Source organism: Bubalus kerabau, chromosome 11 (genome assembly GCF_029407905.1).
Source record: "Bubalus kerabau isolate K-KA32 ecotype Philippines breed swamp buffalo chromosome 11, PCC_UOA_SB_1v2, whole genome shotgun sequence".
Classification (NCBI taxonomy): domain Eukaryota; kingdom Metazoa; phylum Chordata; class Mammalia; order Artiodactyla; family Bovidae; genus Bubalus; species Bubalus kerabau.
The window spans coordinates 79,667,835-79,739,923 of NC_073634.1; positions in this window are offsets into that span (position 1 = coordinate 79,667,835).

A 72,089-nucleotide genomic window follows, 5' to 3' on the forward strand; every position below is an offset into this window, starting at 1 on the left:
ACAAGAAGAACGAGTTCAAATGGCAAGGTAGCACTGAATTTCTAGTGAGATTTGCTTCTTTTGTTTTATTGCATTCCATAAGTGTCACCGGAAAAAAAAAAAAAAAAAACCTCCTTTAAAGAAATACATTTTACAGCTTATCACTCATGTCTGAGAAAACTTGTTTAATGCTTTTGTTGGCCACGATACTGAAAATAAGTCTTGATGGAAGCAAGCAGAGTCATATACTGAAGTACACAAATAGACAGGTTTGCTCGGTTTATTCCTCAGCCTTACTGCCAGAATGCAAATGAGCTTTTCCAGGCCCAATTTCAAGCTGTCAAGTGACAAAGTGGGAGGGGAGGGGGCAGGAAAAAAATCAATTGCGTGAACCTCGCACAGAAGTCTACAGATTAATTATGTTTTAAGAAACTGAAAACAATGTGTGTTTTGTTGGCAACTTGAAGACCAGTGCCTGAATTACTCCTTAATATTATGTAAACAAATAGAGCCTAATTAATTGTAGAGGAGACAGTCACCATACCTGTGAAGGGTGAGATTGTTTTCCTTTCAAATAAATGAATTGCGTACAGAAGGCAGGAGTCCTTTTGCAGCTGCAGATAGCATTTATATATTACTTACAGGATGATGAGAGAACTGCATTGTGACTTTAAGTGCCAAATAGAGATCTGCGTCCCTGTTCTTTCTATTGTAGCTCCAGAATCCTAGGGATTCAGGGGGTAGTTAAGTAGGCAGGTCGTACACTCCTGTTACTCTTAGCATTTGGTAACAGAGATATGACCCTGAGGCTTATAAGAGGGTAGGATGTCCTCATCATTGTTTTTGGTTCCCTTTGATAGATTAAGCCCGATTTAGTACCAATTAGTATAGAGCCATGAATTCAGTAAATCAAAAATATTAACATAAATTATTTTGGTTCTTGTACCAACCCTGACATCAATATTGGGAAATTAACTTGTTTATTAGCTACTCAATATTGGTTGAGAATCCAAGGATGACTAGCAATGTATTTAAGATAAAAAACAAGGGAAAGTTGAGTCAGGAAGGGATCAGTGAAGGAGACCTGACTTATAGGAAACTTCAAAGAAAGACATACTAGCTTCTTGGCAAAGGCTGTCTTTCATAAGATAAAGGGACTCTGAAAATAACAGATGCCTTTGAGGTTTACCTAATAAATAAAAGCATCAGGACTTTTTTAGTAATTAAAAAAATACTTGACTATGAACAGAAGAGAGATCCAGAAGAAAGTAAAATGATTTGGTATGCCTTGGAGCAGCAGATGTTCACCTGTTGGCAGCAAGAAGTTAAGGCATTTGGAAAGACAAGAGAATAAAAGAGAAGAGGTTAATTTGTTTGACATGCAGTGATAGATAACTTTAGGTTTCATAATTTTAGATGAGATCTGATTTTGCAGAGATAAGATGTGAGTTTTGTGGAGAAGCACTTAGGAGAAGATAATGTTCTGAGATTATTTTTATTTTTATGAAATGAGAAATCAGAAAATGGAATTTGGTTATACATTGGAAGTACAGGATACCCTGAAGACATTTTACTGCTTTCAATTGATTTATGTTTATATAAACACAAAATGTTGGCCAAAATCTGTGGCAGGAAATAACAAAGAACAGACGATTAAGTAGGAATCTTGTTTTTGCCCAGCTTTTTAAATAGTTTCCGTTTATTTTATTAAAAATGTATCTATTACCTTGAGTCCATTTCTGATTAGGAGCAAAATTTCATAGTTTGTTACGTGAATTCAAAGTTACCTAGCATATCCATGCTGTGTAATTTGAGGTTTCAGTCCTTCAGTAAATATGAGTCCATGTATTTCCAAATATTCAACTATTTCTATTGAAATATGTTTACCCTCCTGAATTGACTATCTTGGCTTTGGTTAACAGTCATATTGTATTTGTGGAGTAATGGTATTAATGGTCTTTTATTCTTTTTTATCAGACCCACCTGCTCACCCCTTTTCTGCAATGAGAAAAAAACATCACAAAGAAAATTCGCTGCAAAGTACATGCCCATTAACTTGAGTGAATGGATACCCAAAATGCACTAACTAAACAAGATACAGATGTGAAAAATTCCTTTATAGATTGTATTATGCATTTATGTATATGCACATACACCCATACATACCTACTTACATTTAAATGTGAAGCCTGACATACTAAAAATACTTTTCCTTCTCACAGTAAGCCAAGTTACACTACTTTGCTAAGCAAAAGCATTAAATTATTCTCATCTTATGCATTGCCATCTGGCATATTTGTACTACATTTTTGTGAATCACAGAAAAAGCAATTCAAAACCAGACATTAAATAGACTCATAAGTAATTATCGACATATTAAGTAGGTTCTGAAGACAGGTTTGAACACATACATTCCAACAGGATTTTCTTAGGTTGATAGCCACAAGCTTTTTAATTGAGAAAAATATTTTATAATATTATCGTAAAATGACTTGGCAAACTTTCTATGTACATCTGCTTTGTGAGGCTTGTAACATGCTACATTATAAAAGTAGTTCTGTTCTGTGATTCAGACTCAACTCCTTTTTTGTGATATTTTTTCATGTTTTATTAATGGGGAAGGAATCCTCATAATGAAGGAAGTGTCTTTATCCTGAAAACACCCAGATTTTGTTTTGCCTTACAAGTCTAGGATCCTGCAGATTTGATACCATGGTGGTGGAACTAATCTGTTATCTGTGGACCAGGGTTCTTGTCAAAGGGGCCACTCAGATAGTCTCCCATTAGCTTTTGTGAATGCAAAATAATATCATACACACACGTGCGCGCACGCGCACACACACACACACACACACACACACACTGATTTGTTGTTAGCCATGGATTTTTCATGTTGTTATTGTTCAGTCACTAAGTCGTATCCAGCTCTTTGCAACTCCATGAATTGCAGCACACCAGGCTTCCCTGTTCTTCACCATCTCCCAGAGTTTGTTCAAACTCGTAGCCATTGAGCCAGTGATGCCATCTAACCAACTCATCCTCTGTCACCCTCTTCTCCTCCTGCCCTCAATCTTTCCCTTTTATCATAGTAAGTTTCTTTCTATTTTTGGTTAAGTGTTTTTATCATGAAAGAATGTGGAATTTTGTCAAATTCTTATATTACATCAATTGAGATGATTTTTTTCCTTCATTCTATTCAGGTGACTTATCACATTGATTAATTTTTGTCTGTTGACCCATTCTCAAATTCCAGGAATAAATCCCATTTGGTCATAGTGTTAAAACAAACAAACAAACAAAAAAAACTGGTTCCATTTTGCTACAGTTCTAGTCTTGAGAATTATGCCTTTATATTTACCCCAAACAGTTACCCCTTTTAGCACTACTACTCTGAAGGAGTTTATAATTCACATGGAAGTCATTTGTAAGTCTGGTCACACTAATTTATAGGTTATTGATCCTCTTTAAATGTGATTCTTGGAATCAAACACTATACTTCAAATATGGCCCAAATAAAGTCTGAGTGTAGAGGAGTTTTCCCTTTTAATTTTCTTAATAGAAACAGTACAGTAATTCACAGACTACATTTGTCTTGTCAGGAGGCATTGCAAACTGTTGCCTAAAACTGATCTTGAGTCATTAAGATCATGACTATTTATTAATTTTTATTCCCTCAGGTATTTATTCCTAAACGTAGACATTAAACTTAACCCTATTATATCCCATTCTATTAGCGTGTTCCTGATTTTAACAATTAGAGACTCTTCCTTTAACAGCTCCTTAAATTTTATGATCATAAAAATAAAATGCCTTTTAATACAGAAAAAGTGTAAAAGGTAGGGAAAAAAAAATATATATATTTAGCGCCTAGGGCATAAAACCACAATTATATGTGTAACAGTTTTATATCCTGCTTTTTTTCACTTAAAATTACCTTATAGTATTTTAATGCATTATTTAATGTTCCTTTCAAATGTGATCTCTAGGAAGGACTGAATAATTTTTAACAATGTGAGTATATTATATTTAATTAAATAGTAGATAATTATTGAATATATTTATTGATTTTTCTATTGCATACAATATTTACTGTATTTCTCAATAACTATAGAACAAGTTATTGGACATAGGATTTTTGGATCAAAAAATGAATCTTTGAGGGAAATCTTGACACATATTTCCCAAATTGAAATTTATTTTCAAGGTGCTGTTTTAAATCCCTGATAATGTCCGATACATATACATACACGTGTGCACACACACATGAACACACATGGTAGGGACCTAACAGAAACAGAAGATATTAAGAGGTGGCAAGAATACACAGAAGAACTGTACAAAAAAGATCTTCACAACTAAGATAATCACGATGGTGTGATCACTCACCTACACCCAGTCATCCTGGAATGTGAAGTCAAGTGGGCGTTAGAAAGCATCACTATGAACAAAGCTAGTGGAGGTGACGGAATTCCAGTTGAGCTATTTCAAATCCTGAAAGATGACACTGTGAAAGTGCTGCACTCAATATGCGAGCAAATATGGAAAACTCAGCAGTGGCAACAAGACTGGAAAAGGTCAGTTTTCATTCCAATCCCAAAGAAAGGCAATGCCAAAGAATGCTCAAACTACTGCACAATTGCACTCATCTCACACACTAGTAAAGTAATGCTCAAAATTCTCCAAGCCAGGCTTCAGCAATACGTGAACCATGAACTTCCAGATGTTCAAGCTGGTTTTAGAAAAGGCAGAGGAGCAAGAGATCAAATGGCCAACATCTACTGGATCATCAAAAAAGCAAGAGAGTTCCAGAAAAACATCTACTTCTGCTTTATTGACTATGCCAAAGCCTTTGTGTGGATCACAATAAACTGTGGAAAATTCTGAAAGAGATGGGAATACCAGACCACCTGACCTGCCTCTTGAGAAACCTGTATGCAGGTAAGGAAGCAACAGTTAGAACCAGACATGGAACAGCAGACTGGTTCCAAATAGAAAAAGGAGTATGTCAAGGCTGTATATTGTCACCCTGCTTATTTAACTTATATGCAGAGTACATCATGAGAAACGCTGGGCTGGAATAAGCACAAGCTGGAATCAAGATTGCTGGGAGAAATATCAATAACCTCAGATATGCAGATGACACCACCCTTATGGCAGAAACTGAAGAAGAACTAAAGAGCCTCTTGTTGAAAGTGAAAGAGGAGAGTAAAAAAGTTGGCTTAAAGCTTAACATTCAGAAAATGAAGATCATGACATCCGGTCCCATCACTTCATGGCAGATAGATGGAGAAACAGTGAAAACAGTGTCAGACTTTATTTTTCTGGGCTCCAAAATCACTGCAGATGGTGACTGCAGCCATGAAATTAAAAGACGCTTACTCCTTGGAAGGAAAGTTATGACCAACCTAGACAGCATATTCAAAAGCAGAGACATTACTTTGCCAACAAAGTTCCGTCTAGTTAAGGCTATGGTTTTTCCAGTGGTCATGTATGGATGTGAGAGTTGGACTATAAAAAAAGCTGAGCACCGAAGAATTGATGCTTTTGAACTGTGGTGTTGGAGAAGACTCTTGAGAGTCCCTTGGACTGCAAGGAGATCCAACCGGTCCATCCTAAAGGAGATCAGTCCTGGGTGTTCATTGGAGGGACTGAGGTTGAGGCTGAAACTCCAATACCTTGGACACCTGATGTGAAGAGCTGACTCATTGGAAAAGACCCTGATGCTGGGAAAGATTGAGGGCAGGAGGAGACGGGGACAACAGAGGATGAGATGGTTGGATGGCATCACCGACTCAGTAGACATGGGTTTTGTTGGAGTCCGGAAGTTGGTGATGGACAGGGAGGCCTGGCGTGCTACAGTTCATGGGGTCGCAAAGAGTTGGACATGATTGAGCAACTGAACTGAACTGATACATCTGTGTGCGTATATTAAGTTTGTTTGTATATGAGATTCCCAAGTGGCGCTAGTAGTAAAGAACCTGCCTGTAAATGCAGAAGACATTAAGAGATGTGGGCTTAATCCCTGTGTTGGGACAGTCCCCTGGCAGAAGGCATAGCAACCCACTCCAATATCCATTCCTGGAGAATCCCATGGACAGAGGGATAGAGGGCAGGCTACAGTCCATCAGGTCACAAAGAGTCAGACATGACTGAAACAACTTAGCACAGCACACAGCACAGCACATACATGCATATGGATATATACATCTGTGTATAGTGTGTATTTTTGTTTATGCTAAGTCATGTCTGACACTTCTGTGATCCTGTGGACTGTAGCCTGGCCATGGGCTTTTCCAGGCAAGAATACTGGAGTGGGTTGCCATTTCCTTTTCTAGGGACTCTTCCTAATCCAGGGATCGAACTCACATGTCTTGCATTGGCAGGCATATTCTTTATCACTTAGACACCTAGGAAGCCCATCTCTGTGTGTGTACTTGTATATGTGTGTGTATATATATATATATATATATATATATATATATATATATATAAAATCTTGGGAACATGGAAGGAAAGAATGAACCTGGAAAGGTTATACTACAAATTATTATGACCTGTCTCATATCTGACTCTTAACTGTGGGGTTGAAGCTGGTAGGGATAAGTGGTACATGGCAGCATCTGACTACTCAAAAAAATCTATACATCAGTATATATAAAGGTACATACCTGAGTATGATATAAAGGTACTATTATGGACCTGGCCTGTATTTTATTTTCCCTGTTTCTCTCACAAACATTTTTGTAATGAAAGGAACAAAATAGCTAACATTTTAGTAGGATATTATCATTATATGAAAAGTTCCATATCTGAAATTCATCTAGAGGTAACAATAAAATTAAGCCTTTAATGCAATATGGCCAAAATTTTTGCTATTATTTCCTGAGAAGACAAATACTCCATTGAGGCTTTCTTGGTGATTGCAAAGGTTTATTTAGTAAAATCTATAATATAAACATTTATTGAGCACTCTGGGTTAAGCACGATGCTGGACACTGAATTATTGACTAAGAAAGAAATGTCCCAATTTTTTTTTTTCGTGAAGATCTTACTCTCTAGAGGAGGATATTGAGAATTTAGTAATGTTCTGTGTAATAATATAGATATGCACAGAGGTCCATGCCAGCCTATCTGGGACATGAGGACTTTTGCTGTTAGCCTGTACTTCCCTCTTGAATTTAAAGTAATATTTCCTTTCATCCTTAGTCACCTATCTCTGTTCTGTGGTGACTAAAATAGTACTTTGGGAAATAAAAGATAATGGGTGGGCAAATACTGGGGAAAGAAACCTAATTAAAGTGAAGTGCATTCTATGCTAGATCTTTTCTTCACTAGATATAATAATTACCTTTAGGTTAAGATGAATTCAAAAACTTGGCAGCAAAATTTGCTAATGTTATATCTTAGCACTTGCTTACTAGAGATCAGACATGTTTTCTGTTTGCCAGTAAACATGTTTGTATTGGCCATAAAGCCAAATCTGTTCCCTAAAATAAGAACCTGGTGTAACCCTGTGTGTCAAGACAGTGAAAGTGATGTCGTTTAGTCCTATCAGACTCTTTGTGACCCCATGGACTGTAGCCCACCAGGCTCCTCCCTCCATGGGATTCCCCAGGCAAGAGTACTGGAGTGGGTTGTCATTTCCTTCTCCAGGGGATCTTCTCGATCCAGGGATCGAACCCGAGTCTCCTGAATTCCAGGCAGACGCTTTAACCTCTGAGCCACCAGGGAAGCCCATGTGTTAACACCACTCATTACTGATTTACCAGTGAGAATACTTTGGTTGTATAGCTCCTGCTGTTTACAGATCCAAATTGGAGAAGAGTCAGGAATGCCAACAGATCTGCAAGTTAGAGGATATACAGGCCTCAGTGTTAAATCATGAAACTCCTATGACTATTATTTATAAGTCCCACTTTATTGTTTCTGTAAAATTTGAAAGATCATTGCATGCCCACAACCCACAAATTGGCATAGATTTTCAAGAACTCAAACTATTACTTGGACATCTGCATGCAGAAAAGGGCTGCAGGTGACAACGGTTTCCATCTTAGCACTAGCTAGTAACAGTGAAGAGAGATGATTAGCATATTTATTCCCTTCCATATTTCTGTCCTTCCATTTGTCTCAGCCTCAGTCTTTTTTTTTTTTAATTGGAGTAAAATTGCTTTACAATGTTGTGTTAGTTTCTGCTATACAACAGTATGAATCAGCTATATGCATACACACATCCCTCCTTCTTGAACCTCTCTCCTATCCCCCTCATCTCCACCCCTCTAGGTCATCACAGAGCACCTGGCTAAGCTCCCTGTGTGATCCAGCAACTTCCTACTGGATATCTATCCAGTCTCAGTCTTTTCATCTGTAAATGCACATCAGTATACTTTCAACCCATGTTAGCTAATGTTTTCATTTGAAGATACTGCAAAAAGAGAGGACAATCAATGTAACAACGTCTCTTGAAAGTAGAAGGCTATAGATTTCAGAACTGAGGTGAATAAATTAATCTTACAAAGGAGGAACATATCTCTTACACTGTGGTCAGTGCAAAAGACAAAAATACAGGTCCAGGTTCATTCACCTTTGTGGGTGTGATGTTGACAGATTTCCAATCTTAATGGCATTTATTTTCTCTGAGATAAGAAGTAGGATGACTAGCTCCACATAGATTACACAGTTGGTGGGAGGGAGATGGCTTTAAAATAACCAGTGAGAGAACAGGGTTTCCAGACAGTCTTGGATGCCCATTTCATGCTGCTGCTGCTAAGTCACTTCAGTCGTGTCTGACTCTTTGCGACCCTAGGGACTGTAGCCCACTAGGCTCCTCTGTCCTTGGGATTCTACAGGCAAGAATACTGGAGTGGGTTATCATGCCTTCCTCCGGAGGATCTTCCCGATCCAGGAAGATCTGTGTCTCCTGCATTGGCAGATTCTTTACCACGGAACCCTCAGGGATGCTAGTGAAAATATATTTAAAGGAAGAGTACTTTGTGAGGGTCTCATGTTTCTCTGAACAGTGTACCTAGCCTGGACTTGATTAAGGAAGAATGACAGTTTTCATGGTCCAAAATCGGTGTTCTTCAAGGTGGATGTGAGAGAATGACAACAGATCAAGTGAAAGAAGGATATCAGAGAGTGGATTGACTTCAAATCTATTTCGAAATTGAGATATAAACAAATATAGAGATGTAGACAAATACTGAAAAAGTGGAAAGGACAGAGGGACTCCCCAGATGACTCAGTAGGTAAAAAATCTTCCTGCAATGCAAGAGAGGCAGGATTTTGATCCCAGAGTTGGGGAGATCCCATGGAGAAGGGCATGGCAACTGACTCCAGTGTTCTTGCCTGGAGAATCTCTGGGACAGAGGAATCTGGTGGGCTACAGTCCATGGGGTCACAAAGTGTCAGACATGACTGAAGCGACTGAGCACATAAGGATGCAGAAAAAAACAGAAGTATGGAGGTCTTGGTCAGGTGAAAGGCAAGTTTGGAGTAAAACTAACTCTAAAACTTGAAGGGTAGAAAATTATATTAAAAACTAGGGTGTTTATATTTTATAAGTGAAACTTTTCCAGAATTCAAGGGCCATGGATGTACCAGGGTGCATTAAAAGGTTGGAGTTAGAGATAAGGTGACACATTTTATGCTTGTTGTCCTTACTTAATCATGAATAGTTTCCCATTTCAGTTTTTTCTTAATCAAGCACTTAATAAATCTTGTATTTACTTGTAAATCAATAAATAATATATGAATACTAAACCTAAAATGTAATCAAGACTACATTAGTAATCCATAAGCATGTGGAATGAGACTCCATTTGCACACAGATGTATTTTATGCATAGCATAATTATTGTATGTGTATACCCTGAATATACATTGTTTATGTTCTCATTATTGCCATCAGCTTTCCACAGAGAATGAATTCTACCTAGTTCTATTTGATATATTTTTGTTGTTCAGTTACCCAGTTGTGTCTGACTCTTTGCAACCTGATGGGCTGCAGCACGCCAGGTCTCTCTGTCCCTCACCATCTCCTGAAGCTTGCCCAAGTTCATGTCCATTGCATCAATGATGCCATCCATCCATCTCATCCTCTGATGCCCCCTTCTCCTTCTGCCTTCAATCTATCCCAGCATCAGGGACATTTCCAATGATTCAGCTGCTTACATCAGATGACCACTGGAGTTTCAGTTTCAGCATCAGTCCTTCCAATGAGTAATCAGGGTTGATTTCCCTTAAGATTGACTGGAATGATCTCCTTGCTGTCCAAGGGACTCCCAGGAGTCTTCTCCTACACTACAGTTTAAAGGCTGATACTGATATATTATTAAGTTCATGCTAAGTCACTTCAGTTGTGTTCAACTCTTTACAGACCCATGAACTGCAGCCCACCAGGCCCTCTATCCATGGGATTTCCCAGGCAAGAATACTGGAGTGGGTTGCCATCTCCTCCTCCAGGGGATCTTCCTGACCCCAGTCTCATGTCTCCTGCAGTGGCAGGTGGGTTCTTTACTACTAGTACAACCTGAGAAGCCCATTTGATATATTACAAATTATAATCTAATAAAGCTCTCCTGTGTTTGAGGATCACTCTGCTGAGGACTGATCTCTTCGGCCATTTTTTTCCTATGTACATGATAAGTCGTATGTGTGTAACTGTTTTTGTTTTTGAAGTTTATAATGGTAATATTCTGTTAGTGACTAGCATACAAAGTTACTGTGCCAAACAGCCCCTTGGTTCTATTCTAAACTTACTATTCAGTTTATCTTATTGTCCTCACCTAACCACATAAAACTCATACACAGGACAGCGAAAGATGGAGAAGCTCTATACAATCAGCAAAAACAAGACCAGGAGCAGACTGTGGCTCAGATCATGAACTTTTTTTTTACCAAATTCAGACTTAAATTGAAGAAAGTGGGGAAAACCACTAGACCATTCAGGTATGACCTAAATCAAATGCCTTACAATTTTACAGTGGAAGTGACAAATAGATTCAAGGGATTAGATATGATAGAGTGCCTGAAGAACTATGGACAGAGGTTCATGACTTGTACAGGAGGCAGTGATCAAGACCATCCCCAAGAAAAACAAATGCAAAAAGGCAAAATGGTTGTCTGAGGAGGCCTAACAAATATCTGTGAAAAGAAGAGAAGCCAAAAGCAAAGGAGAAAAGGAAAAATATACCCATTTGAATGCAGAAATCCAAAGAATAGCAAGGAGAGATAAAGTCTTCCTTAGTGATCAATGCAAAGAAATAGAGGAAAACAATAGAATGGGAAAGACTAGAGCTCTCCACAAGAAATTTAGAGATACCAAAGGAATATTTCATGCAAAAATGGGCACAGTAAAGGACAGAAATGGCAGGGACCTAACAGAAACAGAAGATATTAGGAAGAAGTGGACAGAATACACAGAAAAACAATACAAAAAAGATCTTCACTACTCAGATAATCATGATGGTGTGATCACTCACCTAGAGCCAGACATCCTGGAATATGAAGTCAAGTGGGCCTTAGAAAGCATCTCTACAAACAAAGCTAGTGGAGGTGATGGAATTCCAGTTGAGCTATTTCAAATCCTGAAAGATGATGCTGTGAAAGTTATACACTCAGTATGCCAGCAAATTTGTAAAGCTCAGCAGTGGCCACAGGAGTGGAAAATGTCAGTTTTCATTCCAATCCCAAAGAAAGGCAATGTCAAAGAATGCTCAAACTACCGCACAATTGCACTCATCTCACACACTAGTAAAGTAATGCTCAAAATTCTCCAAGCCAGGCTTCAGCAATATGTGAACCATGAACTTCCAGATGTTTAAGCTGGTTTTAGAAAAGGTAGAGGAACCAGAGATCAAGTTGCCAACATCTGCTGGATCATCGAAAAAGCAAGAGAATTCCAGAAAAACATCTACTTCTGCATTATTGACTATGCCAAAGACTTTGACTGTGTGGATCACAACAAACACTGGAAAATTCTTAAAGAGAGGGGAACATCAGATCACCTGACCTGCCTCTTGAGAAATCTGTATGCAGGTCAGGAAGCAACAGTTAGAACTGGACCTGGAACAACAGACTGGTTCCAAATTGGGAAAGGAGTATGTCAAGTCATATTGTCACCCTGTTTATTTAACTTCTATGCAGAGTACATCATGAGAAACGCTGGGCTGGATGAAGCACAAGCTGGAATCAAGATTGCCGGGAGAAATATCAATAACCTCAGGTATGCAGATGACACCACCCTTATGGCAGAAAGCGAAGAACTAAAGAGCCTCCTGATGAAAGTGAAAGAGGAGAGTGAAAAAGTTGGGTTAAAGCTCAACATTCAGAACACTAAGATCATGGCACCTGGTCCCATCACTTCATGGCGAATAGATGGGGAAATAGTGGAAACAGTAACAGACTTTATTTTGGGGGGCTCTGAAATCACTGCAGATTTTGACAGCAGCCATGAAATAAAAAGACACTTACACCTTGGAAGAAAAGTTATTTCTGAACTAGACAGCATATTAAAAAGCAGAGACATTACTTTAACAACAAAGGTCTGTCTAGTCAAGGCTATAGTTTTTCCAGTAGTCATGTATGGATGTGAGAGTTGGGCTATAAAGAAAGCTGAGCGCAGAATAATTGATGCTTTTGAACTGTAGTGTTGGAGAAGACTCTTGAGAGTCGCTTGTACTGCAAGGAGATCCAACCGGTCCATCCTAAAGGAAATCATTCCTGAATATTCATTGGAAGGACTGATGTTGAAACTGAAACTCCAATACTTTGGAGATCTGATGCAAAGAGCTGACTCATTTGAAAAGACCCTGATGCTGGGAAAGGCTGAAGGTGGGAGGAGAAACGGATGACATACAGCAGTCCTGGCATACAGCAGTCTATGGGACTGCAAAGACTCGGATATGACTGAGCAACTGAAGTGAACTAAATTACATAAAACTGTCATACATAGGATGAAACCCTGGAACCTAAATAAAAATGGTCATCCACACTACTTTGCTTCAAATATAATTCACATTTAAATATAAATCAAGAAGTTAATGTCCACAGTTTGAGATACTTTAGAATCCTGTGTTCTGACCCTGTCTTTCTTGAAGAAAAGTGCAAAAATTATTGTGCATAATTTTTGGATAATTTAGAAAAAAGTTATGACCTTTCTGGCTATTTTTAAAATGATTTTTTTTTTCTGTTATCACATTTTTGAATTCATCTTTCTGAATTCACTGGTTTTTAGAACTAACATTAAGCAAATATCTGAAACTTAAGAAACTGCCAGGTACCATGGAACCCAGACCAAGAAAATACTTCAAAGTGTCTTTTTTTTTTTTTTTTAACTTAGAGAAAGCAATCAGTTCAGTTCAGTTCAGTCACTCAGTCATGTCCGACTCTTTGCAACCCCACAAACTGCAGCATTCCAGGCCTCCCTGTCCATCACCAACTCCAGGATTTTACTCAAACTCATGTCCACTGAGTTGGTGATGCCATCCAACCATCTCAAATTCTATTATCCCTTTCTCCTCCTGCCTTCAATCTTTCCCAGCATCATGGTCTTTTCAAATGAGTCAGCTCTTCCCATCAGGTGGCCAAAGTATTGGATCTTCAGTTTCAACATCAGTCCTTCAAATGAACATTCAAGATTATTTCCTTTAGGATGAACTGATTGGATCTCCTTGCAGTCCAAGGGACTCTCAAGAGTCTTCTCCAACACCACAGTTGAAAAGCATCAATTCTTCTGCACTCAGCTTTATTTGCAGTCCAACTCTCACATCCATACATGACTACTGGAAAAACCATACCCTTGACTAGATGGACTTTGTTGAGACAAAGTAACGTCTCTGCTTTTTAATATGCTGTCTAGGTTGGTAATAACTTTCCTTCCAAGGAGTAAACGTCTTTTTATGTCATGTCTGCAGTCACCATCTGCAGTGATTTTGGAGGCCCCCAAAATAAAATCTGCCACTGTTTCCACTGTTTCTCCATCTACTTGCCATGAAGTTGAGAGAGTCATTTCCTAGGTATGTTGATAAGAAGTCTAGGGGTCCCCAAGGAGAGAGGGGTCTGGAATTCTCAAGGAGGAAAAAAGGACAAACATTTTTTTCCCTCTAGGATTATGTATCCTGCCTGAGGACAGTCTCTGGATTAAACCTTCTGGCTAATCCTGTTATCTTAAAATGTAAATTATGGGAGTAAGTCTGGTGAGGTCTTTACAACCTCCAGACATTCTTTGGATTCACTGGAGAGTATATAACTCCATTGCTAATACTAGCAAGGGGGTACTCTTTCTACCCCCTTCTGATGTCTACGTCAGAAGCTTTCTCTATCTCCTTTATACTTTAATAAAACTTTATTACACAAAAGCTCTGAGCGATCAAGCCTCATCTCTAGCCCCAGATTGAATTTTTCTCCTCCAGAGGCCAAGAATCCCGGCATCTTTGCATGGTTCAGCAACAACCTTTCAAAGTGATAGATGCCTTGATCTCTGTTTTCTGAATGTTGACCTTTAAGCCAACTTTTTCACTCTCCTCTTTCACTTTCATCAAGAGGCTCTTTAGTTCTTCTTCAGTTTCTGCCATAAGGGTGGTGTCATCTGTATATCTGAGGTTATTGATATTTCTCCCTTCAATCTTGATTCCAGCTTGTGCTTCTTCCAGTCCAGCATTTCTCATGATGTACTCTGCATATAAAATCAGGGTGACAATATACAGCCTTGACGTACTCCTTTTCCTATTTGGAACCAGTCTGTTGTTTCATGTTCAGTTCTAAGTGTTGCTTCCTGACCTGCATACAGATTTCTCAAGAGACAGGTCAGGTGGTCTGGTATTCCCATCTCTTTCAGAATTTTCCACAGTTTATTGTGATCCACAGAATCAAAGGCTTTGTAATAGTCAATAGATTCCCCTAAATCCTGAAATCAAGTGCAGAAAAGGGCCTGTTCAACAGATTTGACTCCCATACCCCACCAGGACAACTCCATATTCTACTACTGAGTCTTACAAAGTTTTGTCTTGAGAATAAATTATCATTATTCTCAAAGACTTCTCAATTGATGACATATGTACCACCAATTCTTTATATACCAAAGTTGCTGGTAAAAGGTAAAAGGAAAAAGAAGTACACTTTAATTAAACAGCACCAAATATAACTTCCAATTTATCTTTTATCAGGAAAGAATATTTTAAGAGGCTCTGAAAGAGCAGAGAAACTAAGAATCACAAGATTAAAGGGTATCTAAAATATTAACATTGAATATTTCACAGAAAATTTTTCTCCTTACATGAAAAGTACTAAATAAGTTACATTTGAATGCCATATATATGTGTGTGTATGTAAATATCTCACAGATACTTCTCATTTAATAGAAAGTGGATAGAATTTAAAACATAAGGAGTTGAGGTAAAGAAGGAACTGTATATCCAATTTAAATTGTATTAAAATCCAAATATAAAGTATGAACAGAAAGTATATTTTCCTAAATGAAAGCAAGTATTCACTCCCCCCCCTCCAAAACCAGGTAAATTATACTATTAAGAGAAAATATATATATGGCTGTGGTACTTTCTTGCTTTGATATACATAAAAAAATAAAAACACCTGTTATGTTTAAATGTTTAGTGTATATCATTAGAAATATATAATCCTACTTTTGTGAGTATTTCACAACTAGGGAAATAACTTAGCAGAACCATTTGAATTAGCTGTCTTCATACTAGGCAGGGCTTACTTCTTTCTCTTTTTTAAAGCTTTCTGAGATATAATTAATATACAAAACTTGCACATATTTAATGTATACATTTTGGTGAGTATGGACATAAGCATACACCTATAACGTTATCACCAGAGTTGAGGTAATAACCAAATTCATCACCTCCAACAACTTCCTTGTGTTCTTGTTTGTGTGCATGTTTAGAACACTTAACACGAGATCTATCCTAAGGGCACAATAGTATGTTGTTAACTACATATATTTACATTTGCTATTTTGTACAGCAGATCTCTAGAAGTTACTCATCTTGCTTACTTTTTAAAGGTTCTTTGCACATGTGAAATATTCCATAAGATGTCCCCTGTTGCCATGGAGGATGCAACTTTTTTATATGCACTGTAGCAAACCACACAAGGGTCCATGGTATTAAGAGGAAAACTCCATTTCACACTTTCTACTTTGTCTTGTTTCTTCCCTCTCAAACTCATTCACATCTTCCTGGCACTTAGAAATGATGCTATTCAAGTTGATGACTTGATGGCTGAGAATATTGCTCACTTTCTTGGGACTGGGAGGCTCAGGTGAATTGTATTATCATTTTATTCAGCAGTATGATTCTGCAATCATTCACTATGTTGTGGGTTTTTGTTTTTTTTTTTTTTCCCCAATCAGAAACATCAAAGCCCTCTTCTCTTTGTGCTGAGTTCTCTAGATTGACTTTCTCTGACATTTTTCTTTTATCTTCAGGAGGCTAATTCTCACAAATAATCCAACCTCTGTTGCAAGGCAGTGAAAGGGGAGGGTTTATTGCATTTCATAAAGTACACTTCCAGGTGTTAACTGTGGACATTTCAGGACTTTCCTCAACTGAGTCCACAGCACCCTCCCCTATCTGATGCACAGGACCGTGATACACCTCATCGTCTTTCTCTGAGAGTTATTCTTCCACACTAAACCTATGATCTTGTGAATTGAGACTTAACTTCAAATTCCAGAGAATTCATCTGAAACAGAATCCTGCTCCAGCCACCTGAAGGTTGACCTACACCAGCATCGTGGTCCAGATTTAATGGCATCTCTGTGAATTTTCTGCTACTTCCGCAACTTACATCCCTCATTAGGCATAAAGCCGGACTTTCATCAAAGAAAGAGAAACACTATCGGATTCCTGTGCTTTCTTTGTCATTCGCCAAGTAATTCATCTGAATTTTCTTCTTCTCGAAAGTCATCTCTTCTTCCCCTGAATTCCCACAATACTCATATCCCAGGTCTTTAGGGCTCTTGAACACAGGAGGTCTGGAGTAGGCTTCTGGGGGTGAAAGCCGCAGGACCAGACAGAAGGATTAGAGATCCCCCGCCAGCTGGGCTTCTCTGTGCATCTTCCTTCCAGGCACACAGACCTCAGGGGCATCAGTTTACTAGGCCTCCCTTCAACTCACTGAGTATTTGCGATTTTGCACTCAGGTCCCTCCATTCTCTGCCAGTTCCTCTTTTCATTTTCAATTTGGACACAAATTCTCTTCTCATTCTATGTGAAGGTCACTGCATATTATTGAAGTTGAGAAAGAGGGAAGGCAAGGTGCTTGAAGGATCATCCAAATGGCTGCAGAATTCATGGTCCTTCAATAAGGGCTTTAGTAAGAATGTTCATAGATGAGTAAACAGCGATAAAACATAATATAATTAGGTGAAAGCTATAAATTGAAATTTGAGTCTTCACACACTGTAGACAGCAAGCCAGTAGAACATCCGGGCACCTATCATGTAATGTCATCTAACATTCACAATGGTGATTGAATCTATGTGGCCCTGCTCCGATTTCATTACTTTCAAAAGTCCACGTTTGATTCCTTCCAAAATTCAGTATCTATTGCAAGCCAATTGAGTAAAAGTTATAACTGGAAAACAGAGCCATTCTAAAAATAAAAGTAATCAACAAACTCTTACAGATCTCCTAAAGCAATGATTCACACAGGATTTCACACAAAACTCCCATTAATGCTAATGAAATTGGGTATGTTACTGGTTGAAACTCTCTATACATTAATAGGTGAATAGTTCCCTGAGGTACTTACTTAGACGAGGGAACTTAATTTTCTCACTAATCCTCTCTGGATGAAAAATAGGAAATCATGCTTGCCAGGTTTGGTTTCTTTCTCAAAGAGAGGGGACAAATTCAGAAACACTGGAGTGGACTATCAAAAGCCACATTAGGACACAGTCTAGCTCATATTTGACCAATCAAGCCATCTTCCATTCAGATGGATACAAGTTGGCCAAAATCTTGGGAAGTCAGTTCTGTTTGCAGCTCTGAAAGTTAATCATTCATTAAGTTCATTCAATCTTGCTTCTTTGAGATTTTAGAAAAAGAAACTGTACAATTATATGAGGGAACTAGTTGAGAAAAAAATAGCAACTCCTGATTGCCTTAGTAGGAACTGAAGAGTTCTGTGACTGATTTAATTAGCTGCCTAGGGAAGGAAAGATCAAGAAATGTTGTTAGAAACAATGTAAGATCATTCAAAGACTTATACAAAATGATAGGATAGGTATAATTAAGTTTCTGGCGCAGAAGTGTTTGTGTGTGTGTGTGTGTGTGTGTGTATTTCAGAGGAAAGTAGCAGCTTTCACTAACATGTCAGTTTTTTTGCCAGGCAGTGACCATTATAATAATATTAACATGTGTGAGTATGTGCTAAGTCCCTTTAGTCCTGTCTGATTCTTTGTGACATAATGGACTGTAGCCTGAAAGGCTATACCTGTCCATGGGATTCTCCAGGCAAGAATACTGGAGTGGGTTGCCATGCCGTTATCCAGGGAATCTCCCTGACCCAGGGACTGAAGCTGTGTCTCCTAAGTCTCCTGCATTGGCAGGCAGATTCTTTACTACTAGTGCCACCCACATGGCTGTATATCATTCTTGACTGGGGCCAAATATTTATATTCTCATTTATTACAACTTCTTTGAATATAGGTAGGGCTTATTTTATAATTGACAAAACAAGGCTCATTTTGCTAAGTTACCTCATGGGATAAAAGTGGTAGACCCTAAAAATAAAATACAGTGTAAATAAAATAAATATAATGATTTTGATGAAGAGGATGATGTCATAGAAAGCAAAGTCTTAAAATCTCATTTAGCTGAACTTTGTTTTTTTAATAGCTGATACAATTATGGTTTAAAATGGGAATTTTCTAAAAATTTTTGCCTAGGGTCTTGATGTCAGAAGAATTCTAGTGTCTTGCCTTTTAAAGTTTTTAAAATAGAGATAAATTCCCAAAATAACAAAATATGTCTTTGATTAAATTATGCGTGAACACATAAATAGTTTCTGTTATTTGTTACTCAGTGAAAACTATCTGATCTTTCTTATTGTGATTAAAGCCCAAATTACATTGAATTTAAGCATTAACAGACACATTTTGGCTAATTATGTGATTTTAAGCAAATAAAAAATTTGCTAATTTATTAGACATCAAGAATCACTGTCAGTACACATGGCATTTAAAAAATGACGGGTCTAAAATCTACAATTATAGTTGGAGATGTCTAAGTAACTGATAGGACGAGTAAAGTAAAAATCAGTAATAACAACACAATTAACTAACTTAATCGAATAAACATTTAAAGGACAGAGTCTACAAACCTGAAAACAGCAGAATATACTTTTTTTCAAGTCACAAACACACTATTCACCAAGATAAACTGCATTCTGAGATAAAAAGTTTCTATAATGAAATTGCAAAACAAATATACTCAACCACAATAGAATAAAATTAGAGATCAATAGACAATTAATGGAAAATTATTAAATATTTTGGAAATTAAAAATATACCCCTGTGTCAAAGAAGAAAACAAAGAAAGAAATTAGATATTTTGAATTAAATGAAAGTGAAAATATAACATATCAATATTTGTGTGATCAGCTTAAGTGGTGCTTAGACAAAATTGATATCATTGGGAAAAAAGAAATGTTTCTAATCAGTCTTTGGAGGCTCAACTAAGAAAGCAGGAAAATAAGAACCAATTAAATTCAAATAAAATAATAAAAGAGCAAAAATTAGTAAACATCAAAATATAAATACAGATAATCAAAAACCCGGAACTAAAAATAATCAATGATAAAATTGATAAAATGCTGACCAGACTAATTAAGAAAAAAGAGAAAGAAGATACAAAATATCAATATCAAGAATAAAAGAGAATTCAAAAGCCATTACAATATACTGGAGCAGCATGATGACTCAAAATCTGATGACTTAGGTTAAATGGATTAATACTTTGAGATGATACTTTAAAGGGTAAATTTTACTATATGCAAATTATTTGGGTAAGCCTGTCTAAAAAAAAAGGAGAGATTTGGTTTATTCAGGAAAGGAAACAAAAGGTACAACTGCTATCACTAACACTGATATGATCTTTTTCTTTAAAATGTTTTTATTTAACATTAATGTGTTTATTTTTATAGCTCAGCCCAACATTTTAGGCCAACACAAAGATTATATGGAGGTGTTTAAATTTAGTCTCTTAATATCTACAGAGTACACATTTTCACATTTTTTCCTTCTATAATTTTTGCTTAACAAATATTATATTTAACACACTTAATTCATGTCTACTTTTGGATATTTTCTAGTACAAATATAGCTTTCAATATAAGATACAGAGCTAAGAGTCATTTTGCCTACTTAGATTGTGGCAAATCCATTTGGCTGCATTATTCTTCCTTGATTTGAACTTTAGGAATTTTACTGAACTGAACTGAAGCTAAAGAGTCTACATGGACTGATATTTTGTGGGAGGTTTGAAATCATCACATTACTCTTCCCACCACATCTTAGTTGTGAGCTTCATGTGCTGGTAGTTAATCACTAGGAGAAAATGAAAATACTTTCTAACATGAAAATTAAGTTTTCATTAAGTTATTAATTCTCCAATAGATCCAAGAAGAGAAAAAATAGATCAAAATAGCCTTTATTAGGCAGACAGATAGTAGTAACATGATAGCCATAATTTATTGAGCACTTATATGTACCGGTGTTTAGGCAATTTTAATTCATTGCTTTAATTAATCCTTAAAACATCATTAAGAAATGAGAATAACCCTCATTGTACAACACAAGGACTGATACTAATGATTAAGAAATATTCTGCTAAATAAATTATCAAAGCTTACTGCTAAGTTGCTTCAGTCGTGCTCGACTCTGTGTGACCCCAGAGACGGCAGCCCACCAGGCTCCCCTGTCCCTGGGATCCTCCAGGCAAGAACACTGGAGTAGGTTGTATTTCCTTCTCCAATGCATGAAAGTGAAAAGTGAAAGTGAAGTGGCTCAGTTGTGTCCGACTCTTCGCGACCCCATGGACTGCAGCCTACCAGGCTCCTCCGTCCCTGGGATTCTCCAGGCAAGAACACTGGAGTGGGTTGCCATTTCCTTTTTCAATGCATGAAAGAGAAAAGTGAAAGTGAAGTCGCTCAGTCGTGTCCAACCCTCAGTGACCCCATGGACTGCAGCCTACCAGGCTCGTCCGTCCATGGGATTTTCCAGGCAAGAGTCCTGGAGTGGGGTGCCACTGCCTTCTCCTATCAAAGCTTAAGAGGAAAAAAAATCACCAGTGTTGACAGTGGCTGTGGAGAAATATATGCATTCAAACTTGCTTTGTGAATGGAGGCTAAATTGTGCAAATAGCATCTTATTAAGTTATTCCTACTATATACCAAGAGCCATGAGGATGTTCTATGTTTTGTTTAGCAAGGCTAGAAACATATTGTAAAGGAACAACCCAGGCTACATAGAACAAAAGCAGTAACCTGAGATTAATGATATTAATTTGAACAGTAGTCATAATGTTGTTTTATTTATTTAATGATATTTAATAATATTTAATATTGAATAATATTTATTTAAAATTTATATTTAACAATATGTAATATACAACAATAACTGTTAAATAAAATGCAGTGTAGCCATATGACTTTATATTAAATGCAATATGCTGCACACTCAGCCATATGTATATATGCAGGCATATGCATAAATATAAAAAATATATATGCATACATATGCATGTATATGTGTATAAAAATAAACACAGTTCTGTATTTACATTTCCTTTGATTAAAACTATTTTCAAAAGTGTGATGCACAGACTAGATTGAACTGGCCAAATTGTAATGTCTAATATTTCTCACCACTTAGGTTATATTCCCACAACAGTGAATTCATTATAGTGCTCCAAATAGAACTGTTGCATGAGCTTTGATTTATGTATTTCTTTTTCCTGGAATGATATTCTTATTCTTCCTGTTTTGAGTCAGCCCAACTTATTCATTAAGAAAACACCCAGAAATTATCTTTGCTGAGACTCTTTCTCTACTTCCTTTCTATATACCTGAGGTTTCTGCTCATGGTTCTGTTCTAGACTCTGACACATTACTCTAAGATGGTCTCTCTGTTGGCTTTGTAGGAGACTTTCAGCTCCACTGGGATCCTTTGTGAGTTCAGAGACTGTTCCATTTCTTTTTTAGATCCCCAAGATCTAGCAAGTTCTGAGTCTGTAAAATCATCATAAGCATTCCAAGAAATGAATCTATATGATCTAAAGTTCAAGCAGTATTTATAGTAAGACAGTATGATTGCATTAAGATAGTAAGCTTTCATTTTTTAATTTCTCATAATTTTACATGGTTGGTTATATTATTTTTATAGTGATGAAAATATATACATTCAAACAAAATGAAATAGCATGCCAATACAATCTAATGTCTATCTATAATTTTAATTTTATCAATATGAGTCAACCAGCAAATTTTAGAAATGCCCTAATTGTGATATAATTCAAGCTTTAAGGGTTTACTTGAAATATGGGGTCAAAATTGAAGAAAACCTATATAAAAAAGGAATTGTGCATGTCCATAGAACTCAGCTCTGTATGTCATTGAAAAGTATATTAAAGCATGAAAATTGCAAATAATTTAGTCAAATATAAACTCATAAGTATTGTTACAAAATACTGTGTGTGTGTGTGTGTGTGTGTGTGTATAGCTGAGGGTAAACTCTCTCAGCTAATAAGGAAAACTAGACCATGTTTGCATGCTCAGCTCAGTCATATACAACTCTTTGTGACCCTGTGGAATATAGCCCGCTAGGCTCCTCTGTCCATGGAATTTTCCAGGCCAAGATACCAGAGTGGGTTGCCATGCCCTCCCCCTCCAGGGGATCTTCCAAACCCAGGGCTCAAACCCAGGTCTCTGCATCTCCAGCACAGGCAGGCAGATTCTTGCTTCTTTATCACTGCACCACCTGGGGAAGCCCAATAAGGAAAACTGCTGCTGCTGCTAAGTCGCTTCAGTCGTGTCCAACTCTGTGCGACCCCATAGACGGCAGCCCATCAGGCGCCACCATCCCTGGGATTCTCCAGGCAAGAACACTGGAGTGGGTTGCCATTTCCTTCTCCAATGCATGAAAGTGAAAAGTGAAAGCGAAGTAGCTCAGTCGTGTCCGACTCTTAGCGACCCCATGGACTGCAGCCTACCAGGCTCCTCCGTCCGTGGGATTTGCCAGGCAAGAGTACTGGAGTGGGGTGCCATTGCCTTCTCTGGAAAAAAAAAAAAAAGAAAACAGAAGGAGGAAATAATAAAGATGGCATTATGCAATATACAGAGATTCCAAATATTTATCTAGAAAGAAGTTGTTTCATAAACCTGCAATTTGTGTCCATTCTACGCCCATCATGGACATTTAACAGCATCTTGAATTCCAGTTATGTTGTGATTTCTGGGAAGTAAGGAGGCAAGAGCAGGAAATTATTTTAAATTTCCTAAAGACACTAACTTGAGCAGGCTTCTTTGATTTATTGCACAATGGTTAGGTCGCTGTTTCTTGGCTTGAGTGAAGACCTGATTTAGGGAGTATATACCAACTAACAGATTGCTGGGTTTTAGAACAGGAGTAAAAACAGAAAACTTGTGCAGGAATATTGAGCTTCTTTGAGGTGATATTTTTCTTTCCAAATACCAACAATAAGACACAGTATGATGCATTAAAAGTTCTGGATGCCAAAAAATTTATTAAAAAAAAAAAACACTATTGTGACACCCTAAAGTAAAAGAGTATCTAAGAAGAGAAAGCTTAAAAAAACAAGCCTGAAAAACCCCACAGTACAAAAGGAAATAAGTAAGTAAAAGCACAGACATGATAACTAAGCATAGAACAGAACATCTTTGATCCTAAACACATATCCAGAAACCATCAAAGGCAAATGTTACAGGTAAAAGCAATAAAAAGGCTTACCTCAAGAGAAAGGAAAGGCACATATTTAGATGCACTGTTAGGAGAGAAAACAAAGCAGGCAAGCAGTGAAAGATCTGAAAATTGAAAGGGAAAATCAAATCAGTGGCTTTTCTGCCTCATCCATCTGCCCGCACCCAGACAGCACACTTCGGAGTCCAATAGAGTGAAAACAAGATTGGGCAACTTCAGCAGAAACACATCCTCTCCATTTTTAAAATAATGAAAACAGTAACAGAGGCATGACTAGGAACCAAATGGGAGAAACACCCAGGAAATTGCAAAAGGGACATTCAGGAGAGGCAGTGAGAAGGGAGTTTATTCATTGGAATGAAAATTCAGCAAGGCTGGATCAGGCTACATGTTCCAATGGCCTGGAAAAAAATGGGCTGAGAAAACTGTGAATTGTCTAATGATCACGTTTGGTCAAGCAAGAAAAAGGTTCTGGGCTGCTAGGGAAGAGCTGGATCTAGTTTTGAAGTGATAATAGGAGACTGTTTAAATTCCGCATCATGGCACTAAGAGTCCTTACCATCTGCCCACAGGATTCCTCTCACTTCACCTCCTCCATGGCTCCTTGGCATGGGCCCTCTGTCGTCGCAGCTGTTTCTGAGAATAAACCCAGACATTTCGCGTGCATGCAAAGTCGCTTCAGTCGTGTCTGACTCTTGGCGACCCTATGGACTATAGTCCTCTAGGTTTATCTGTTCAGGGGATTCTCCAGGCAAGAATCTTGGAATGGGTTGCCGTGTCCTTCTCCGGGGGATCTTCCTGACCCAGGTATTGAACCTACATCCCTTATGTCTCCTGTATTGGCAGATGGGTTCTTTAACACTAGCACCACCTGGGAAGCCCCTTTACAGATAATGACTGAGATTAAAAACATTGCAATAACTTGTGGAACTATTAAAAGGGAAAATTTGGTTTCAAATCTGATTCTCAATTCTGTGTTCTAGTATGGTAAATACTCTTCCTTATTTTGGTCATTTCCTCCCCTAATCAGCTCATTTTGCCACATCTTTGAAGTAGCCTATATATAATAACCTTCTTCCTTGAGTGATATCTTGTTCTGATCATCAGTTGGACTTGTAACATTAAATATATCGATTCAAGATGTTAGCTATTACTTTTCTGTATCTATTCTGTTTCTCTGACTAAGCAATAAAATCTTTTAGGGCAATAACATTATCTATGTCTTCTTTGCTTGCCCTGTTTTACCCTTAGCCCTACTATATCCCCATGATACCTCCCAAACTCCTGACCACCTGTACACCCTGCCCTTCTTTGTCTTCTGCATCCTTATGTGTTATGTCCTACCTTGAACCACAATTCTCTACACAAGAAAATAAGCTGGATAATAAGTTAGCATAAACATAAGAGAAATTATAGTAAATAAACTCTTATTTCCAGATATATGTTCATCATTTTTATAATAATGGCTAGAAGATGAATAGGACAGCAAAATTTTTTAGAGTGAATATTTCAGTTGCTTCATCTGTCCATTCATAGCCTCATTCAAGTCTCTGAGCTCACGTTCTTCCTTCAACCAAAAACTTGTCTTGCAGTTTATAAGCTTGTGTTTCAGAGCAAGACAGCCCTGAGTTCACATGCTGACTCTGACTCTTCCTATGTTAACTGTTCAATTTATCTGTTAATTTAACTGTCTAATCCTGGACTATTTATCTCTAAAATGGAGTTGTTTAAATGGCTATTTCAAAGATTCTTATGAGGAATAACTAATTTGATATGCATAAATATAAATTTCTTACCAAAAGGGCAGCTCTACTGTTCAAAACTTTAAGAAGTTCTACTTCTATCATTTTGGAAGTTTAAACCATCAGTCTGTAAGAAATTTCCTTTCCTCTTAGAAAACTGTCTCAGATTTCTCTAAAGTCTCTCATATTAAAATGTATACTTGTTTTAGTAAGAGATGATACCTTGAGAGCAGGTATTACTCTTTTTTCAAAAGACTTGATACAACATCTGAGTAAACAAGGGGTCAAATTAGATCATTTCAAGGGAAGCTTTTTATCCCTACTATTTCCATTGGTTGGCCTTGTTTTTACTTCTAAGTATTTTTTAAAATGATTTTCCTGATTATAAACTAGATGTATGAACACTTTGTCATTCACAAATTTAACATCTATAATATTACTAATTTGCAAATAAGATGGACACCACTAGTTTGCACTGACAACTGGATCTCTGTTCCATCTTGAGTATCAGTTCAGTTTAGTTGCTCAGTTGTGTCCGACTCTTTGCGACCCCATGAACCGCAGCACTCCAGGCCTCCCTGTCCATCACCAACTCCCAGAGTTTACCCAGACTCCTGTCCATTTAGTCAGTGATGCCATCCAGCCATCTCATCCTCTGTCATCCCCTTCTCCTTCCACCCTCAATCTTTCCCAGAATCTGGATATTTTCAAATGAGTCAGCCATTCACATCAGGTGGCTAAAGTATTGGAGTTGCAGCTTCAACATCAGTCCTTCCAATGAACACCCAGGACTGATCTCCTTTAGGATGGACCAGTTGGATCTCCTTGCAGTCCAAGGGACTCCTAAGAGTCTTCTCCAACACCACAGTTCAAAAGCATCAATTCTTCGGCACTCAGCTTTCTTTATAGTCCAACTCTCACATCCATACATGACTACTGGAGAAACCATAGCCTTGACTAGATGGACCTTTGTTGGTAAAGTAATGTCTCTGCGTTTGAATATTCTGTCTAGGTTGGTCATAACTTTCCTTCCAAGGAGTAAGCATATTTAATTTCATGGCTGCAGTCACCATCTGCAGTGATTTTGGAGCCCCCAGAAATAAAGTCGGACACTGTTTCCACTGTTTTCCCATCTATTTGCCATGAAATGATAGGACCAGATGCCATGATCTTCGTTTTCTAAATTTGAGCTTTAAGCCAACTTTTTCACTCTCCTCTTTCACTTTCATCAAGAGGCTTTTTAGTTCCTCTTCACTCTGCCATGAGGGTGGTATCATCTGCATATCTGAGGTCATTGATATTTCTCTCTGCAATCTTGATTCCAGCTTGTGCTTCTTCCAGCCCAGCGTTTCTCATGATGTACTCTGCATATAAATTAAATAAGCAGGGTGACAATATACAGCTATGACATACTCCTTTTCCTATTTGGAACCAGTCTGTTGTTCCATGTCCAGTTGTAACTGTTGCTTCCTGACCTGCATATAGGTTTCTCAAGAGGCAGGTCAGTTGGTCTGGTATTCCCATCTCTTTCAGAATTTTCCACAGTTTATTGTGATCCACACAGTCAAAGGCTTTGGCATAGTCAATAAAGCAGAAATAGATGTTTTTCTGGAACTCTTTTGCTTTTTCCAAGATCCAGTGGGTGTTGACAATTTGATCTCTGGTTCCTCTGCCTTTTCTAAAACCAGCTTGAACATCTGAAAGTTCACAGTTCACGTATTGCTGAAGACTGGCCTGGAGAATTTTGAGCATTACTTTACTAGCGTGTGAGATGAGTGCAAGTGTGCGGTAGTTTGAGCATTCTTTGGTATTCTTTCTTTGGGACTGGAATGAAAACTGACTTTTCCAGTCCTGCGGCCGCTGCTGAGTTTTCCAAATTTGCTGGCATATTGAGTGTAGCACTTTCACAGCATCATCTTTTAGGATTTGAAATAGCTCAACTGGAATTCCAACACCTCCACTAGCTTTGTTCATAGTGATGCTTCCTAAGGCCCACTTGACCTCACATTCCACGATGTCTGTCTCTCGGTGAGTGACGACACCATCAAGATTATCTGGGTTGTGAAGATCTTTTTTGTATAGTTCTTTTTGTATTCTTGCCACCTCTTCTTACTATCTTCTGCTTCTGTTAGGTCCATACCATTTCTGTCCTTTATTGAGCCCATCTTTGCATGAAATGTTTCCTTGGTATCTCTATTTTCTTGAAGAGATCTCTAGTCTTTCCCATTCTGTTGTTTTCCTCTATTTCTTTGCATTGATCACTGAGCAAGGCTTTCTTATCTCTCCTTGCTATTCTTTGGAACTCTGCATTCAAATGGGTTTATCTTTCCTTTTATCCTTTGTTTTTTGCTTCTCTTCTTCTCACAGCTATTTGTAAGGTCTTCTCAGACAGCCATTTTGCTTTTCTGCATTTCTTTTTCTTGGGAAGGGTCTTGATCCCTGTCTCTTGTACAATGTCATGAACGTCCGTCCATAGTTCATTAGGCACTCTATCTATCAGATCTAGTCCCTTAAATCTATTTCTCATTTCCACTGTATAATCATAAGGGATTTGATTTAGATCATACCTGAATGGACATCTTTTTTGGGTGTTAGTTCTTAAAGGTCTTGTAGGTCTTCATAGAACCGTTCAACTTCAGCTTCTTCAGCATTACTGGTTGGGGCATAGACTTGGATTACTGTGATATTGAACGGTTTGCCTTAGAAATGAACAGAGATCATTCTGTCATTTTTGAAATTGCATCCAAGTACTGCATTTTGGACTCTTTTGTTGACCATGATGGCTACTCCATTTCTTCTGAGGGATTCCTGCCCACAGTAGTAGATATAATGGTCATCTGAGTTAAATTAACCCATTCCTGTCCATTTTAGTTGGCTGATTCCTAGAATGTTGACTTTCACTCTTGCCATCTCCTGTTCGACCACTTCCAATTTGCCTTGATTCATGGATGTAACATTCCAGGTTCCTATGCAATATTGCTCTTTATAGCATCGAACCTTGCTTCTATCACCAGTCACATCCACCAGTCCATTCTAAAGGAGATCAGTCCTGGGTGTTCTTTGGAAGGAATGATGCTAAAGCTGAAACTCCAGTACTTTGGCTACCTCAAGCGAAGAGTTGACTCATTGGAAAAGACTCTGATGCTGGGAGGGATTGGCAGCAGGAGGAAAAGGGGACGGCAAAGGATGAGATGGCTGGATGGCATCACTGACTCGATGGACGTGAGTTTGAGTGAACTCCGGGAGTTGGTGATGGACAGGGAGGCCTGGCGTGCTGCGATTCATGGGGTCGCAAAGAGTCAGACACGATTGAGCGACTGAACTGAACTAATATCTGAATGGTCTAGTGGTTTTCCTCACTTTTTAGGTGTAAAATCCCTGCCGCTTATAGTTAGGTGGATCCCTGGGAAAACCAATGAAATGAGAATAGAAATAGCATCTGTTACTAGCTGATGCAATGAAGAGCATCATGGGATTCTCCATTATCTTCTTCTGCCACTTCTATGGCAGACAAAGCCTTGTGTTCACGTGGCAGAACCAAAGACTGAAGCAGCATGGGTTATTGAGCTATTGAGTGGCAATCCAATGCCTTGAAGAGTCCTCTAGGTTTTCAGTAACGTCAACATAAATGGAGTAGGCGGTGGTTGTGAAATGCTTTGCTGTTTTAAGTCAATGAAATTACAGGGTTGTTTTGATTACTACAATATATTCTAACATGTATTTGCAGGAAATAGTAAATTCATCAGATCTGAATTGCTTAAAACTTGTATATTCCCAGACAGGCTGATTTTCTTGACTGGCTGTTGGTAGACTATTGGCAACTGAACATTTGAAATGCTCTGTTAAGTGTGTTTTGCATGTCTGCAGCTCTGAAGGAAATTCTACCAACTTATCCAGGCAGTTTGTGCAAAAACTGCAATTTTGGTAGACAACTGCTTTCATCTTGTTAGTCTCTAGTTTTAGTAATTGCAGTCCATCATGAAGGCGGTGTGTGTTTAAATGGTCAAACTCCAGTAAAAACCTGAGACTCTTAAGTTCAAGAAAACTTCCTGGTAGACAACACTTTACATATGTTTGTTTCAGTTTATAACAGGAAGAATTAAGCACGTCTTGGTTGACTCCACTGGGAGAAAACTCTTAGAAGCTCTCTCTTGGTTTCCTCCAGACTGCTGAGGCACCCTTGCTGATTTTGCTTTGCATCTTTTCACTGTGATAAACCATAACCATGTGTACAATGATTTCTGAGTTCTCTCAGTCCTTTTAATGAATCACTTAGCCTTGGGATGATCTTGGAAACCACCAAGCACTTCTCTAACTAATACAGAGAATTAGTACTGAAGGTGGGGTGCAGTCATCACAAAAATCTAAAATATGTGAAATTGCTGTTATAGTTGCCTGAAAAGTATGATGATTTCTATTAAAAAGTGACAGAGCATTTGTCATGTATGATAGAGTGGTGAAACTCTTGCTTGAAATAATTTAAGAATTAGATCATATGAATGATAAACTTATCTTCTTGAACTCAGAGTCTAGGGGAAAATGTTGGGAAACAGAATTTAATTAGTGTGTTTTGAATAAAATTGGCCACATTTTATGTGATGGTTCAAAAAAGCGAAAAACTCAAAAAATAATTGGATATGGAAAGGGATGATGGAATTATAAACGTTCTAGTTTTTGCAGTATTGGTGAAGTTGACAGCTTTTGATCCCCAAATTAAATGATGTATATAATAAAAACATTGAAAGTAAAAAATCTGTAAGAACTTAGCCATGTAACAATGAACAAATGAATGGCTTTCCTACCTATTGTTAAAACTTCTCAAAAGACTTAAATGCCTTAAAATAAAGATCAGATTAAAGGTCAATGCCCAATAAATTAATATTAATATTTAAAATAGCTTGAGGTAAAGATCAGACTTATTTATAGTGTAGCCGTTTCATCTACTATTCAAAATTGATTCAATAAGTCAATTTTGATAGAAAAAAGTATGAAAATAAAAAACAAATAAAATCAGAGAAAATACTGGCCGTGAAAACTGGTAAAGAAATGTATTGTTCCTGACACATCGATCTGTGTGGATTCAAATATGTAAGAGCCCTACTGTGTGTGTGTGTGTGTGTGTGTGTGTGTGTGTGTGTGTTTACATGTGGTATCATGTTGCTAAAGAAACTTGGTGCCTAACTGCAAAAGCCTGTGATTCCTTGAGACTTAAAAATGACCTTTGCATTCATCAAAAGTATTGATTATGTCCAGCTACCCTAGGAATTACTTTTAACAATTCCTAAAATAATTTGTTTAACTCTGATGTATAAAGACAATAGAGGTAAAGGAAACATAACAGATTGGTATTAGAACAGAGCAGAGTTAGAATCCAAATTCCATTATGGACTAGCTAGGGAACACTGGGCAATTTAAATAAGAATAATCATGGTGCCATTTCTAAAGGCCATTGTGAGCAAAAAATGCATGTAGTTGCTTTGTGTTATTTCTGTCACACAGAAAGCATCCAATAAATGCTAACATTCATTGTCAAAATGATCCTTGGGCCTCCATGCTTCTATAGGCAGGTAGTGCGTTGAGAAACTGTTGAAGTCCCTATGAAGGACCTATTCCCCAAAGTCTACTTCAGATATGGACATGAAGGATAATGAGAGACGGGGGCGGGGGGGGGGGGTGCAGCAAAGCTTTCAGAAGATGGAGCCAGGAGGCCTCTGAGAACAATGGGAAAGAGAATTTCCTCCTAGAGAGCAAGGTAAGGGCCTTATCAAGGAATATTCTCTACCTTCAAGATAAGAGGTTCACACTATGTCTGCTCAGTGGGATTTCAGAATTTCTAAAGACCAATGACTGCTATGTAACTTTCATTCTTCTTTTTTTCCAAATTGAGAATTTTTAAAAATCTTAATTTTATATTGGCGTATAGCCAATGAACAAAGCTGTGATAGTCTCAGGTGGACTGGAAAGAGATTCAGCCACACATACGCATGTGTCCATTTTCCCCCAAACCCCCCTCCCATCCAGGCTGTCACATGACGTTTAGCAGAGTTCCATGTGCCATATAGTAGGACCTGTTGTTTATCCATTTTAAGTATAACAATGTGTACATGTCGATACCAAACTCCTTAACTATGCCCCCGATTCTTCCCCCCTGGCAACCATGAGTTCCATCTCTAAGTCTGTGAGTCTACTTCTGTTTTGTAAGCAAGTTCATTTGTATCATATCTTTTTAAATGCCACATATAAGGGATGCCATATGATATATCTCCTTCTCTGTCAGACTTACTTCATTTAGTATGACAATCTCTAGGTCCATCTCTAGGTTGCTACAAATGTCATTATTCCCAGAATGAGAATATTTATGGCAATTATCCTAGCTTTATTCTATCATGATATACAAGGTATATATGGGGAGGAAGAGGTGACTGTCATTTGAGTTCATAGGTTTCCAGTCCAAGAGGAGCTCTATCCAGATCTGATGAAAAGACCTTTATTGCACAACACCTAAACTTTTGGGCTCTTGTTGGATAAGATTCAGGTGGTCTTCCTTGGCAAGGGGGTATGTATTAGCATAAAGATTCAATTTACTGTATTAGAGCTGGGAGGAAAAACTGCAGCAGAATTTACCAGTGATCATCAGTATTCAATCCTCCTTTCTTGTCTCAACTTACAGGAACTGTGCTTCCCAACCTCCTTACAGTGAGATGAGGCTGTGGGACTGGTTCTGGCTAGTAAAACACATCACTGTCAGGCAGAGGAAGTGAAAATAGTCTGATGAAGTTTCAGTTTCATTATTCTACCACTGCAGCTGTTATGACAGAGTTTTCCTACTGCGATGACCAAGTCCCAAGAGAGCAGCAGGGTATGTGGAGGAGAGCTGCCACTGAGAGTTTCCTAGACTGAGGGTGAATTTTTATAAATAAAAACTATCATTTTTGTGTGAAGTCTGAAAGATTTACCTGTTAAAGCAGCATAACTTAGCTTATGTTGACTAAAACCGTGAAAACTGCTGGGTGTCTATGACTTGAAATTGTTTTCAATATCTATAAGGATGAATTTTAATCTTTTCCACAGTAAGGCTATACGCTGGTTATTGTCAGTTTGTGCTCTCAAAGGTCAGAGTGGCTGCAGAATATTAAACATGGAAAAGGGTAGTGTAAGAGAAGTTCTACATTTAGGAAGTTTAGATTATAAGGACTTTTAAAGTCATGGCAATATGAATATGGGTTTTAGTTTCTAAAAGCAACGGAAAGACATTGAAAGATATTAATCAGAGGACTGAGAATTTGGTGTACAATTTATAATTATTATAGTCTATGCATAGTTCAAAGTTGGAAACATGGATAACAATTTTAGTGGCTATTGTAGTTCTTCAAGAAAAAGATGACATGGTTTAAACTAGTTGTCAGGGACTTCCAGGTGATCCAGTAGTTAAGACTCCACTCCCAATGCAGGGGGCATGGGTTCAATCCCTGGTCATGGAACTAAGATTCCATATGCCATATGGTATGCCCTAAAACACAAATAAAAAATAAATAACTAGAGTGGTCATAGTGAAGTTTGGAAGGTAAGGATAGAATCTACATATGTGTTGTAGTTAGAAGCAATAAGACTTGCTGATTATGTAAGGAAATGCACTAGAAACTTATTTCTCTGGAAGGAAATACCATTTTTTAGAAAGTCAAGAGACTATACAAATGCCTCTGTATTTGCAGAGCTAGAAATTTGCAAAGATCTTGGGATTTATCCCTTGTAAATGTCAAGGGTCTTATGATATCTGCTTATTGTAGAAAACTTGAAAAATACAGTTGTACCCAAATGTCATTGAGAAGTGGGTATGAATTGCATTTATGCCACAATTAGACTTTTTCTATGTCCATCCAATTTCATTTCCTACAACCTTTTTTTCCCCATCACAGGCAGAAACATAAACCTCCAAAGTAGCTCCCACCCAGTGCCCATTATCTCTGGGAACACCCAAACCTGTGCTTCCCACATCTCTCCAAAGATGTCATTCTCTCTTATTTTGTCCTCAAAATTCTCAAATTACACCCTTGCTCCAACACCACACACAAAAACTCTCCAAAGAGTTGCAAGGTAGTACTTTTATAAATATTTTCAGGTAAGCTCTAATATCTGTGACATAATATTTTTAAATGACAATTTAAGTTTTTCATGTGAAAAAGCTATTATTTTCACACCTTCATCCGTGTATATCTTATCCAAACTCTCTCAAGGAAACAAATCACTTAAAATTGGGCCTCACCATTCTATTCCATATCATTACATCTGAAGTCTATGGATCATCATAATTCCTTCATTCCTAATTATAGTCAAAATTTTACTATAATTATCAAGCCCCCATTTTTCCTACAATAATTAGGCCCCTACTGAAGCAACCTCCTAACAGTCATTCCTCTATCCAATCTTATTTACAAACAATCAACACTCTACAAGGCAGCCAGAATAAACCCAGTGCAATGCTGACCTGACTACCTCTACCCTCAGCTAGCTTCATGGAAATTTTGCTGCCCTCTGGAGAGACCCCAAATTTCTTTATATGCTTCCAGAAGCTCTTACGATTTGTGACTGTCTACATCTAAAGCCTCATCTTTTTATACACTACTCCCCCAAAGACATGTACCTTATAGTACAATCGATCAGAATACCATTCAGTTTCTCAAATGTGCCAGGGGTCTCTCATGCCAGGGCCTTCATTTATCCTGATCTTTCTTTCTGGACATATATTGCTAACATTCCTTTAGGATCTTTGTCTCAATAGCTCTTACTCTTAAAGTCTTTTGACTTTTTCCTAACCTAGGTTCTATGTTCTGAATATGCAGTTTCCAAATAACTTGCATTTCCTTGTTTATCTCATGTATCACATTTATATTTTTTAAATCATCTAAATACAGTACTTGGAAAAGGCAATGGCACCCCACTCCAGTACTATTGCCCGGAAAATCCCATGGATGGAGGAGCCTGGTAGGCTGCAGTCCATGGGGTCGTTAAGAGTCAGACACGACTGAGTGACTTCACTTTCACTTTCCACTTTCATGCACTGGAGAAGGAAATGGCAACCCACTCCAGTGTTCTTGCCTGGAGAATCCCATGGACAGAGAAGCCTGGTAGGCTGCAGTCCATGGGGTTGCACAGAGTCGGACACGACTGAAGCAACTTGGCAGCAGGCAGCATAGACAGTATTTATCTCCATGAAGATAGGGAATCTCCCTTGCTCAGCACATAGTAGGCACTTATGGCAGATGCTTATTGACTTGTTGTGTTGTTAATTTCTCGTGCCCTGATTTGTCATTTGCCATTTGAATACAAGTCAGCAAGTAACTAATTTTGTGTAGTTTAAAGAGGAGGCAAAATTATCTAACTTAGGAACTAGCGGACCATGAGTTTCCTCATCAAATTTCTCTACCACACTCGGAAGAATATGGAGAAACATAGTTGTGAAGAGGGGGTGGGGAGGAAAGCCCTACTATCTAATGAATGTGTTTCCTCCCAGTCTCCTTTACATGCCTTCTAGATAGACAGATTGAAAGAATGGTTGGATGGAGAGAAAAACAGATGACATAGAGCTGGAAGAATGAATAAGCTATAATTATATTTGAAAAGTATTGAGTGTGGCTGTGTGTATAGTTTTTGTTTGTTGTTTTTTGAAGATTTTGTCTGTCTGTGTTTTCTTTTTCTTAACATTATCCAGTGAATCATTTTCCATTTAATTAAAATTGTTCAGATGCCCACATGATATTGAAATATGTAACACACATTATTTATTTAGCCTTCACATTCAGTAACACATACATTATTTCCATTTTTTCTCATTATAAATAATCCCCTAGCAAACATTTCTGTCAAAATCTTTCCCTGAATCTGGATATAATATTAATCTTTCACATTTCCATGCTTTGCTCCGATGCCTGGTCTTCCTATGGGAACTTAGAAATCTTTTGGTGCACCTACACTGAGACCCATTTTTATAAGCCAGTCTCCCTCTCTGCCAATTCTTCTTAGCAGCCTTCTCTGGCTTGGGGTAGTAGCATTCAAGCTACTGAATTAGAAAACATCAATGCAGTGGAATTGTGTGAACTTGAAATTTTATTTAGATGCTTGAAGCCTGGGTTTTGTTATTCTTATAATGATAATCACCCTACTACCTGTCTTAACTTCTGCATAAGTATTTTCCTGGATATTTTAAAATTACTCTTTGCTTCTGTGTTTTATGTTTTATGGATCATTACAGGACGAAGTGAAAATGCATTTTAACTAATAATACTGTGTGTGTATAAAAGTGGTTGATACATTTTATTTTCTTTGAAATGATTTTCATGCCCTTCATATCACTTGGATTAAGTTCAGATGCTTGATTCACACACCGTGTGTTTGGATCTTGGCCAGGGTCTGAGGCTTGACACATAAGGCTCTTCTCAGTTTTACTCCAAGTTTCAGCTACAAACACATTTTACAGGTTTCTTTTTTCTATACCAGATGTACTTACCTTCACATGTTTTGCAAAATTTCAAGGTCCTTTCTGCTCATGGTGCCCTTCTACAAGCTCATTCCTCAACTTGGAATGTCACCTTCCACTCCTCCACCCCCTGAGGCAACTTGACACAAATCAAAGATTGAACAGTACTGGCAAATCATTTTGAAACAAGCTTTTAAAAGACAGTGTGTGTATGTGTGTGTGTGTGTGTGTGTGTATGTAAGGTATTATATGATATATGTGATTTTTTTCAGAGTGTATATGTGTGTGTGAATGCATGCAAATACATGTCCAAAGTGTGTGTGTATATGTGTTGTTTACATAACTGGCGGTAGTTTAGTTGCTAAGTCACGTCCAACTCTTTATGACCCCATGGATTGTAGCCTGCCAGGCTCCCCTATCTGTGGGATTTCCCAGGCAAGAATACTGGAGTGGGTTGCCATTTCCTTCTCCAGGGGATTTTCCCAACTCAGATTGAACCTGCTGCATCTCCTGTATTGGCAGGCAGATTTTTTACCACTGAGCCACCAGGAATGTGTAGGGGATTATACAGAGATAATTAAAATAAATTATTTTTTTCAGAGTTTCTATATGATAAAGTTTTCAGACAATGAAGTTCTAGTTAATGAAAAATTAAGGATACGATCACGGTTCTCCTTAAGATTTTATTCAGAAAGCAAATGGGTGATGGGTTGGTTACCTGAGGGTTGCAGCACCAGGACTGTCTATTGCTGTGTGAAACTGTCAACTTCCTACCAGAGGATGACCTCACATGGGAGGATGCAGCTGCCTCGCTGCATCATGAGTTATCACAGCATGTGGAAGCAGGGTGAACAGACGCACATTATTGGAAGAAAAATTACCAACCACTGTCTGCAAGCGAAAGAATTGAAAATGACAGGCCAGTTTTAAGAGGGCTTTTGCTGGGGCTTACATTTTTCACCTAGAAATGGACACAATTACTGAAAATTAGAAACGAAGCTGGGCTTTACACAATGAAATGAGATAATTTCACGGCCAAAACAAGTGGGTTTATGTTGAAAGGAAAGCCATTAAAATATACCTAAGCAGTAAGTTAATGGGGGAGAAATTCAATTTGAAAATGAGAGAACATTTTCAGATAGAAAGGGCAGGCAGTGGAACAGGGTGCTTAATGAGGTACAGTAGATAGATGCAAGTTTAATCTAGATAATTTTAGATAATTACAGAAAAAGCTTAGGCTAGGAATTTTTTTTCCTACTTTTTCCCCCACTGCTGATGCCAAGTATTTGACTGGACTGGAGAAAGAAAAAACAAACAAAACAAAAAAACCCTCCTTTATCATCCTGTTATCTGTTTGGTCTAAAGTCTATTTTCCAAAACTAAAAGGTCAAAAAGTTTTCTTCTCTGAGTGAGAAGATGTCAGTTCCATGGAAGAACTGCATTGTTTTCAAAAACAAAGGATGCTCAGTTATTTTCACTGCTCCTGACCTTGACACTTTGTCCAAAGCACAGTCTTACATTGGTGGTTCCCCCATCTCACTCCACCTCAGAGATTGTCAGTCTACACTAGGAATAATACACTGTTGAATGAGCACTCTGGTACTCAAAGGCTGCTTAGGATTTCCTGAGGATGAAAATTTCTGAGTTACGCTGGTATCTTTGTAGTGGTGTTCGCACTCCTTGTAACACCTTCCTCATTATTTTCCTCAAACCTTTATCCAGGGTTTGCTTTTCCTGCAGGTATTTAGTGAATGTTCTTTAGCTCTCCAGAAGCTTGTAAGATTATTTTCCTTTTTCCACCAGGACTATACTGATTTATCAAGGTCTTTGGGAGATATCATGACACAGCTATAGAGTGTACAGATAGAAAGGAATGTTACACAGGAGGGATGTTGTTTTTGATTCCCTGTCTGCTCAGGCTTCAAACCTGTGGGACATATCTGTGGTCATGGGGAGGCTCAGGTGGGAATCACACTGGTTCTTTGGCTCAGACTTATTTTTCTGCTGAACACTACTAATATTTCTGCTTAAGGGCTGTATGAACTAGGCTACCTGGGTTCTTTTAAGAAGCACTTTATCAGCTTGTATGCTATGGTCTTCTACTCCATAGAGAAAGTTTCATGAAGTGGTTAAGAATGCAGGTTTAGGAGAGATAAAAACCTAGCTCCAAGTTTCTTCTTGTTATTGTTCAGTCAGTAAGTTGTATCCAACTCTTTGCAACCCCAAGACTCCAGCATGCCAGCTTTCCCAATCCTTCTCTAGCTCCAGGAGTTTGCTCAAAGTCATGTTCATTGAGTAGGTGATGCCATCTAACCATCTCATTCTCTGTAGCCCCCTTTTCCCACCTTCAATCTCCCAGCATTAGGGTCTTTTCCAGTGATTTGACTCCTTGCAGCAAATGGCCAAAGTATAGGAGCTTCTAGTTTCTATTTAGCTTCTAATTTAGAGAATGTTTATTTCTCCCTAAGACAAATTTGTTTCTTAAGACATAATATCTTATCCAATTTTGAGGGATTTAGTAGTAGTGAATGAAAGAATATATGAATAGCTTTTAAATATAGAATGTAAACCACTTTAATGATAACTAATATTAATAGACAAATTCAAACTGTGTCTATGGTAAAAAATAAAGTGCTAGTGCTATCATAATTATTATCATTTCAGGCAAGAAATGTTTAGGGAAGTAACAATTATCAGTTCAGTTCACGTCAGTCGCTCTGTCGTGTCTGACTATTTGTGACCCTATGAATTGCAGCACAGCAGGCCTTCCTGTCCATCACCAACTTCTGGAGCTCACTCAAACTCATGTCCATTGAGTCGGTGATGCCATCCAGCCATCTCATCTTCTGTTGTCCCCTTCTCCTCCTTCCCCAGTCGCTCCCAGCATCAGAGTCTTTTCCAATGAGTCAACTCTTCGCATGAGGTCTCCAACGTACTGGAGTTTCAACTTCAGCATCATTGCCTCCAAAGAAATCTCAGGGCTGATCTCCTTCAGAATGGACTGGTTGGATCTCCTTGCAGTCCAAGGGACTCTCAAGAGTCTCCTCCAACACCACAGTTCAAAAGCATCAATTCTTTGGCACCCAGCTTTCTTCACAGTTCAACTCTCACATCCATACATGACCACTGAAAAAACCATAGCCTTGACTAGACAGACCTTTGTTGGCAAAGTAATGTCTCTGCTTTTCAATATGCTATCTAGGTTGGTGATAACTTTCCTTTCAAGGAGTAAGTGTCTTTTAATTTCATGGCTTCACTCACCATCTGCAGTGATTTTGGAGCCCAAAAAGATAAAGTCTGACACTGTTTCCACTGTTTCCCATCTATTTCCCATGAAGTGATGGGACCAGATGCCATGATCTTCGTTTTCTGAATGTTGAGCTTTAAGCCAACTTTTTCACTCTCCACTTTCACTTTCATCAAGAGGCTTTTGAGTTCCTCTTCACTTTCTGCCATAAGGGTGGTGTCATCTGCATATCTGAGGTTATTGATATTTCTCCCAGCAATCTTGATTCCAGCTTGTGCTTCTTCCAGCCCAGCATTTCTCCTGATGTACTCTGCATATAAGTTAAATAAGCAGGGTGACAATATACAGCCTTGATGTACTCCTTTTCCTATTTGGAGCCAGTCTGTTGTTCCATATAGGTTTCTCAAGAGGCAGGTCAGGTGGTCTGGTATGCCCATATCATTCAGAATTTTCCACAGTTTATTGTGATCCACGCAGTCAAAGGCTTTGGCATAGTCAATAAAGCAGAAATAGATGTTTTTCTGGAACTCTCTTGCTTTTTCCATGATCCAGTGGATGTTGGCAATTTGACCTCTGGTTCCTCTGCCTTTTCTAAAACCAGCTTGAACATCTGAAAGTTCACAGTTCACGTATTGCTGAAGCCTGGCTTGGAGAATTTTGAGCATTACTTTACTAGCATGTGAGATGAGTGCAATTGTGCAGTAGTTTGAGCATTCTTTGGCATTGCCTTTCTTTGGGATTGGAATGAAACTGACCTTTTCCAGTCCTGTGGCAACTGCTGAGTGTTCCAAATTTGCTGGCATACTGAGTGCAGCACTTTCACAGCATCATCTTTTAGGATTTGAAATAGCTCAACTGGAATTCCATCACCTCCGCTAGCTTTGTTGGTAGTGATGCTTTCTAAGGCCCATTTGACTTCACATTCCAGGATGTCTGGCTCTAGGTGAGTGATCAATTATACATTCTAGTTTAATCTAGCTCCAAAAGTACATATATGATATGTTTCAACTTATCCATAAAGATAATTCAACAGCTCAAAGCCACTATCTCAGAGAGACTACAGGTTAGCTTTGTAAGTGTAGCATAGAATCAACTCCTGAGCCAGCACGGGCCACCACACTGGCTGTGTGAATGTACTAATCCTTTTCATAATTTTTTAGATGAAAACAACTGTGCCAGCTTTTTTTTTTATACCGTAAAGAGGTTATTAGCCATACCTAAACAATTCTTATATATGTTAATTAAGACTATGCTATTCTTTCAGTGTGATAAGCTATTATTTTAGGTCTTCACAATGAGAAAGACATATCTATTACGGTTTAACTTTCAGTCTCTACCTTTTATTTCTGGAGATTTGGTAACTGCTGCTGGGATCTCAGAAATTACACAGCATATCTGCTAGTTAAAATAAAGAAAGTTGCTACTAAATATGTTTATATAAATTCATACTAAGCCTTTATCGAGGAAAAACAAGCCCATCTCCTCAGAGTAGTTGCTCTCTTGCTTGCAAATAGAGATATCACTCAACAATGGACAACACAGATCAGATTAAAGTTGTTTTGTCTACATTCATGCCACAGGCAATGTCACGAGCAGCAGAGATCTGCAATTGACACCAGCAGGTAAAAAGCATTAAGAGTTTGTCTCTTAATGGGTCAAGAAAATTCAGAAGGCAAGAAGACCCTGTGCTAGGTTAAGCTCAGAGGACAGCAAGATTGATGGCCATAGATCTTCCTCTTACATTTGGATTTTCATGTCTAATATTTCTAGGAATAAAGGTCCAAACAAGTTCTTTGATACAGAGAGCTTGAGTACACAGCAGAGCTTAATGTGCAAATGTTTTTCATCAGTCAAAAGCATTTCCTTGAAGAACATGTATTGATATGTGTGCTTATACATTTTATAGAAATGGACAGTCCCTCCATGACCCAACCTGATCCTGAAATGAGTTCATGTGTATAGCAGGATGGTTACCAGAATGCTACTCCAGGCTGATCTCTAGCCTGTCAGTACTCATCCTGCAAGAGAGAAAAGAGAGCTTAGCTTGGTAGTGATGTTGGAAAGAGGAGACTGAGCTTGCATGGTCCTCCTTTCTTTTTTCTGTCTGTTGGAGGTTCACAATTGCTCTACTCCCTTGTAAGGTTTACAGTCATGAATGCTGTCCCTTCAGTGGTGAGACCTGCATGTTTGGTGGGGTAGCATCCTCATATCTCCACAACTCATTGATTGAAAAATGAAACTTAAGAATCATGACATCTGAAGTTGTATGTGAAGAGATTTCAAGGAAACCAGGACACACAGTACCTTATTGTCATGGTTTTCTTTCAGTTCAGTTCAGTCGCTCAGTCATGTCTGACTTTTTGTGAACCCATGAATCGCAGCACGCCAGGCCTCCCTGTCCATCACCAACTCCTGGAGTTCATTCAAACTCATGTCCATCGAGTCAGTGATGCCATCCAGCCATCTCATCCTCAGTTGTCCCCTTCTCCTCCTCCCCTAATCCCTCCCAGCATCAGAGTCTTCTCCAATGAGTCAACTCTTCGCATGAGGTAGCCAAAGTATTGGAGTTTCAGCTTTAGCATCAGTCTTTCCAATGAACACCCAGGACTGATCTGCTTTCAAATGGACTGGTTCGATCTCCTTGCAGTCCAAGGAACTATCAAGAGTCTTCTCTAACACCACAGTTCAAAAGCATCAGTTCTTTGGCACTCAGCTTTCTTCACAGTCCAACTCTCACATCCATACATGACCACTGAAAAAACCATAGCCTTGACTAGACAGACCTTTGTTGGCAAAGTAATGTCTCTGCTTTTGAATATGCTATCTAGGTTGGTTATAACTTTCCTTTCAAGGAGTAAGTGTCTTTTAATTTCATGGCTTCACTCACCATCTGCAGTGATTTTGGAGCCCAAAAAGTTAAAGTCTGACACTGTTTCCACTGTTTCCCATCTATTTCCCATGAAGTGATGGGACCAGATGCCATGATCTTCGTTTTCTGAATGTTGAGCTTTAAGCCAAATTTTTCACTCTCCACTTTCACTTTCATCAAGAGGCTTTTTAGTTCCTCTTCACTTTCTGCCATAAGGGTGGTGTCATCTGCATATCTGAGGTTATTGATATTTCTCCCGGCAATCTTGATTCCAGCTTGGGCTTCATCCAGCCCAGCATTTCTCCTGATGTACTCTGCATATAAGTTAAATAAGCAGGGTGACAATATACAGCCTTGACATACTCCTTTTCCTATTTGGAACCAGTCTGTTGTTCCATGTCCAGTTCTAACTGCTGCTTCCTGACCTGCATATAGGTTTCTCAAGAGGCAGGTCAGGTGGTCTGGTATGCCCATATCTTTCAGGATTTTCCACAGTTTATTGTGATCCACACAGTCAAAGGTTTTGGCATAGTCAATAAAGCAGAAATAGATGTTTTTCTGGAACTCTCTTGCTTTTTCCATGATCCAGCGGATGTTGGCAATTTGCTCTCTGGTTCCTCTGCCTTTTCTAAAACCAGCTTGAACATCTGGAAGTTCACGGTTCATGTATTACTGAAGCCTGGCTAGGAGAATTTTGAGCACTACTTTACTAGCGAGTGAGAGGAGTGCAATTGTGCAGTAGTCTGAGCATTCTTTGGCATTGCCTTTCTATGGGGTTGGAATGAAACTGACCTTTTCCAGTCCTGTGGCAACTGCTGAGTGTTCCAAATTTGCTGGCATACTGAGTGCAGCACTTTCACAGCATCATCTTTCAGGATTTGAAATAGTTCAACTGGAATTCCATCACCTCCACTAGCTTTGTTCATAGTGATGTTTTCTAAGGCCCACTTGACTTCACATTCCAGGATGTCTGGCTGTACATGAGTGATCACACCATCAGGATTATCTGGGTCATGAAGATCTTTTTTGTACAGTTCTTCTGTATTCTTGTCACCTCTTCTTAATATCTTCTGCTTCTTACAGAATGTGGCCCACTGGAGAAGGGAATGGCAAACCACTTCAGTATTCTTGCCTTTAGAACCCCATGAACAGTATGAAAAGGCAAAATGATAGGATACTGAAAGAGGAACTCCCCAGGTCAGTAGGTGCCCAACATGCTGCTGGAGATCAGTGGAGAAATAACTCCAGAAAGAATGAAGGGATGGAACCAAAGGAAAAACAATACCCACTTGTGGATGTGACTGGTGATAGAAGCAAAGTCCAATGCTGTGAAGAGCAATATTTCATAGGAACCTGGAATGTTAGGTCCACGAATCAAGGCAAATTGGAAGTGGTCAAACAGGAGATGGCAAGAGTGAACGTCAACATTCTAGGAATCAGCGAACTAAAATGGACAGGAATGGGTGAATTTAACTCAGATGACCATTATATCTACTACTGCGGGCAGGAATCCCTCAGAAGAAATGGAGTAGCCATCATGGTCAACAGAGTCCAAAATGCAGTACTTGGATGCAATCTCAAAAACGACAGAATGATCTCTGTACGTTTCCAAGGCAAACCATTCAATATCACAGTAATCCAAGTCTATGCCCCAACCAGTAATGCTGAACAAGCTGAAATTGAACGGTTCTATGAAGACCTACAAGACCTTTTAGAACTAACACCCGAAAAAGATGTCCTTTTCATTATAGGGGACTGGAATGCAAAACTAGTAAGTCAAGAAACACCTGGGGTAGCAGGCAAATTTGGCCTTGGAATACAGAATGAAGCAGGGCAAAGGCTAATAAGAGTTTTGCCAAGAGAACGCACTGGTCATAGCAAACACCCTCTTCCAACAACACAAGAGAAGACTCTACACATGGACATCACCAGATGGTCAACACCGAAATCAGATTGATTATATTCTTTGCAGCCAACAATGGAGAAGCTCTATACAGTGAGCAAAAACAAGACCAGGAGCTGACTGTGGCTCAGATCATGAACTCCTTATTGCCAAATTCAGACTGAAATTGAAGAAAGTAGGGAAAACCACCAGACCATTCAGGTATGACCTAAATCAAATCCCTTATGATTATACAGTGGAAGTGAGAAATAGATTTAAGGGACTAGATCTGATAATAGAGTGCCTGATGAACTATGGAATGAGGTTCGTGACATTGTACAGGAGACAGGGATCAAGACCATCCCCATGGAAAAGAAATGCAAAAAAGCAAAATGGCTGTCTGGGCAGGCCTTACAAATAGCTGTGAAAAGACGAGAAGCGAAAAGCAAAGAAGAAAAGGAAAGATATAAGCATCTGAATGCAGACTTCCAAAGAATAGCAAGGAGAGATAAGAAAGCCTTCCTCAGCGATCAATGCAAAGAAATAGAGGAAAACAACAGAATGGGAAAGACTAGAGGTCTCTTCAAGAAAGTTAGAGATACCTAGGGAACATTTCATGCTGATGGGCTCGATAAAGAACAGAAATGGTATGGTTTTCTTTAAGGCTTGTTAATACCCAGTTTAGAGTAACTTCTGTGCAGTCACTAATCTCTGTTTTGTTTCTCAGACAGGTCTGTAGATCACTAAGAGACTTTTTATGTAAATTGTGAGATTATAACTATCTTTCCCCAGGTCTGATACAAGGCTAGCTAGAAAATTGTATGTCCTATTTTATTATTATTATAGCCTACCCTTAAAATTATACTCATCAGTTGATAATTAGGAAGCAACAGTTAGAACTGGACATGGAACAACAGCCTGGTTCCAAATAGGAAAAGGAGTACGTGAAGGCTGTATATTGTCACCCTGTTTATTTAACTTATATGCAGAGTATATCATGAGAAACGCTGGGCTGGAAGAAACATGGGCTGGAAGAAACACAAGCTGGAGTCAAGATTGCTGGGAGAAATATCAATAACTTCAAATATGCAGATGACACCACCCTTACGGCAGAAAATGAAGAGGAACTGAAAAGCCTCTTGATTAAAGTGAAAGTGGAGTTTGAAAAAGTTGGCTTAAAGCTCAACATTTAGAAGATGCAGATCATGGCATCTGGTCCCATCACTTCATGGGAAATAGATGGGGAAACAATGGAAACAGTGTCAGACTTTATTTTTTTGGGCTCCAAAATCACTGCAGATGGTGACTGCAGCCATGAAATTCAAAGACACTTACTCCTTGGAAGAAAAGTTATGACCAATCTAGATAGCATATTCAAAAGCAGAGATATTACAAAGGTCCATCTAGTCAAGGCTATGGTTTTTCCAGTGGTCATGTATGGATGTGAGAGCTGGACTGTGAAGAAAGCTCAGCGCCAAAGAATTGATGCTTTTGAACTGTGGTGTTGGAGAAGACTCTCGAGTTCCTTGGACTGCAAGGAGATCCAACCAGTCCATTCTGAAGGAGATCAGCCCTGCGATTTCTTTGGAAGAAATGATGCTAAAGCTGAAACTCCAATACTTTGACCACCTCATGCGAAGAGTTGACTCATTGGAAAAGACCCTGATGCTGGGAGAGATTGGGGGCAGGAGGAGAAGGGGACAACAGAAGATGAGATGGCTGGATGGCATCACCGACTCGATGGACATGAGTCTGAGTGAACTCTGGGAGTTGGTGATGGACTGGGAGCCCTGGCACGCTGTGATTCATGGGGTTGCAAAGAGTTGGACATGACTGAGAGACCGAACTCAACTGCAGTTAGCTGATAATTACATTTATGAATATTGGAAATACAATTACTAGCCCTATATACTGAAATAAGACAGATTGTATAATGAATAGACAAACAGAAATGAAGGCTTCTTCCAGGCTTGACTATATAACCCTCACATGGATACAGTTAGAAAGAGCTGATCACAAATGCTTGACATACCTCTTCAATTATTATTATTCAAGAAAGCCTCTAGCTGGATGAATTAATCTTGAAAATAGCCTGGTATAAAAACAGTGTTGTTCCATAGGAAAATGGTAGAGAAAATGAAACATGGTTTAGATAAATAGGAGATGGTATTTTAAGAAAAGTCTGACTTTGAAAATGACTGAGGATGATCTAGAAGAACCAACCAAAAAGAGTAAAGGCATATTCCTCAAAGAGATTAAAGGTTTCAGAAGCCATGATTCGAATGAAAGGGTTAAAAAATGTACTTAGCATAGAACGTACCAAGATTTAACTACTTTAAGGTTTTGGCTGGACAAGAGGTAAATATTTTTATTGATAAGCAAGCCAGAAAAAGTGATGTGGACTTGAGAAAGCTAATAGAAGAATTTAGTGAAGATCACAGAGATCAAGAAAGAAAATCCCATGGATGGAGGAGCCTGGTAGGCTACAGTCCATGGGGTCGCAAAGAGTCAGACACGACTGAGGGACTCCATTTTCTTTCTTTCTTTACAGAGATCAAACTGAAATAATTTATTTGGATGGAGCTAGGGCCCAGGATTCTATTGAGAAGTGACATTTCAAACCTATACATAGAATACATACTAAAAACTAATAGAAAACTGTCATCCTTGATTGTAATCATTATAATGACAGTTTATATACAATTTGAACAGGTATAATAGGAGAAGACTAGGAGTATCGGTGTAAGATGCTCAAATTATTGTTGAGTGAGTTTCAGGGTAAATTGATCATTCTAAACAGAGGCATTGGTATTAAGCATTCTGTTGGGAGGAGGAAATTTCCTCCCTCTACCTCTCTTGAGTTCTTGTAGCTGGGTTAATAATAAAAGTGACACAAGACAGATTAACAGGAGAAAACCCAATTTAATTTTGTGTGCACAGGAGATCATAAAATGATGCTCAGAAAGCAACCCAAAGCAGGCAAAGTTTATATCTTTTTATACAAAGAAACAATAAAATTTTGAGGAGGTGACAGGACAAAGAAATAGGTTTGGGTATTTAATTAATAAGGGACTCAAGTGATGTTGGGGCTTGAGTAGAAAATTAGTAAAATAACAAGGTTTACTTATATAGTTCTAGACCCTAAATTCCCTATTTCTGATGATAAGGATATTTTTATACCTCTCTCTATGGGGAGGATACCTTTCATATGGAAGATTTATTTCTTGATTTCAGTAAGACAGAGAAGAGGTCAAAGTATTCTTGCATTATCCATTTCTTAGGTAACTTTAACTCAAAATTAATGATATGCCTTTGAAGTGCATTTTGGGGTGAATGGACATGGACCCCAACAGTTCTCTCAAAGAATATGTTGTGGAAATGTTATAAAATTAAGGCAAGATAAAGGATGGATGTTATGAACCAGGGGAAAAAACAGGAAGATCTCAATAGGTAGAATACAGATCTGGGCTAGATTTGGAGTTGAGAGAAGACTAACTCTTAGATATGACTTCCCTACTTAGGAGAACAGGAACAGAAATGTTTCGACAGAAGCAGAAACGAAAGGCAGCACATTTCATACAACAGAAGATCCCACTAGGGTCTGAGACGTATATTAGAAAGAAAAATGTAAAAGGCCATTCAACAGAGGACATTAAGCACAGCTGCTTTCCTAACAATCTAAACAATGGACACATTTATACATCAAGAGGGACTCCAAGGACTATTGTGAGGGCAACACCCAAGTTGGGAGGATAGACAGAATTAGGTTGATACATGTTTAGGGATATCAGGAAATGGAAGACACCCAAACATGACTGAATGAGGTCAAGCACTGTTTGGAGAGCAAATCACCGAAGTTGTCCGAATTATAAATCAATGTATTTTGCCAGTAGGATTGCCTGTCATCAATATAAACATCCTACTGTCAGGAAAAAAGCAACGTCGGTAGAAAAGTTTTAGCCTAGAATGTAGAAAGGAAACTTGATTATAGAACAGTAGGCACTTAGATGCTCTGAAACATAGCAGGACCAGTGACAAGGAAGCCTCAATATTCCACACTTCAGTACTCTGTTTGTGCCAGAGTACAGGCAACTAAAAAACCCTTAGAAATTAATTTGATGCTTGTTCTTAATTGGTGTGATTGCATTTACTTTTCTGGAGAATTAAGCCATGGAACATGCTTTTCTTCCTTTTCTTTCCCTCTCTTTTTCTTCTCTTCTCCCTATTTCTCTTCTCTCTTCTGTCTTTTTTAGGGGAACATAAGAATATGTGACTTCTTATTTCCAAGAAGACACATAATAAGATAAGACATAATAATATAAGATATACTAAAAATATAGGGCTTCCCAGGTGGCACTAATGGTAAAGAATTCATCTGCCAGTGCAGGAAATAGAAGAGATGTGGGTTTGATCCCTGGGTCAGGAAGATTCTCTGGAGGAGAACATGGCAACTGACTCCAGTATTCTTGCCTGGAGAACCCCATGGAAAGAGGAGCCTGGTGGGCTACAGACCATAGGGTCACAAAGAGTCTGAGGTGACTTTGCACACATGCTAATAATATAGATATAAAGAGGGGGTTTTTATTTATTTTAACATTTTCTCATTTAGATTGGTTTGAAAGTTTCATATTTTATTTTCTTTTGTTTTATACATAATTTTATTCTTAAAAATCTGATAATGGCAAATGATTTTATTCAAAGTGGGCCACATAGCTTTTTGGAATTTACATCAGTCTTTATGTTGTCATTTGACCCCATTACAGAATCTCTATAAAAGACTATTCTGGGCAAAGTGCTTGAAATAATTTGGGATGGAACACTGGAAAATCCTAACCTTAGATGCATTATTGTTGGCATGAATCTTAGACTGTTGGGTAGCCAAACTTATATTATCTGGTAGTGTTCACAGAAGATAATCAAGAAGAACAGTTGTTATCACTGAGCAGTGGCCTTGTGAGAGTAAGGCAGCAATGTCAATCTCCTTCATTGTAGAAGAATAACTGCACCTTGTTTGATCATAAACTTAGCGTCTAAACCCAGTGAGTTAGGAGATGGGAAAACATAGAATATTTGAGGAAAACACTTCCTCCCAAATTGATATTTTCTTACATGGTATTAAAGTGCCATTGTTTTAGTAATCTTACCCCTTCCCAATACCAGCCCCATATAAAGTTTGAGTAAGTTGTCATATTGGTGAATTTGAGAGAGGAAACTGGATTCAGGTAGCCAGCTGCCTTACTGAGTTACATGCTGACAAGAGAAGACACATGTATTCATAGCTTTTGGCTGTGCATAGAACAAGGAAAAAGCTGGCTCTTTATCATGAATGCGAGGATGGTGATGCTGATCTTAGAAATAAGTTCAATTCAGGAATTGTCAATAGCCAGAAGTTACAGAAAGGTCAAGTTCTCCTTGCAAAGAAGCTCTGCTTATGTTGGAGCAGTATGGTGAACTCTGTCTAGTCAATAAAGGGATAATGGTAGTGGAAAGCAGTAGAGTGTTGTATGATTTAGGAGAAACCAATCCCATAGCCTTAAAGCTAAGATTAAAGTCAGAAACTAAAACAAACACAGGTGACATCCCAATGCTAAGTCAGGCATTCAAAAGTTATTAGAATGACTCAGTAAATGATGACCGAGGCAATATCCATTTCAAGTCCTAGGGTAATAGTAGGCATGCTGAGTAATTTCAAGCACTCTGTCTGAAAAGAAGGCCAGAGACCTTAGAGGCATAGTATATCCTTAAGGATTCCCGCTTATAGGAAACAAATCAAGAGAGAAGACCAAGGTCCCCTAACAGGTACCTTTCTTGGGAATTGGGAGACATAAAGCTACCAATAGAAATTTCATTCCTGAAACTTATGAGACTCTTGCCACAGTTGATGAGTAGCAATAACTAATTGAAACCATCCCCATTTTCAGAGAAAAATTATTTTAATATACTTACCAGTTGTCTATTCACCATATTGAGGAGAGGTACCATTTATAAAGAACTGTATGCTTATTGCAAGTACTGTCTGGATTAGTGCCAAGGCAAAATAAATTATATTTGTATGATTTTAACTTACTAAGTAATCAATAAAACAAAATTAGTCATGTTTGCAAAATTTAAAAAGCCATTAAACAACCCAATGTAGTTCTATTGAAATTTGACTTTTGATAGTACAAAATATATCTCTTTAATTGTTTAATTCAATAAAAGGCATACATATTTTACAGATGTTTTCATAATTAAACCATAATACACCAGCCTGTATTTAATAGATAAATAAATTACACCACAGCTTGTATGTGATAAATTAATAAGTACAATTTCATATTGAAGTCAAGATGAGAAACTTGAAATAATGGATTCCATAGCTAAACAGTTCACCAGTTTTCTTAAGTAACTTATTCAGAAACTGACAACAAAAGATTAACTTGGAAGTTGTTTTTTTTTAATCCCTAGATGATCCTAAGTTCATAATTAATGAGCCTAAAGAAATGAAGTTGTTTTTTTTTTTAGTATCAGTGAATATGTGAAGCATTGAAACATGAACAATCAATCATTTAATTTATCATATTTTTCACATTATGTTCCTAAATCACTGATATGAGATCCTTTAACTTGATTTTTAACAAATATGTATTGAATGATGTCCAGGATAAATCTCAGTATTTATAGAGGAATATGTATCAATGTCATAACTTCCTCATCCATGCCCAATTGTTCTCCATTCTTAACAATATTCAATGCATTTTTTTTCTAATGATATTCATTCCCAGGAGTGGAAAGAACTTTACTTTGTTCAACACACTTGGTGGTTGGGCATGTTATCTTTCATGTTCTCATTTTGCTATCAACAGCAAATTCATTTCTACACATACAATTCACAGATTAATAAGTGAAGAGGCTTTCATTAATAATTAATGACATTTTCTTTATTTGCTGAAGATGGGAATTCAGTGTGCTAAGAACTTTTCTTAATCTTTTTAAACAATATCTAGTAAAATTCTCTGTGAGTTCCATTATACAGTACTCCTGTGATATTCTAGGGCTACATATGTCTTATAGTCAAAATATTTTGAATAGGTTAATAATGTTTATCCAATATTTATTGTCTCCACTTCAACAAAATAGTATAGAATATAGAAATGGAAAATATGCGGAAGTCTTATTTCTCCTCAGATATTTTTTCAAGTAGCATATTCTGATATATCTGTGTTCATTCCATTAATTTATATGTTCAACAAATAGTCACTGAGCTCTTACCATGTCCAGTACCATTCCAGGACTTGATTGAATGGTGTTGAAACATTGTTTTTGCCCTCTTCACCCCTAAAATTCAGAAGATAGATGGGAAATAAACAATTAATAGATCATGCTCCCATGTGTTCAGTAGTGTCCGACTCTGTGTGACCCCACAGACTGTAGCCTATCAGGCTTCTCTGTCCTTGGAATTTTCCAGGCAAGAATCCGGGAGTGGGTTGCCATTTCCTCCTCCAGGTAATCTTCCCAACCAGTATAGCTTCTGTGTTTGTATGTTCTGAATGCATATCTAAAGAATGAATCAAAACCTGTTTTCTCAGTAGTTTACTATGAGTAGAAATAATGGTTTAACTTCCCAAGAGGACCTCAGAGGAGGAAGAGTTTTATAAGCTCCCTGAAAGCAATGACCACATACATCTGGTTCATTAAGTATTCTCAGAAAGCAATAAATGAGTCTAGTATATAAAAGAAAAAAATACTATTTTGTGATTTTAAAAGTCATATTGTTGCATATTTGCATAAAATCTGTGCAACTTAGTATTTTAATGCTTCCTAGCATTCCTATTACAATTCCCTTGCCCATTCACTTTCCTACTCTTCTGGAAGATATTATATCACTTACTCTCTTCTAAAAATAATCCTATAGACCTCCCCTTTCTCTACGTAGTGCCAGTGTCTTTTATTTTACTGAGAAAATAAAAGTGATTAGAAAACATTTTAGGAACTTCTATTAATATATCTGACCATCTATCGACAGCCTTGCTCCAGTGATCTTTCTTCTCTGATGTTGTAATAAACAAGTTACCTCTAGTTCTAACAGAAGTTTGTCAACTTGCATGTGAGATTTCACAGCTTCTGCCCATTCCAGGGTAATTTTTCCATATCTGCTCTCTTTTATGCCATTATAATTTACTTTCTACTGTATCTGTCTTGTCATTATACACATATCTCTACTTCCCTCTCTTGTTGTCTTTACTTTCCTTTCCCTTAGAGAAAAACTCTTTACAATTGTTGTCTGTATTCTTCTACTGGTTTCTCCCTTCTCTATTTTGAACCCATTTCATTCAGGATTTCACCTCCACCAGGCTTCTGAAAATTTTCTTTTCAAGGTCACCAACGGCCTCAATTCTTGGTCCTTGCCTTGCCTATCAACAGAATTTAACAGCTGATTACTGTCTCATTCTAAAAATATTTCTTTCTGATTGATTTTCAGGTTACCACTATTTCCTGCTTGCCTTTCTATCTCACCACCAATCTTCCATTTCCTTGGCTGGTTCTTCCTTGACTCCACAAACATTTAAACTTCAGTGGTCAGTCTTGTTATTGATTTCTTCATCCCCTGTATTCACTGCCTTCCAGTTACATAATTTCAAATTTTGAATGCCAGATTTCTGTGCAACTACCTTCTTGACACTTCCATTTGCATTCATAACTGGTATTTCAAATTAACATGACAAGAATCTGAATTACTGAACCATCCCCTCATGCATGAAAAACGAAAGCTCTTCTACAGTCTTCCCTACATGGATTGATGACACCCTCATTCATCCATTTGTTCAGACCAAATCTTGAAATGATGCTTCACTCTATCCTTTTTTTCCTCACCACATACACTCCAACAGCAAAATCTATAATCTCTCTTCAAAATATATCGATAATTTTACTACATTGCACAGCCTGTCCAAGTTGCCATCCTCTTTCACGTGATGATGCTGAACTGTTTGCTGACGTAGTAATGCGTCCACACTTACATTTGTAAAATGTTCTACATTCTCTCCACATTTGGTGTTATCATTCTTTCGCAGTAGATATGCAGTGACATTTTATTTTTATTCAATATGCATCTCCCTGGTCTATGTCCATATAAACCATTTGGACATCTTCTTTGGTGAAGTTCCTTTTTAAACTGTGTTACCTACATTTCAATAGTGTAATTTTTCATACTGATTTGAAGACACTTTCTATATATTCTGGGTGTAAACTCTTTGTTGATTACTTGAGTTTTAAATATCTTCTACTCAGTGGATTTTCCTTTCACTTGTAGCTTTTGATGGAGGTAATTTTTCACTTTTCATAGTCAGATTTTATCAGTCTTTCTTTTATGGCTCATAGTATCAGCTTCTTTTATTCTATTTTCCTACCCAAGTCATGAATATTATCTTCTCCATGATTTCCTGAAGGTTGTGACATTCACAAATAGATATACAATTTCCCACAATTTGATTTGGTGTGTACTGTGACAAAGGGGCCAAACAACTTTTGTTTTTCATAGGAATATCCAATCTCATTTTGGAAAAATAGCTTTTGTTTTTGTTTTTTATTTCCCACTGATCTACAAAATCATTTCTATAACAAATTAACACCCAAGTAGGGTGATTTTCCCCCTTGGGTTCTTGGTTCCATTTTACTAAAGGAAGATAAAAGGTCATCTAAGGCAGATAAAAGAAACCAGAGGTCATAAATATAAATCCTGATAAATTTGACTTGGTATTATTAAAATGGCTTCCCTGGTAGCTCAGTGGTAAAGAATCTGCCTGCAATGCAGGAGACATGGCAGAAGCTACAGTTTCTATCCCTGAATTGGGAGGATCCAAGGAGAAAGAAATGGCAACCCACTCCAGTATTACTGTCCAGAAAACACCATGGACAGAGGAGCCTGGTGGACTTCAATCCATGGGGTCACAAAAGACTCAGATACAACTTAATGACTGAACAAACAAACAAAAAAAGATAATTTTTTTTAAGTCTTGGCTTAATATAAATACCAAAATAAATGTCAACAGATAAAAAACACTGTGAGAAATATGTTTGCCATAATTAAGATACAGAGCACCTCCATGAGTTAATATAAAAATGAAAGACAAAATGGTGAAATAGGGAGAGGAAAACAGAAATCGAGAGTTCACCAGAAAATCAGCTAAAACAGTGTAAAACAAGGCTTTCCCTGGTGCTCTAGTGGTTAAGAATCCACCTTCCAAAGCAAGGGATTCAGGTTCAATCCTCGGGTCTGGGAACTAAGATCCCACATGCCAAGGGGCAACGAAGCCTGTGCACCAAAATTAGTGAGCCTACATGCCACAGAGCCCGTGAGCTCTGGAGCCTACATGCTGCAAGGAAGGATCCTGCATGCCCCAATTAAGACCCAACACAGACAGTGAATAAATAAATATTAAAAAAAAAGAAAGAAAGAAAGAAAAAAAAAACCAAAACGGTGCAGAACATAAAAGTACCTTTATTTTTCCCCTAATTGAAAAATAAAATTTAGGGGTTTTCCTGGTGGCTTAGTGATGAAGAATGCGCCTGCCAATGCAGGAGGCATAGGTTCAATCCCTGGTCCAGGAAGATCTCACATGCTGCAGAGCAATTGAGTTCATATGCCACATCTACTGAGCCTGTGCTCTAGAGCCCAGGAGCTCCAACTACGGAGCTCATGTGCTGCAACTGCTGAAGCCTGTGAGCCCTAGAACCTGTGGTCTGCAACAATAGGACCCATTGCAATGAGAAGCCTGTGCACAGCAACTGGAGAGTAGCCCCAGTTCTCCACAAATAGAGAAAAGCCAGTGCAGCAAAAAAGACACGGCACAGCCAAATAAATTTTAAAAACTGAATACAATGTTAAACAGTAGTGAAAAGTAATTTTCATCCCATCAATTGCCAAGTTTATTTGTATGTTAGGATAGTTTGTTACTGAGAATGAATGAAAACTGGCTCTTTCATATCCTATGGGTGAGAAGAGAAATATGTGATACCTTTCAAAAGGCATATCCATACTGGCCTAAGTATTCTACTTTTGTAAGTACACATTAGCTAATTTTATCCTCACAAAATTTCGTGAAGCGAGTACTATTATTATTACTTTATTTTACTTACAAGGAAACTAAAGCAAATGAAGGTAAAGTGAGTTCCTGAGATTGAAGTATTAAGAAAAGAAAAAGAGCTCAATTTTGATTCTGGATAGTTAGACTCCAGCTCCAAACTCTTAACCAAATTTGATCACCTTTCCTTGAATGTGTGAGAATATTCATTGCAGTAGCTTTATCAAAACAATATTAGTATGACAAATACCACACAATATAGGAATTTTAGAAAATACCTCATAATACAACATAATACAAAGCAGTCATTAAGAAAAAAATGCTATAAATATATAAACACTCATTAAAGGATACCCTAGGCATTTGATACCATTATATACTCTTTTTTCCCCCCACCAAGAAATAAGTGTTAGTCACTCATTTGTGTCAGATTCTTTGCCCTCCTGCGGGCTGACCCTGTGGACTGTGGCCTGCCATGCTCCTCTGTCCATAGGATTTCCCAGGCAAGAATACTGGAGAGGGTTGCCATTCCCTTCTCCAGGGTACCTTCCCCACCCAGGGATCAAATCAGTGTCTCCTGCATTGCGGGCAGATTCTTTACCATCTGAGCCTAAGCAGCATAGTAATTCAAAACCTGTCTTAGTAACGAGAAAATAACATAAAAACAGGGAAGCAACTCTGTGTGGTTCAGGTCCACCCTGAGGTCCGCACCAGGCACGCATGCTTTGTAAAGAAAAATTTTCATTCATCGTTGCCTACCGTCAACGTGGAAACCTAAGAAATGTGCCCAGAGCCGATTTGGTATCAGAAGCAGGCTGTGGTTTAGCCCTTGACTTACTTATCAAGAGAAAAATGTGAATGTAATTGCAGCCATGACGTTTGGGAGGCAGTGTGCGGAGGTGGCCGGAAGCTGTGGGGCTTCCTGCCGGGCTCCATCTTGCCTTCCAAGAACCCTAATCGTTCATTCCTCGGAAGAAATGTCAAGCAGCTCATGCTGTCAACAGAGCAGATGCTCCGCTGACGTCTTTAGGGAACAGTGTCAAGTGACTGGAAAAAAGATGCCAAAAATGACATGAAATTTTTACCCTCGCACTACATTTCATGTTTCCCATGACCTGGTGTTTGGTCGTGGACCCCAGACTTCCCTGTTGGGAGCGACCCTGGCTGGGGGAGACTGGACCACCTGTTCAGAGGGATGCCAGAGGGCTGGTCTTCCTCTCTGCCTCCTTCACAAGAGGCTTCCCCAAAGTACAAAGAAGAATGTGTCTATTTAATTTGCTTTACTCTGTAAAAGTTTCTCTTCTTATCTGACAGTTTTTAATTGGGAGCGCTCCTCTTTCTTTCAGTATGTGTCTTAAAAATGTTATCTTTGTATCTGTTTTTTTTTTTTAACAGTTTCTTCCAGTATATTTATATATATATATATATATATACACACACACACACACGCACACATGCATATATATATTTTCCATTGAAAACTTTTACTAAGACACAAACCAAGCAATAAAAATATTAAACTTTTATCTTTTCTTTGATTTCTTTTACACTACTTTATTTGAAATTAACATAAACACACAAGCATTTTCAGCTCCATTTTATAAAGGAAGAAAGTGAAACCTGTGAGTTCAAATATGTCCAAACACAACTAATTGAAGGTGGATGTGGGTTGAGAACCCTAGTTTGCCATGTTTTCTCATATACTAAGATCACTAGGAAGTCCTCTTTGACTGATGTTTTCACCCTCATTAAAAGTTTAGCTTTAGTTGAAAGATTCTAAAACCAAAGTCATTAATGTATTGGCAACTGACTGCAGAAAATCTGGACATTGGACAACAGAAGTGAAATGGAGAGGAAGGAGAAAGGGGGAAGTGGATAAAGGTAAAAATAAAAAAATGGTATTTGTCATTTGTTGGCTAAGTAGTCTTATATTGGGGGTTATGAATTATAGTTTTATTTTCATTTCCACATTATTGGAGAAGGAAATGGCAACCCACTCCAGTGTCCAGTGTCCAGTCTCATTTCCACATTACAAGTGTTCATATTTGTACTTCTCTCTCACTCTGCTCTGTTGTGGCCTAAAATTGTGTACACAATTTTAACAAACACTTCTTTAGGGAAAATAACATAAACTTAGTAAACATTTATTCATAATGAGAAAAGATTACAATGAATACTATAATCATAATAAAATCCAGGGAAACAATATAATGTTTTATTTATAAAGTTTCTAACATAATTATTTATTTTTCCTACTTTTTTCTTATTTTGGCTGCATTTTCTTTAACTGTTCCTTTATTTGAAAATGATTTTGTAATTATAACTTCTAATATGAGAATACAAAATCAATTCAATCCTTCCTCTAGTGAAATAAATTAATTTCCTTTAATAATTGATAGTTTAGGAAAGATTAGTTCAGTTTCATGATATGTTATTGGATGTGTTTATTTACATTTTAAAACAAGTCAAATTTGGGGAAAGTAAACTTTCTTTATAGTTGAGATGTAAGATTCAGAATATTATTTAATATATATAAAATAACAAATTAAAAATAAAACAGAATAATGACACATAATTAGTTTCAGTGAGTTCAGTTCAGTTCAGTCTCTCAGTCGTGTCTGACTCTTTGCGACTCCATGAATCACAGCACGCCAGGCCTCCCTGTCCATCACCAACTCCTGGAGTTCACTCAAACTCATGTCCATCGAGTCGGTGATGCCATCCAGCCATCTCATCCTCTGTCGTCCCCTTCTCCTCCTGCCCCCAATCCCTCCCAGCATCAGAGTCTTTTCCAATGAGTCAACTCTTTGCATGAGGTGGCCAACGTACTGGAGTTTCAACTTCAGCATCATTCCCTCCAAAGAAATCTCAGGGTTGATCTCCTTCAGAATGGACTGGTTGGATCTCCTTGCAGTCCAAGGGACTCTCAAGAGTCTTCTCCAACACCACAGTTCAAGAGCATCAATTCTTTGGCACTCAGCCTTCTTCACAGTCCAACTCTCACATCCATACATGACCACAGGAAAAACCATAGCCTTGACTAGACAGACCTTTGTTGGCAAAGTAATGTCTCTGATTTTGAATATACTATCTAGGTTGGTCATAACTTTCCTTCCAAGGAGTAAGCGTCTTTTAATTTCATGGCTGCAGTATGAAATTAAAAGATGCTTATAATTAGTTTAGTTTAATACAATTTTAATAAAAGCAATATATATATATATTTTTCTAAATGTATGTATGTGTATCTATATATATATGTATTCTAAGTATAGAATGTTGTTTTTCCATAGGATTTCTTATCATTTTACATGTCTGAAGATTTGAAGAATTCAGAGTATTTTCTGATACTATTCCATCAATATTATCTTTCCTTCATTACCCTGCTATTTCTAGTTCCAAAACCCACAGAATATATTCACAATTTAATGCAACCTCTGCCATGGACTTCAGTTCACAGTGTCAAGAGTTACTCCAGTAGTTCATTTCCTGGGTGACCATTTCTATATCAGACTCACTAATAATAATTTGATTAAATATAAAGTGAATCACACAATCATGTCCAAATCAACAAAGTGTCCTTTTAATGAATAAGGTGAAATAAAAAATACTTTGTAATAGCCATTTTATGGTTTGTTTAATATTTGCCAGTGTGAATTCAGCATATTTTTAATGTATTTTCTAAATCATTATTGTTGATCACTATATTTTGGAATATTTGTTGACATAATGAGGCAATAAATATGGAATTTTTTTTAATTTTATTTTATTTTTAAACTTTACAATATTGTATTAGTTTTGCCAAATATCGAAATGAATCCGCCACAGGTATACCCGTGTTCCCCATCCTGAACCCTCTTCCCACCTCCCTCCCCATACCCTCCCTCTGGGTCGTCCCAGTGCACCAGCCCCAAGCATCCAGTATCATGCATCGAACTTGGACTGGCGACTCGTTTCATACATGAAATTATACATGTTTCAATGCCATTCTCCCAAATCTCCCCACCCTCTCCCTCTCCCACAGAGTCCATAAGACTGATCTATACCAATCTTTTTTGTTTTTACTGAAAGATTTATGTTTTTTACTTGTAAATTTTCAGTTTGAATTTATTTATAGCTTCAATTTCTTTATCAAGATTCCATATTTAAGACTGATGTATAGAATCTTGATAAAGAAATTGAAGCTATAAATAAATTCAAACTGAAAATTTACAAGTAAAAAACATAAATCTTTCAGTAAAAACAAAAAAGATTGGATAGATATAACAGCAGGTTGAGCACTAGGGGGAAAAAAAATCAGTTTATTTGAAGAAGGAAATAGACCCCATAAAAGTTAAATCACAAAGAAAAAAGGTAATAAAAATAAATAGTGCCTCAGTGACCTATGATACAATACAAAGATGTTTGGCATACATGCAAAAGAGTAAAAAATATATGTAAAAAGATTTGGACAGAAGACATAGTTGATGAGATAATAGTGGAACATGTTCCAAATTAGATGAGAAATAAATACAAAGAACTAAGTAACTCAAAGAGCTTCAAGAGGATAAACATGAAAAACAAAACAGTACTCACACATACATACACCAGTGAAAATAAAAGTCCCTCAGTCTTGTCTGAAACTCTTTTAACCCCCTAGACTATACAGTCCATGGAATTATCCAGGCCAGAATAGTGGAGTGGGTCAACGTTCCCTTATCCAGGATATCTTCCCAACCCAGGAATCAAACCCAGGTCTCCTGCATTGCAGGAAGATTCTTTACCAGCTGAGCCACCAGGAAAGACCACACATACACCAAGACACATCTAAATCAAATTGTTAAAAATCAATGATAAGGAAATACTCTTAAAAGTAACCAGAGAAATGACTCCTTTCTTATCAGAAACAATTCAAACTAGAAGAAAAAAAAGAATAGAGTTTATACTAACATAAAAATCTTGAGTAAAATAAGTCTTTAGAAGACTTGGAGCAAAGAAGTAATGTAAACTACAGCTGACCCTTCAATAACATGGGTTTGAAATACATGAGTCCAGTAATATGTTGATCTTTTTTCCTTCCAGTTTTATTGAGATATAACTGACATACTATGCTGTGTGAGTTTCAGGTGTACAGCATAGTTATTTGATTTATGTATATCATAAAATGATTGAAACAATAAGTTTAAGAACATCTATCATCTCATATAGATACAAAATTTAAAAAATTAAAATCTTGTCTCCTTGTGATAAGAACTTTTAGGATTTGCTCTCTCAAAAACTTTCATATATAACATATAGCGCTATTAGTTATATTAGCCATATTATATATTACATCCATAGTACTTATTTTTTTATATACCAAGATCTTTGTACATTTTGACCACCTTCATCCAGTTCCCCTACCCCTACTCCCTCCTCTCATAACTGCAAATCTAATCTCTTTTTCTGTGAGTTTGGTTGGTTGCTTTAGTTTTTTGAAGTATAACTGATTTACAATACTATGTTATTTCCTGTTGTACAATGTAGTGATTTGATACTTCTATACTTTAAAAAATGAACATCATGATATTCTAGTTCATTTATTTTGTAACTGGAAATTTGTGCCTCTTAATTTCACTTAGCTATTTCACTCATCCCATCACTCCTCCCCTCTTGGAAGCACCTGTTTGTTTTCTGTATCTGTGAGTCTGTTTCTGTTTGTTCATTTGTTTATTTTTGGATTCCTGACTTATTTTATTTAGTATAATACCTCTAGGTCCATCCATGTTGTCACAATGGCAAGAATTTCATTCTTTTTTGTGGCTGAGTAAAACGTTTTGTAAATATGTACCACATCTTCTTTATCCATCTATTTATTTATTGCTGGAAACTTCAATTGCTCCCATGGTGAATAATGCTGCAATGAACAAAAGGGTACCTTTTGAATACCATTTTTTGAATTAGTGTTTTGTTTTCTTTGGAAAAATACTCAGAAGTCAAATTGCTGGATTGTATAATAGTTTCATTTTTATTCTTTTGAGGAATCTCCATATTGTTTTCCATAGTGGCTATACTGATTAACATTCTCTCCAATAGGGCTCAAGCTGTCCCTTTTCTCCATATCCTCACCAATATTTGTTATTTCTCGTCTTTAGGATAATAGCCATTCTGACAGATGTGATGTGACATCTCATTGTGAAACTGATTTTCATTTCTCTGATGATTAGTGGTATTGAACATCTTTTCACATGTCTATTGGCCATCTGCATATCCTCTTTAGAAAAATATCTATTCAGATCCTCTGCTCATTTTTTAATCAGATTGTAATTTTTTAAAGTTGAGTTGTATGAGTGCTTTGTATATTTAGGATATTAACCCATTATGGATATATTGTTTATAAATATCTTCTCCCGTTCAGTAGATGGCCTTTTCATTTCAATGCTAGTTTCCTTCACTGTGCAAAGATTTTTAGTGTGATGTAGTTCCATTTGTTTGTTTCTACTTTTGTTTCCTTTGCCTGAGGAGACATATCCAAAAAACATTTCAAAGACCAATGACAAAGAGAGTACTGCCTATGTTTTCTTCAAGGGTATTTTTTATTTCAGGTCTTATATCTAACTCTTGAATCCATTTTGAGTTTATTTTTCTATCATGTATTAGAAAGTATTCCAAGTTGATTGTTTCACATGTATATGTCCAGGTTTTCCAACACCATTTATTGAAAAGGCTGTCTTCTCCCCCTTGTATATTCTTGCCTCCTTTGTCACAGATTAATTGACCATAGAAGTGTCTGTTCAGTTCTGTTCCATTGAGCTATACGTCTGTTTTTGTGCCAGTACCATACTATTTTAATCAATATAGCTTTGTATTATAGGTTGAAATCAGGGAACATGATTATTCCAGCTTTGTTCTTTTATCCTCAAGATTGTTTTGTTCTTTGTTTCTTTCGACTTTTTTTCTCTTCCCATGTGATTTGTTAATTATCTTTATTGCTCTATCTAGATTTCTTTCTCTTTTTTGAGTGTGTATCTATTATAGATTTTCTTAATTGGTGCATACCACAAGGTACTGTATATATTTCTTTTTTCTGTACACTAGAATTTATCAGATACATGACTTGCAAATACCTTCTTTCATTCTGTGGGTTGAGCTTCTATTTTCTTGATAGTATTCTTTGAAATACAAAGTATTTTAGTTTTCTTGAAGTCTAATCTATCTGTCTTCTTAGACTGCTTTACTTTAGACATCATAACTAAGAAATCCAAGATCACAAACTTTTTCACCTGTTTTTTTCTAAAAATTTTATGGTTTTAGTCCTTATATTTTTTTCTTCAAGCTATTTTGAATTAACTTTTGAATATTTTGTGAAATAGGATTCCAATTCATCCTTTTGCAAGTGAGTATCTGGCTACCCCAGCACCAGTTGTTGAAATGACTAATTTTTTCCCAACTGAATTTCCTTGTTATTTTTATCAAAATTCAGTTGATCACAAATGTATTTTTTATGAGCTCTCAAGTCTCTTAACTTTATCTATACATCTATTTTTAAGCCAGTACCACAGTGTCTTGATTACTGTAGATTTGTAGTAAGTTTTAAAAATATGAAGTGTCTATCTTCCAATTTTATTCCCCTTTTACAAGATGAATTATTCTACGCCCCTTGAATTTCTGTAAAATTTTAGAGTCTGCCTGTCAATTTCTGAGTAGAACAAAGGCCACCTGGGAGTTTGATAGGAATTGCATTGGCTCTGTGGATTAACGGAGAAGGCCATGGCACCCCACTCCAGTACTTTTGCCTGGAAAACCCCATGGACAGAGGAGCCTGGTGGGCTGCTGTCCATGGGGTCGCTAAGAGTCGGACACAACTGAGCGACTTCGCTTTCACTTTTCACTTTCATGCATTGGAGAAGGAAATGGCAACCCACTCCAGTGTTCTTGCCTGGAGAATCCCAGGGATGGGGGAACCCGGTGGGCTGCCGTCTATGGGGTCACACAGAGTCAGACACGACTGAAGTGACTTAGCAGCAGCAGCAGCTGTGGATTAACACAGGGAGTATTGCCATCCTAACAATCTTGTTGTCTAATCCATGAACACAAGACATCTTTTTGTTTACTTGGGTCTTTTATTTATGTCAACCTGTTTTGTAATTTTCAGTATGTCAGTCTTAAAATTATTTTATTCATGTCATTTATTTCTAGCTATGCAAGGTTTTTTTTCATATGCCACTATACGTGGACTTGTTTTCTTAATTTTATTTTGAATTGCTTATTGCTACTGCATAAAAATACAGTTGGCTTTTACTTGAGTGTCTTTTATACCAATGGTTAATTACTAGAAACTAAGTAAAACATTCCTCTTTCCTATAAATTTTTAAATAAAAGTTGCATTTAATTAAAGATATATATCTCCTTATTTAATTTCCTTCTAATATGAAGGAGATAGCCTTACCTAATATTATAGAATACCCGGCTCATTTCCTCACTAAAATGATTTTATTTTCACCACTATCTCCTAATTCTGGCAAGATTAATCCTGTGTTATGGAAGAAACCTTATATTTCAAGTAACTATTTTCTACGTTTTGCTGGCCTGCTTGTCTCTCATCTGGGACAGATCCAAAACCTAATTCCTATCAAAGGCATTCAAAATGGAAGATGGCGGTGGTTGGAATGGTGTGTGCATGTTTGTGTTGTGATGTGTGGATGTGTGTGCATGCATGTGCACACCCATGTGTAGGCAAACCTTTAGTGATTTTCTATCTGGATATCAGTAACAATTGTCCATTCGAAATTGTAACAGAATTTTTTCAGTAGTTTCTAGGGACATAGCTGATGGAGAAAAAAAGATAGCTTCTATATCAGTTTTTTTTGAGAAAGTTTACTTAAGCCATGTCAAAGTGAATAAATGAAGAAAGCATTGTTTTATTCAACATACAGCAATGAACTCATTAAATTTGATGGATTACAGAAGGAGATTAAAAAGGAAATAAACCTTGTTTTCTTATTCCAAGATGTTACTGGAATTTTTCTCTCTCAGCTTGCTTTTTCTTATTTGTGTGTGTGGTGCATGATGGACTGTTGAATCCTGACAACCTGTTGGATGAGATCCAACAATAACTAGTCAGATCAATGCAGCCCAAACTGCCCTCATGGGACATGACAGGAAATTCTGCTATCCTTTAGGATGCAATTACCCTGCTGGTTGCTGTACAGAGTGACCTCTTTTCCTCTATTATTTATGGAATCCAGACCTAATGTCTGGTCTCATTTCCAAGTCCCTGTCTGCAGTGCCTGTCCCATAGCCGAGTACAGTAGACAGTGAGCCACCACAGCTGCCAAGAATCAGTACTTTGAAAAGCGTCTTTGCCAGGAGATTATCATGCTTGTTCCCGTTAGAATCAACATTGCTTTTTTTCTGGCTCATTTAATGGAAAATGCAATTCAGTTTTACAGATAAGTACGTTAATTCACAAATGGTTGACAGCAGTAGAATCACAGTGTAGGCTCTGAACTTAAAAATAGTTTGGGTCTGCTTACAAGTATGTCTGCACTGAGAAATATTTAACAGGATAGGAACTGAATGGAGGATATTAGTAGTTAACTTTATCAGCTCAGGAATAAAGACATACTGAAGGTATGACAATTGAGTAATGGGATTTGGAACTGAAGTCATGATCTTCTATTTCATATTAAGAAACATTTTGAAGATGTAATGTATAGGTTTCATTAAAATGTATGCTGTGATTTATTTTATCTACAGTGATTTATTAGACATAATCGCAAAGAAGAAGTAGTTCAGTTTTTCTCCATTTGGCTAGAAGTTAAGTACATTTGAATCTAAACTTGGGGGACATGTCCTTATTAAAATGGAACTCATAATTAACATTTCTGTGCATTTCCTATAATCCAAACATGCAAGTGGGAACATTTAAATGACTAGCAATTAAAATGAAAACATTTTACTTTTACTGGCAGCCTTTTAACTTTTCATTTCATCATATTTATAGTTATCATTATTAGACATCTGGAAAAATATAGTTATGCTTGCTATTTATATTACCAACTAAAGACTTTGAATCACTTTGTAGACATGATCTCATTAACACGCCCTACATCTCTGTGAGGTAAGTGCAATTATCTTCACTTTATTGAGTTTAAATTACTTTCTAAGGTGTCAAAGAAAATTGTGGCAGGATATGTTAAAAAAAAAAATCAAGGCCTTGCAGTGTCCACTTTAATGGTAAATCCTGTTCAATGAAATCACAGAGAAATGAATCCAGTTTTAAGTGCATGGGGCTTAATTTTCTACAAATAGTCATTTGATGTAACTCTATAAGACATAACATTTTGTAGTTATGCTATTTCCAGTATAATTTATCAGCCTGACCCATATTCTAATGTATTTGTCAAACCAATATTTTATATAATGACATTTCCCTAAGTTTTCCTGGAGAAAGTTTTACAAAGAGTGGAACTAAAACTTACTTTCTCCATTAATGTTTTTACTTATTAAAGAAGTTGTCATTGCCTTCCTAACTGTACTTTTTCAGTCTCTACCATCCACAGCCACATTTATAATCCAGACTTGCTTTTCTTTCAGTTGGTTGCTTAAAATGCATCCTTTATATTTTGGGGAAAGGGTTGGGGGCTTCCCAGGTGGCTTAGCAGTGACGAATTTGCCTGAAATGCAGGAGACAGGGTTCAGTCCCTGGGTTTGGAAGATCCCTTGGAGGAAGACACAGCAACCCACTCTGTTATTCTTGCCTGGAGAATCCCATGGACAGAGGAGCCTGGCAGGCTACAGTCCATACGGTCACAAAGAGTCGGACACTAAAGAAACTTACCAGGCAGGCAGGTAGGTAGGGTCTTCCTGGTACTCAGCTGGTGGGTTTACTGAATTATTATACAACTGATTATCCTTACTCTAAATGCTCCCTTCTCCTAGATTTTTTTTTAAGTTGGGATATAGTTGCTTTACAATGTTGTGTTAGTTTCTTTTATACAATGAAGTGAATCAGCTATATGCATCTCCCTCTCCCCACTCCACATTCCATCCGTCTAGGTCACCACAGAGTAACAAGCTGAACTACTTGCGCTATACAGCAGGTTCCTACTAGCTGTGTATTTTACACATAGTTGTGCAAATACAAGAAATCTATGCTTCCAATTCATTCTACATCCCTTCCACCCCTCTGTGTCCACACATCCATTCTCTATGCCTGTTTTTCTATTCTTGCCCTGCAAATATGTTCATCTGTACCATTTTTTACATCATTTTATTTATTTATATTATTTTTGGCTGTGCTAGGTCTTCATTGCTATGTGGGCTTTTCTCTAGTTGTGGCAAGCAGAGACTACTCTCCAGTTGCAGTGCTTGGGCTTCTCGTTGCAGTGGGTTCTCTCGTTGCAGAGCACAGGCTCTACGGCATGTAGGTTTCAACAGCTGCGGCACGTGGGCTCACTAGTTGCCGCTTCTCAGACTCTAGTATAGTTGTGATGCATGGGCTTAGTTACTCTGCAGCATGTGGGATCTTTCCCGACCAGGCATCAAACCCACGTCTCTTGCATTAGCAGGCAGATTCTTTACCACTGAGCCACCAGAGAAGCTGCAACTGTACCATTTTTTAGATTCAACATATATGCATTAATATATGATATTTGTTTTCTCTTTTTCTGACTTGATTCTGTGTGACAGACTCTTATTAATGCTGAATACGTAGGCTAGCATGATTCCCTCTAGATTCTCAGGTATAACAGATGTTATAACTGATTTTGTTATTTGTTACTATTAATATAAATATTCAAGCCCATATATATGGTCACAGTTTTCACTGAGGGTGCTGAGATCAGTCAATAGGACAAGAATAGTCTCTTCAACAAATGATACTGGAAAAACTGGATATTCACATACAAAAATATTATCTTGGATCCTTCCCTTACAACACATAAAACAAGTAACTCAAAATGGATTAAAGACCTAATCTTAAGAACTTCATTATAAAACTTACAGAAGAAAACATAGAGGAGGAATTTTCACAGTTTTAGATTTGGTGATGGTTTCTTAAATATGACCTCTAAAACATCAGCAACAAAAGAAGCAAGATCTTCATCAAAAATTTTTAAATGTTTCCACATCAGAGAACATTATCAATAAGAGACATAGACAATAGATAAAATGAAGACAACAAAATGAATAAGGATGAGAGGAAATAAATAATACATTTGATAAGGGTTTCATATCCAGTTTGTATAAAGAACTCCTAAAACTAAAAAGTAAAAAGATCAATTAAAAGCAATTAAAAACTGGACTGAAGACTTGAGTAGATATTTCTCTAAAGAAGGTAGGCAAATACCCAGTAAACACATGCAGATTTGATTAGCATTAGGGAAATGCAAAGCAAAACCATATAGAAGTATGACTTTAGACTCACTACATGGCAATAATAATAATAATAATAGCAATAGTAATCATAATAAAATGAAAAGAACAAATGTCAAGGAGGATGTGGAGGAATTAGAATTCTCATGCATGATTGGTAAGAAAGTGAACTGGTATATCCACTGTGAAAAAAGGCTAGTTCCCCAAAAAGCTAAACATAGGGTTACCATTTGACCCAGTAATCCCACTTCTACAGATATTCACCAAATGATTAAATACAAGGACACAAACAAAAACTTATATGCCAATGACTGTAAAAACATTATTTATAATAGCCAAAAGGTAGAAACAATCCAAGTGTCCTTCTAAAGATAAAATATAAATTTAACAAATATGATATGTAATAGAATATTATTCAATCACGAAAATGAAATTCGGATACATGCAGCAACATGGATACCTTAAAAAGTTGTGCTAAGTGAAATAAACAAGACATAAAAAGACAAATACCTTATTATTCCACTTATATAAAATACTATCAAGAATAAGAAAATTCATGGAGACAGAAAGAAGATTACAGGGCATCAAGGGCCATGGGGAGGGAAGAATGGAGAGTTTACTGATTAATGATTATAGAGTGTTTATTTTGAGTGGTTTTAGAAATAATGATATTGTGATTGCACAGCACTATGAATGCGATTAATGCTCTTAATTGTAATTTAAGTGATTAAAATGGGAAATTGTATGTTATATTTATTCTACCATACAGGCAACCACAAACTTACCCTTTGCATTTTCACTTAAATAACACAACGTCCAGATGGAACACACCTATTTAGTTTTCTATTTTCAAAATTGGGCAGCTCTTTATTGCTTTTTATAGTTAGAATAATGCAGAAAGTCTTGAAAATGTCTCTCCTATTTTAACCCCCTCGAATAAGCATTTGATAGTTGAAAGAAAAGCATTGTAATAGTACATTTGGAATCTGGTTAGCCAAATACATGTTGTATATAATAGGAATAACTACATTTATATGTGTGAACTTAAACTCTTTGAAAAACCATATACATAGATTTTAGTGCATGCATTTCTGACAACTGTTTTGGCTGCTCTGAGAACCTATTAAATTCTTTGTTTAGTCTATTCAAAATAAGAAAAGTCACATTGTGGCGATTTTATGGTATTTATTACATGATATTTATTCGCAGCAGTAATGATTCCCAGTTTAGGAGGCAGAAACAACTACACAAATACAAATTTAAGGAAATCTTCTAATATTAAGATATGATATCCATAGCAAAACATTTTCATATTGAAAATCAAAAGAATTATATAAATTCTCAGTTTGAGTGAGTGGAAAATCACACATTTACCCATTTGTAGGAAAAACTTTACATTCTTTTCAAATAAATAATTACCAAACACCTGATGTAGTTTATTTTGAATGTTTTATTGCTAATTGGAATAAAAATAAATATTATAATTGAATCCCATATGTAAATGTATATGTACACATATGTGATCAAGCCAAATTTTTCAGAAAACATTTCTTAATATCTCTATATATGAAGGATTCACTAAAATTATGTTTCTAATATATTATTCTCTGTTTCATCTTTAAAAAAAGATGTCACAGCATTAAACCATTAATGGGTCATGATTATCAGTTAGAAAACACTTGAAAAAGTGACTATCTGAAAAGAATTCATGGCACGAAGTTTACAAGGAAGTATATTTAATAGGTATATATAGTTATTTTATTTTTCATCAAGAGCCTGAATGATACTTAACCCAAACTTTATAATGATCAACTGATCTTCTTCTTTTTCTGTCTATACAACCTTGTGGAAAGGAGAGATTAACCTAGATTCCTAGATATATTTCCTTTCTCTGTAAAAAGTGTTATTCTAACTGGCATTTTAATTAATCAAGCAAAGGGAAATGTCTTTGTTTGAAGAAAAATACCTTGCAAGATATTCTAGTTGGCCAGTTGGGCTTTTATGATTAGCTCACACTGAAGCTTCAGAGAAAAGGTAAAACCAGCCTCTTTCTTCCCTGTACCCCCCTCCAAATTTCTCTGTCTTTCTCTGCCCATCATTCTTATTTCTCCCCTGGAGTTGAAGGAGGAAAGGAAAACGGAAGAGATAAAATATTAGAGCAGTTATTCTTTTCCTTTCTTGCTTTAGTTATTTAGGACTTGTAGTCAATATCAGACAGCAGGTGATGAAAGCAAAGATATCTTTGCTTTGTTTCCAATCTTAAGAGAAAAAAATAAAACATTTCATCTGCAAGTTTCCACAAATAGATCCTTTATCAGCTTGAGGAAGTTTACTTCTACTCCTAGTTATTGAGTTTACTATAAATGGATGTTGAGATCTAGCAAACATTTTATATTATATATATATATATATACACACACACATACATATCTTTATATGATATTTTTATTTACCTTAATATAGTGGAATCAGTATGTACTGATTTTTTAAACCAACGTTGCATGCATGATGCAAATTCATCTTGGTTGTGATGTCCACTTTACATATATTTTGCTGCATTGCTTGCTAAAATGTTGAGAAGAACATTTGCGTTCATTAAAGATGTTGATCTGTAGTTTTCTATTCTTTTAATGAAAAGTGAAAGCACTAGTCGTTCAGGCATGTCCGACTCTTTACAACCCCTTGGACTGTAACTAGTCAGGCTCTTCTGTCCATGAAGAGGCAAGAATATTGAAATGGGTTGCCGTTCCCTTTTCAGGAGATCTTCCTGACTCAGGAATTGAACCTGGGTCATCTTCTGCATTGCATGCAGATTCTTTATCATCTTGGATATCACAGTGATGCTGATCTCATAAAATGAATTGAGAAGTGTTTTATCCTTTTATACTTATTGGAATATTTTTGGCTATTTTTTGGAATAGGTTATATTTTTCCTTACATGTTTGGTAGATATACATCAGAGGAGCCAAATGAACCTAAATTTTTGTTTTGCTTGAAAGTTTTAAACTATGAATTCAGTGTAACAGATATCACTCTAGTTTATGTGTTATTTCTTAAGTAAGCCTTTGTAGTTTGTGTATTTCAAGGAATTAGTCCATTTTAACTAATCGATACCTTTATTAGAAAACTGTCATATTCTCTTTATTTTTTAAATTTAAATAAACTTTAAAGAAAGCTGAGTGCTGAAGAATTGATGCTTTTGAACTGTGGTGCTGGAGAAGACTCTTGAGAGTCCCTTGGACTGCAAGGAGATCCAACCAGTCCATCCTAAAGGAAATCAGTCCTGAATAGTCATTGGAAGGGCTGATGTTGAAGCTGAAATTCCAATACTTTGGCCACCTGATGTGAAGAGCTGACTCATTTGTAAAGATCTTAATGCTAGGAAAGATTGAAGGCAGGAAGAGAAGGGGACAACAGGGGCTGAGATGGTTGGATGGCATTACCGACTCAATGGGCATGAGTTTGAGTAAACTCCGGGAGTTGGTGATGGACAGGGAGGCCTGGCGTGCTGCAGTCCATGGGATCACAAAAATTGGACACGACTGAGCGACTGAACTGAACTGAACTGAAACTTTTCAATAGCTTTCTGTTTACAGTAAAGTTGCAAAGATAGCATAAATTATTTCAATATGTTATATACCATTTCTTCCATACATATTTTACATTTACTATTGTATGTTGTCACAATTGTGAACTAGTGAACCAATCAGTTATAACACATTATTGTTAACTAAATACATATTTTATTCAAATTTCTCTAGTTTTCCCCTAATGTTCTCTTTTAATTTCAGGATCCAATGTTGAATTCTTCATTACATTTACTTATCATGTCTCCTTGGGCTTCCTTGGGCTGTAACAGTTATAAGACTTTCTTTGTTTTTGATAACTTTGATAGTTTTAAGGAATAATAGGTATTTCATAGAATATTTCTCAGTTTGAGGTGTTTTGATGTTTTTTTCGTGGTAATATTGTTCAGTTCAGTTCATTTCTGACTCTTTGCAACCCCATGGACTGTAGCACACCAGGCTTCCCTGTCCATCACCAGCTCCTGGAACTTACATGGTTACAAATTTAGCATTGATTAGATCAGCCCTGGGATTTCTTTGGAAGGAATGATGCTAAAGCTGAAACTGCAGTACTTTGGACACCTCATGCGAAGAGTTGACTCATTGGAAAATACTCTGATGCTGGCAGGGATTGGGGGCAGGAGAAGGGAACGACAGAGGATGAGATGGCTGGATGGCGTCACTGACTCGATGGACATGAGTTTGAGTGAACTCTGGGAGTTGGTGATGGACAGGGAGGCCTGGCGTGCTGCGATTCATGGGGTCACAAAGAGTCAGACATGACTGAGCGATTGAACCGAACTGAAATCAGTCATGGCTTCCAGGTGGCTCAGTAGTAAAGAATCCGTCAGCCATGCAGGAGATGCCTGTTGGATCTCTGGGTCAGGAAGATCCCCTGGAAAAGGAAATGGCAACCAACTGCAGTATTTTTGCCTGGGAAATCCCATGGACAGAGGAGGCTAGAGGGCT